Source organism: Cupressus sempervirens, chromosome 4 (assembly GCF_028749045.1).
Source record: "Cupressus sempervirens isolate cs-2001-9-10 chromosome 4, ASM2874904v1, whole genome shotgun sequence".
Lineage (NCBI taxonomy): Eukaryota > Viridiplantae > Streptophyta > Pinopsida > Cupressales > Cupressaceae > Cupressus > Cupressus sempervirens.
Window position 1 is genome coordinate 437334299 of NC_143121.1, and position 55709 is coordinate 437390007.

Sequence of the window (55709 nt, forward strand, 5' to 3'; positions counted from 1 at the left end):
ATTATTTATAACTTTGATATTTTAATTTTATCTTTATTTATGTTAGATCCAAAGTATGCCAATACATGGTCACCATAATCATCATATATCATAGTATTCTTTGAGTCTGATCTAAATTTGGGATGGTCCTTTTTCTGTGTCATGATTCTTGATTTTCTCTTATAGGATCCAACATAGTCATTTATATTAAAATTCACTGGAAAGGTTAATTTTATTTATATAATGGTTATCTCGACATGTACTCACTTACAACATTAGTTGACTCGAAACTATTGAGGTTTCCTATGATTTCCAATTTTCTTGAGCATAAATCCATGTACCAGATATATTGCCACCTTAGTTTTCGATTCTATCGTGCATAATAATTATTACTATATTAAAATAATTCTCTCCATAAATAAATAAAATATTTACATACAACAACATACTTTAATATTTCTAATATCTACTTTTTATCATATCATTAGTTTTTGTCTTTCCATCATGTCGTATTGTTCTATCATTTGAACATTCTAATCATTCTCCTTTTAAGTGCTCATTCTTTTTTTTTCACAGCACTTGCATATCAAGAAGCACCATCATATCATCATGTAATATTTCAACAATTCCTAAACATGAATAGACCATATCAAAACTTCATATCTAAACATCACTTCCTTCATAAATTGTCTATTATTGATAAACACTTTCTACTCCTTGAAATCATGTTTCTTTGAACATTATCTTAAAGAGGGAAAAGCTTCAATATTACAATAGTATTTCTTGTGCCACCATCCTAATTAATCTAGTGTAATTATTTTTCCTCATTACACGAATTATTTTTTATGCATCTCATCCATTATTAGCAAATAAATTTATTTTATTTTAATGTCTACCTTATATCCAGTTATTTTATTTTATTAATATAAAATTACTAAAATTAATTATATTTGATTCAATGTATCATCTTATCTAATTAGTTCAATCAAGTTCACTCTTAGTATGACTTAATATGATCCATTTTACTCATATGTGCAATAAAATTGCATGCAAATAATCAATTATCCCTACCTCGTTCATTTATTCAACCTCATCATACATCAAGTTATATTAAGAAGTGTCATATAGCAGCTTAGTACTTTCCTTTAGTTTTTATATAAACCAAATTTAAATTTAATAGATTTATTATAGTGTATAAAATATTTTAATTAATAAAATTATTGTATAATTATATTTTTCTATAATGGAATTAATTTAATTTCAATTTTTTTTCATAAGTATAATCAATTGATCTATATGTTCTATTACATATATCATATGATTGTTTTGATTAAGTAAAAGTAGGTTTTAAAGGACCAGAAACCTAAAACAAACTATCAAGAAATTATAATAGTAGTACTTGAGAAGTCTAAGACAAAACACAAAAAGTCTAACAACATAGTAGGCAAACTAAAGCCTCATAGAGATCAAATACAAACAAAAAATAGGAGGCGAACTATAAACAAAGCTAAAAAAATAGCAAAAAGATAGCAAGAAAGCCTGCAACCAGACAACTATGTAGTCTGCAGTAGGTCAGTAGCTTGATCTACCAGAATGTGCATGTTCTCCACAGTAGCCTTCATTTTTGCCATCCTATTCGCATCACCAACCTTCTTGGAATGAGCCCTTGTGCATGTACTTGGTCCCTAGTTCTCAGTCACAATAGGTGAATCATGCCCTTTACCCTGCTCAACCTTTTTCATAAGACTACTAACATTATCCTCCACTGTCTTTAAAATGTTATTGTTTTGATCAGTCGTCTTCTTAATCATTTTTTAATATTACCCGTTCTAGCCTCCAGACTTTCTAGTCTCTTTTGAAAATCAATATTAGCGTTCTCCAAGACCCTATTTGTATCTTCAATGATTGAGACCTTTCTTATTAAAATTTTCACCTCTTCAGCATTACCAATAACTTTCGAAAGCCGGTCAATATGTTGACCTGATGTGTGCTCCCTTCTAGCTGTCTTACTAATCTGGTGAAAATCCTTGGAAATAATCTACATTTGTTGTTTTAGATTAACAATTTCCTTCAGAATGGTCCCAGGATTACCCATAAGCCCTTTTTGTAACACCCATCTCCCCCTTATTTGTGTTATTAACAAGGGATTGATCCTTCTCACCATAATTCTCTTTTTCGAGAGCCATATTCTTGGAGGACATATCATATGATTGTTATTATAATATAAATAATTATAATATGAAAATAATAATAATTTTATAATAATAATTAATCTTAAATGATTATATAATATAAGTAATATTATTTTTAATTGAATGACAAAAAATATATTATTAAAATATAAAAATATATGTACTTACATTAAGAAAAAAATATTAGCTTAATGAATTACATTCAACTTAATAAAAAATAACTCTTAAAAAGTATCAAATTTATAATCTATCAAATCTTGCCACAATAATAGCTAAATGAATTCACCCACATAACTTAGAAAAATATTTTGTAAAAATTGCAATGTTAAAAATTTTGCATCTCAATTAATTTTAATAATAAATATTAAATGAAGCAATATTATTTTTAATTGAATGACTAAAAAATATATTATAAAAAAATACATTATTAAAATATAAAAATATATGCACTTACATTAAGAAAAAAATATTAACTTACTGAATCACATTTAACTTAATAAAAAATAACTCTTAAAAAGTATTAAAATTTGTGCATCTCTCCTATGCAACATATTAGTTTGATAAGAAAATTACTGATTTATTCTTACTCATAGAAACAATCCAAAAAGTATCTACAACAAGTACTAATAAGGTTTATAATCTTCATGAATTTAAGGTTTATAATCTTCATGAATTTATATTAATAAGCTTTAGCCAAAATATTTTAAATTTTTTTTCATGATTTCCACCTCACCTCATTATGTCCTCTAGTTAACGATCAAACCTGAGATTGTAGATGAAATCCTAGTTATTCATGTAGTTATTTTGGAACTCTAAAAATCAAAAATCAAAAATCAAAATTCATTGTTTCACAAGACTTCAATTTTGCATGTACATTCTTAGTTTGTTGTCCAAATAAAATTAATGTGTGTTTGAAAATTGAGTTCACACACTTCAACGTAAGTAAAAATAATTTAATTAATTAAACCATAGAGGTGAAGTCATTAGACCATGATCATTTAAAATATTGATTTTATATCTCATACTATTCAGTTAATACAAGTGAAGAAGGTAGTCTTTACAACAAAACACTCTATAACATATCTAATATAATATTATAGTATTGAACAACTAGGTTTATTTTCAATTTTCTATATATCTTTTGATCAAATATGGCCAATATTTACATTAGCTTTGAAAATATTGACATTCTTTAGACAATCTATGGTGACAATGAGATATTTTTATGAAGTTTTTTTATATCATTCACAAGTTCATTTTAATATTCTGGACCAGTTCATCTAGACAACTCTTTAGTGGAGAGTGGTATAAATTCCAACAAAATCTTTCAAAATATAATTCCAATAGTATCTCTTTTATGATACTATTAGATATTCAAATCTTGATAGATATTGTAATTATTGAAATACCATCATCTTCATCAATTATACTTCAGAAACTAAATTATATATTTTCTTTATATGTCAATCATGCTGAAAACCATTTACAGGTTTATTCCCTTATCTCTATCAGAATGTGACCTAATGATAAAATATTTAAACAAATTGAAGGCACATGTCAATCCATACAAACATCATAATCGCCTCCATGTGGCCAGTTTTGAGTTTTCAAGCTTATTTGCGTGAGAGAACATTTATTTTTAGTTTTTAACCATTAATGAAAAGAAAGATTCTTCCCGTTGAGTTTAGGAAAAAGGTCAGAGACGAATAAAAGAACTTTGGATGGCGGTGAGACTTCATAGAGAAATGGCGTCTATAAAACCCCTGACCCTTCCCCCAAGTTTTATAGCACAAGAGTTTAACTGAATCTCATGGATCGCGCTCAAGCGTCATCTGAATCTCTGAGGTTCTCTCTTGCTTTACCTTCTCAATAGCTTTAATCTTTTCAATCCCAATTAAAAGTTGGCTATTTCTATTCCTCTAAGTTTTCATATATATTGGCTTCAAAATCAATTGGGTCTTTTGTATTCATGCTAAGAATTAATGCTTGTCTTGTCTGAATCAATTGATCCTTGCCAAGTGATCTTTATATTCTTATCTAGCATATGTTGATTAATATGGAATTTTTTTTGTTTACAGGCTAATGCTTGCCCGAATCAATAGTTTTTTCTATGTTAACTATTAATGTGTACATGTTTTTTAGTTATATGCCTTGATAACATCATTTACACAGCTTGTTGTTTAGTTGAGCGTCACAGTGTGTTAAACTATTTGACCTAAACTTGGAAAGGATCTATCAGTCGTCTAAGCTAGTTTATTGGTTTCCCTTGTTTTTATTGGTACTTAAATGGCTTTTAAGAAGATGAACATATCAGATAGCATTCCTTCGCATGACTTAGTCTTATTGCAAAGTCAAATTTCTTGACAGAGAATTGAACGTGCCTTTGTTATTCTTTTATATTAACTAATTTTAAATTAGAATGGTCTTTTTTAATCAGAAAATAAATGAGTTCTGGTCTCTGACATATTTAAAGACTTATAATGCAGTGAGTTGTTTTTGTAAATTGCAGGCATAAATGTGCAGCATGTTTCAGACAATTTAACAAAGTGGAGCATTTAGTTGAGCACATGAAAACTTCATATCACTCTTCACATGAACCCGTTTGTGATATTTGCAAAAAGCATTGCAGGTTCTACGACTCTTTAAGGGAGCATTTGATTGGTAGTTTTTCTTAAACATTTCTCATCATGTTATTCTTAAGTTTAACCTTTTTTCTGTGAATGAAAACACAAGGGCAAAAGCTAGAATCTACAAATGTAGGGCTTATAAAGTACCACTAAGATTTAGGGTTTTGTAATCAGTATCAGATATTGAACATTCACTAATTTTAGGTATTTAATATATGGTGTTGAATTGATTCTGATCAGGTCCTTTACCCAAAGCTGAGTGTGCTAAACAGTTCAGTGAAAGGGGATGCAGTCTTTGTCTCAAAATTTTCCCCAGTTTACAACAACTCAATTATCACCGAGCAACTTGTCAATCCTTGCCTCCTGTAAGTTTTTAACAAATTTGCACCTCTTCTTTTGATCCAAATGTTATCAATTGTCTTCATTAAGAGATAATGGCTAAAAATGTATAATCCTTTATTTTTGACTTTATTTTACAATGAATAATGCTCTAATTTCTGCTGATCAGTCTTTTTCCCGAAAGGAATCACTTTGTCATAATTTCTTGGTCCATACAGAATGGTGGGGGGCGATTATCCTTGGTCAATAAGACAGTCCAAGCAGAAAATAAGAAGATACAAGGTGAAATTTCAAACAAAGGAAATATTTCTGCCATTGCAATGGATTGTGAGATGGTGGGTGGTGGTCAGGATGGGTCTCTAGACCTTTGTGCGCGAGTTTGCTTGGTGGATGAGGAAGAAAAAGTGGTCTTCCATTGTTATGTCAAGCCTCCAATTCCAATCACAGATTACAGGTAATAAATTGTTTCCAGCTTACTCTTTTTGTGGTAATAGTCTGCTACTACTATATGAATTTATTATTTAAAATGGTGGGTTAGTGTTTGTAGATATGATATAACTGGCATCAAACCAGAAGACCTCGTGGATGCCATGCCGCTTAAGCAAGTGCAAGAAAAAATTCAGCAAATTTTATTTAATGGAGAAGCAATTTGGCGAATTCGTTTAAAAGGAGGAAAAGCCAAAGTTCTTGTAGGGCATGGCTTAGATCATGACTTGCAGTGCTTATCAATGGAATACCCTACCCATCTTATAAGGTACAAATGTTAAATATATTAAATTTTGATTGCCTTATGAACTTATGAGTTTCAAATTAAGAATATAAGGTAACATTTTATGCATGCTCATTTCTCAGGGACACTGCTAAGTACATTCCACTACTAAAGAGTAGCAAAGCCAGTAATTCACTCAAGTATCTCACTCAATCATTCCTAGGGTAATTGCTTCTGCACCTTATATATTGGTTGTTATGTGGCAAATAATAAATTAAGCTATATTGGTGGGATATTCATCTTTAATGATGTTTTAGGAGTTGCACACTTAAATTTTATGCTTCAGAATCAATCGATTAAAAATGTCTACCAAATTGTGTCTGATAAAACCATATTGGTTACCTTGGTTATATTTTTTTTAATGTAATTTATATAGTTTAGTTATAGTTTTAGTGCTACGTGTAGTTTTCTGTAAATCATTTCTAAACGGTACAGACTTCATACAAGATTGTTCACAGGTATTATGGGTATAGTTATATTTTTAAAATAGTTAATTTTTTCTGAGTTATAAATGAAGGTATCACAGAATGAGTGATCAAAATTTATTTGTCTGTTTTTTATAGGTATAAGACCTAGAGCGCCACTCATGACTCATGATCAATATTTTTGACATAATATATCAATTATCTTAGTTTTCTTCATTTCATTTATGTCATTTACATGGCCTTCATTTTAAGGTATACTATTATAAAAGTAAATAGTTTGTGTAAATGAATTTTCAGTTTGGCCATAGCCTTTGTAAGACTAGTGGTCGTGGGTATTTTGGGCTTATGTTATTGTTGGAAAAACTAAATTTTCTTTAAAGTTCTAAAAAATTGAGGATTGAACTCATTCAGCCAATCAGGTATAGATCTGTTAGATGAGTGATTAATCTATTTTTATGTTCTGCCAGGTATAAGATTCAGAATGGCACTCATGACCCATATGAAGATTCTGTGTCAGCAATGCGTATTTACAAGAAATTGAGAAATCAAGATCATTCCCAAACCATTTCCTTCAACCCAGGTGAATTTCTTCCTGAGAATATGGCGTATGCAAGAATGAAACAGAAAGATCTGGAGAAAATGAGCCCCGAAACTCTACTTCATATTTCGCAATCCGATTTCTACTGTTGGTGCATGGATTCCACTTCATAAGGAACTTAATGTGAGAAATCACTTGAATCACTTTGACTAGGCTTTCATGATAGCAGATAAGATGCATTTGTTATGTAACCACATCACTTTTATGCCTCAAATAGATGATAGTGTTGGATAGGAAATAAATCATTCAGGGCATTTCAAAGTAGTTATAAGTTGAGTCATTTTGCATTGTCACGCTATCTCATAAATTATTTATGTATATATTTTTCATATATTCGTGTGTAACTGCTGATCTTACCAAAATTGAAAATTTAATATAAAGATTTTCAACCAAAGATAGCTGTTGCATAGTTTTGATGATCGAAAAAATTGCTTGTTTCAAAGTCAAATGTTCTAAAGTGTCCCCTATTTTCAACAATTACAAGTTCCTGTATTGATCACTTCGCTTTAGCAATTACCATCTATGTCTTCTCAAAATCATCAAGCTTATCAGTATGGTCAATGATTGGCTCATCATGTCTTGAAGATGAAGGCCCGCCCCATCTCAAAATTATCTTATCAGCCTCATCAATTGTTATTACTAAAGACTTGTGTTCATTGATCACGTCTCTTATTTCAACCTATGACATAGTATCTTCTTTTTATTTCTTTACCTTCTTTCTTTTTTCTTTTCTTTTCTTCCTCTTCCTCATCTTCAATAGTATCTTATGCCTCAAACATAATTTGGCTAATTTCTTCATTAGAAATAAAAAAATTAATCACAAAACTATTTTCCTCCTCCTCCTTAGATGGTTCTAAGATAATTGGTACACTAGAGATAAAGATGTCTAGATGTTCTAAAATACTAAAGAACTTATTTCCATCCTCTATACCATCTACACACTTTTCTATGAGTTCTACTAACTATTCTCTGAGTGTAATTCCTTTTGGTCTTGGTGTAGGTGCTGGTACACCTTATGGTTTGTATCCATCAAAACTATAGAGATTGATTCCTCTATTTCCTCACTAACTCATCATATATGCCTATCATTAGGTTTATAATTCTCGTCATTGATCTTATATTTTCTTTTTCTATGTTCAATTTATCAAGCATCCCATTTAATACGATCAGAGTATAAAGATCATTAAGTGTTTTCTATTTAATCATCTTATCCACCTCTAAAGCTTTTGTCTTCTAAAACCATCTCTCAAAAAGTTCATTAAGGATGATTTTGTAACTCTCAATATGGTTTATCTTAAAATTTAGTAAATAAGTAATAACAAAATATTCTAATAGCTTTTGATCCTTACCTCATACCTTTCATAATACTTATTTAGTTGGTTTCAATCATACCTTCTTTTTCTATCTATTATTTGATTTTCTTCATATATGGTTTCCACTTTCTCTTCATATCATCCTTTGTTACTTTTATCTATGATTTTACCTTAATTTCCCTCTTGGTGTCAAGTACCTTTGTCTTCTTAGGACTATGACTCTTATCCTTAACCTTGGGTCAGAGAGTTCTAGAAGTCCTTATTGATGTTTCTTATTCCTTGTCTATTTCTCCTTGAGCATATGTCCCTTATCCTTAGCCTTGGGCCAGAGAGTTCTAGAAGTCCTTATTGATGTTTCTTATTCCTTATTTATTTCTCCCTTAGCATGTGAATTTATTCTTATTGATTTCCTTGTATCTTTTTCAGTTACAAGAGTAACCTTAGACTTCGCGACCGCTTCCAATAGTGGATCTGTCACTTCAATTGTTTGCACATTAAAATAGTTTATATCATAAAACATACTATATCTTGATATCTTCAATTAATGATCCATGATACAATATCATTTACTTTTTAAAGCTTTATTTTATGGAAATTAGCTAGTTGTGGGAATGCAAATTACCAACAAACTATAAACTATAATATACTTATTACTTTAAAGCTAACATAAAACTATCCCAATTAATGTAATATTCCAACATTCCCCACTTATTGCATTGATCAAACAAGAATGGAAGTTGCAAGGTTCCTAATCCAACCCTTTCAACCATGTAGAGACTTTGGTGAAGAAATTTCAGCAATCCTCCTAGCTCGCTCTGATGACATCAGTGGATCTCCCGACCCCGAATTCTGAAGTTATCTTCATGAATGCTCCAACCTCCCCTACACAATGAGGCACATTTCCTCTGAAATTCCACATCTCCCTCATGTGTTTCTAATGCTTCCTTTAGTGCTACACATGAGACACCATTCCTCTAAAAATCTACATCTCCTCGAAGTATGTATATATAGTGCCTGCTCTAGTGTTGTGGAAATGTTCAATCATCACTGATATTTCTTCTCATGAGATGCCTTTCTTTGGAAATTTCACATCTCCTCTAAGTGTGTTTATTGTCTCCTCAAGTGCTTAAGAAAACATAAAATCATGCCTTCCCTTGCTCCTTAGAAGAAGAATTATGTCATGAAGCCGGCTCTTCTTTTCATAGACACAAATTTGTCAAGTCCCCTCTTCTTTTCAAGGATGAATCTTCATCCCTGAAATGAAATAAATAGTTGCTTCTCATGTAATCATCATCTTAGAGTGAGAAGATAACTTGAGATAATAAAAATCCTTGTATCTGTGTATGTGTGCTGCCTGCAGCCTCCTATAATGTCTTGTTAGTTTCTATATATGTGATGCTACTTTGCAATCTTTGATAGAAGAAACATTTACGCCTCTAAAATCATTGAAACCATTTTAGCAATTGACCATGACAAATGAAAGGCAATGTTTAACATAGTCATGTGCAATAAATCGATGAAAAGAAAGATTCACAAATTCTCCAACTACACTACATCTCCCATAAGAGTAAGAGACAAGTCGGCTCTGCACTACAACCCCCATAATGACAACTAACAAATTAGTTCGTAAAGTAAAGCGTCCTAACATGAGAGCTATGCCACCTGGATTTATCAGACAACCTCTACTAACACTAACATTAATAGGCCCATACCAATAAAAAAATTTGAGCGAATTTAAGCTTGCAACTTAAAAATGATATGTCAAGCCAAGGCTACACCATATATTGGAAATTTGTTTCTCTATTATCCTTTGTCTTCATCTCAGACACCAGCAAGAGTTATAATGATTTGAATCATTGATTGCAGATTAAACTCCTCTTCTACCTAGCAGCGGCTCCGTCAAACAAATTTATGAAAGTTCACCTCTCCGTGTATATTGATAGGGAATGCATGGCTTCAGCAGCGAGAAAAAAAATAGATTATCATACTCCACAGAAAATGTAGTCTGTTACGAAATAAATGGACAAAGATGGAAATGAAGAATCAAACCAGATCTTAGGCCCATGCCTCTAGTAATAATGTTCTTGAGCACAATTATGGCAGGTTGTAAATCATCTCACTATATATGCGACTACTAAGCATTGCCTTCTTGCAGAAAAATTTGTGCATTGTTACTTTGAAAACTACTTCTTCCATTCACTGTCCTCTTCTTCATAGGTGCGTATCTTCATAATCAAAATATTCATTGTCAAATAGTCATTTCATCAAACAAACTGAGTTTTGCAAACACCTGTTCTTTCTCGATTTTATTGCCATATTGGACAACGTAGAATACCATACAAGTGCTCTATCATTATACCTATCAATTTCTTCAGATTGGTCTCAAGCCATTGAATTCACATTACCAGAAGGACCTAATGCAATGCCCCCTCCAAGTTCTCGTGCACTTTGATCACATGCATATGAATTCTATGCTGAATAATATCATATTCTGCATTACTATTTTAGCTTGATATCTATTTCTCTTTGGATTGCACACAGAGTTAAATGAGCCAAGCCGCACACAAATAAATGAGCCAAGCCACATAAGCTTTGTTCGATGCACGAAAGTCAAAACTAGGAGAAGAATCACACATTATAAATCACTACCCATCATCCTTATCTGATAACAAATAGAATAGTTTATATCATAAAACATACTATATTTTGATAGTTTCAGTTTGATATATTTTTATGATATTGCAATACAATATCATCGGCTTTTTAAAGTCTTGTTTTCTCCTAATCAACCGCCTAAGAGGAAATGCAATTTTCCAACAAACTATTAACTATAATGTATTTATTACCTTATAACTAATCTAAAACTATCATGACAAATGTAATATTCCAACACATATCAATTCCATCTTCTTCCTCATGTCTGGCAGAAGTAGAGGCTTCAATCTTAGATTGCTTGGATTGTTTGATTACTTCACTCTTGTTCTCAGAGTTTTCATTTTTTTATTTGTTATACCCTCCTTCTTTGCTATCTTGTTAATAGTATTTTCTATTTTTCTATTCTTCAAGTTCTTCTAGTGATACATTCTATTACTTTATGCATCTCTTCATATGTTCCCTATCTATCTAGATTGGGGTCATTCTTAGATACAAGAATATCATCTACATATTGAACAATTATAAAAGCTTTACTTCATATCCATAGTGGGGGTCCGTTAAACTGTTGGTTCAACCACTTCCATGCAACTACTATTAGTTTCCACCATGAAGTATATATTGTCTACCTTATTCTTAATAATTTCTTTTGGAATTATAATTCTCTATTTCATTTCCTATGAAATCCCTTGAATAAACCACACAAATCTTTTTCATTTTGATTGCTATCTTGCATTTTATAGTGCTTTGTGATTATGAGAGCAGTGGGTATGTCATTTCTCCATGCATGAGGATGCATGTTTGGGAACTTATCTATGATATAGAAATATATATACATAAGATAAGTAACCTAAACTTGAACACATGTGACTTATCATGCTTGATTCTCTTCATTTTCCCAATAAATGTTGTCTACTAATCTCGTAGAAAACAAAGGGCTCATTCTCAAGAGCAATTTTATAAGTTGTAACAATGATACATGCTAAAACTAAATTGTGTCTTCTACTATCTTTCATGTTATAACCCATTATCTTATAGATTAACCTCACATGCTTATGTATGATGTTTGTGAAGGTTGTAGCTTACTTAACCCACTTTGATCAAGTATTTTTTTAGCTTCCTTCTTGACTAGATTCATCTCAATGGGTATTAACCCAACATCATCAAATTGAGTCACGAGGTGAATAAGTTATTTTGATATTTTGATAGGCATGTCTCCAAACAAAAATAATTGATCATGAATCCTACTAAGAACAATCTTCATCCACTCCACTCCTCAAATTTCCTAAAATTCATAATCTAAATAAATTTTTAGGGTTTCCAAACACTTGAATTATGTCTTAAAGGTCCTATTCTTATTAAGAACATCCTTAAGGTGACTTTGCATATCAAAATTTCTAATTATTTTATACTTGTAGTCTATATACTCTTTTATGTCTTCAATATACAATACATCATCAAGAGCTTGAGAAAGATGCTACATAGATAGTAGCTATGGAAATACAAAATTATGTCTTTGATCAACTGATCAAGGCCTACAATCAAAGATATCATGTCTCTCAATATTGATATATCTTAATCCATACTGGTATCTTCTAACTTTGCAAATTTTAAGGAATGATATTTTATGCACAACTTCTCCCCCTGGGGTGGTGTTTGACCATCTTAAGTTGATGTAGAAGGTTTAGTGTTTGACACTAAAAGAGTTACTCTTAAAGGCTATTCTTTCCTTGATGAATCTTTATTATGCTTCCCACTCCACACTTTATCATTTCCATTAATTTTTTCCATCACCAATGTATCATTGATGTTCTCATAGTTTCCTTAATGTGATCCATTATTCCTTCTTCCATTTTAATTGTTTCTTATGACATTATGTACTCTTCTATTTTTCACAAAACCATTAAATATGTAGTATTTAGTTGTATGCCCTAGATTATTACATTTATAGTGTGTAACAACTGAATTTCCATTCCTTGGTCCACACTTATTCACTTCCGAATCATAATCACTAGTGATATGTTAAAAAATATTCTACTTACAACATGTAACTCTAGAAGATATGACATTTTTATTTCCAATTGGTCTTCTACAATTAGCATCTAGGATTAGATATCTCATTTGCCTACTTATTTAATCTAGGCTTGGATTCATGTGTTATGTCCATAAAGCCACAATTGAAATAGTAATGAGTAAAAGGCTTAGAATTAGCATTACCTTCTAATATTTATTCACATGTCCATAATTTTTCCATGCATGGCATTGTCTTTTGATATTCTTGATCTTCTCTTTAGGTTTATAATTATGAATATGTATCTAAATAGGTCTTTAATTGTCTTTCCTCAATTATTTTAGAAATTATGGAATTGTAGTAATCGAGTCCATTCATATCACCCTTAGATTTATGTTGATGCAATCCCTCACCAAGTTTATCACTACATGAATAGAGTTTCACAAGATGTAAATTTTATTCAACAAGTTTTACATTAACAATGTTAGCATACCTTTCAATATTGTAATAATTAGATATTGAATCTTCAAGTTCCAATTTTACTTGTCCATGATTTGTATTTAAATCATGACATTCACCTATTTTCCTCTTTAAATCTACTTTATGGCTTTCCTTCTTGTCTTTCCCATCTTCAAATTCTTTGGTCATTCTAAGAGTAGTAATTTCAAATTCATGTTGAAGTTCTTCTTTCTCTTTTTGATTCCCAATCAGATATGATTCTATCTCATCTTTATTAGCCTCATTGATCTTCTCAACAAATTTATTTCTCTTTGATCTAGAGATATGAATCCATTCCATGATTTTTTTGTTGTAATTTTGTCCACCATTTAGCTTCAATTTAAATCTTTTTATGTATTCATTGGCTTTGTCCAAATCCTTAAGTATTGCATCAGCATACATTAAAGGAACTTATAACATCATGATTTGGTCTCAAGGAAAGCCTGGCCAAGAGAAAATTAATGTGGGGATCAATCCCAAAAGATGATGCACTAATCAAAAAGCATGGCTATTAGGAGATCTAAGCCTATTAAGATTTCTTGGATAAAATTTGTTATAATAGTTCCTATTAGGATACAAAACATTGTTAGAGGTTTGTAACCCCATTAGGACTTTAGAAAAAAAGAAAGGGGATTAATCCCAAATAGATGATGAAATAATCAAAAAAGTATCTCTATTAGGATATCTTAGCCTATTAAGAGTCATTGCACAACATTTAGTATAAATAGTTCCTATTAGGATACAAAATATTGTTAGAGGTCTATAAACCTATTAAGAGTTGAGATAAAAAAGAAAGAGCACTTTCTTGAGAATGATGGTGACATCCACCTTTGAACTTGCCATCCAAATATAGAAAAAATATTACATCGAAACTAAACTATACATGACATCAAATTTGTCTGTTTATTTCCACTTTAGCGCACATAATTTTTTATCAAACATCAACACATGCACATATAATATATAGGTTATATATCACATACATCATCCTCCATACAAAATAGAACTTTCCTTTATACCCTTATGATTAATTAAATTAGCTGGCTTACATAAGAATTCACAAAATATGTCCAATCAACTAAAAACATAGAATATTTGAGTTAAGATTTAATTCCTTGTATGTCATCCATATATTGATAAGAAATTGATTTGATGAGTAAATCCAATTTTCTATTCCAAATTACTCAATCTCATAATCAATCTTGAAACTTTGTCATATTGGAATTTTCCTTCTTCACATCACAAAAGTAGCTTACATTTACTATATAAAGCATGTTCCCAAAGTTATAGCCACATGTAATAATTCTCCTACCAAAACTATCTAACTATATCCTATATTTCCTTTTTGGACATGGACAATTTTCTCATACATATCAAAACAAAAATGATTTTCGCTTTAACTAATAATGAAAATGAGATAGGTTTCCCTTAATGCCAACACTTGACTACTCACTTTACACCCTCTTTCCCATAAATGCAATGATTTATAGTGTAACCAAGGAGCTATTTAATGCTTCTATATCCACTTTGTCCTGGTTAATGACCAACATGATGATGAGGACAATTTTTAAAGTACCAATAAAAAAAAAAATAATAGACCAAGTAAAATCACTAAAAAGAGGAAGTAGGATGAAAAGGATGACAAATATTTGAAGGATGTTAATAGAGGATTGGATGAAGGATCTAAATTGTCTCTCAATGTAATAGGAGAATATTTTTAATGTTAGCTTTTTCATTTTCTTTTTAATGGTATACTTTAATCTTTTCTATGGCCATAATGGTTAGAAATAATATCATTATTATTTTTTGTGGTTATATTGTTTGTAACTTTAGTTGGGAATAAGCCTTTTCTTCTTTTAGGTAGATGGAGCTTAGATAGGTAAAGTTAGATTGTATTATGGACAAAGTAGTTCTATTGATAGTTTAGATTTTCTTGGTAGATATATATATATATATATATACATTAATTAATTAATTAAATTTTTTTTTTCTTTGATGTTTTTGTAGCTTCTTGATGTAATCACTTGAAGTATGTCTCTCTATTTTATATAATTTAATGTGATTGTTGTTATCTGGGTTCAAGACCCTCTTTCAATCATGTATAAAAACAATCCCAACCATAGATGTATTCAAGGAAGTAATAGTTTAAATAATATCTAAAGAAGATTGTAAAATTGTAAAAGGGGCGTCAGTAAAATATCTTCTTCTAGCACTACAATTTTACAACCCAAATAACTACTCAAATATAAAAATTAGGGGACCTTTTTAGAAATTCAAGGCACCAAAATGTTGACAAATGTAATGCACAAACTATATAATATTTTTTCTTTATTTTAGGAATAATTTTAGGGAGTTGTCTTATAGTTGTATTTCTATTTTCACCAAAAATAACACCCAAGACCCCAAGTTATGGGTTTAGCTTTCTTGTATTAGAAAACTATTCAAAATCTTTATCATATTTTCATAAGTGTTGGAAATTTTTTGTAAAAGCACTTGAAATAAATATGGTTGTACCATTGCATGCATAATTGTTGTCTCAAATCTAAATAAAATTCAAATTCAAATCCCATTTTATGTTGCTAAATCTTTAATCGTTTTGTTCACTTATATTGATTTTCATGTGTATGCCAAGTTTCTACAATGATAATAGGGGTATGTGCATGCTTGCATCATCCTTCCAATTAAAGATTGGTATAGAGCATCGGTGGCAAGTAATGGTAAGAGAGACATGTAATCTTAGGCCCATAGAAATGTAGGGGACCAAGTCATAGCTCATAGGACCATGTGTAATGCTTGTATGTTTAGATAATTTTGCAAAATCATTTATTTTGTTTATTTTTCTTTTATGATTACATTACAATTCCATGTTAGCTAATAATTTCTAGTTCACATTTTTCATGGTTTTAGTTATCTAGTCTTACATGTTTGTTTGGTAATCATTGTTGAAATATTTCACATTTAACTTTATTTTCTTCTTATACTACCCCATTAAAGCTTATTTTTAATTTCATGCTTAAAAATTAAAAATCCCACTAAAGATAAAAACATTTCAAAGTATAATGAAATTAACTTCCTTAGAATCAATCTAGATCGATAAAATTATAATAGCCAAGGCCCCTCATAAAGTAAATTTGTCATTCCAAATAACCCATCCAAATAAATAAGAATTGGTATTTAGGAACCTTGGACTGGATTATATCACTTTTAAAGAGATTATATTTGTTACAAGTCCTCTATCATGTTGATAGTATGGCTGACAAACCCTAAAATAAATTTTAAAAAAAATTTCAAGAGCTGATTAATATTTTCTTTTTAGCATAAATAAAAATAAATGAATATGTTAATCTCTATTCTTATATGAATTGAGAGAGCCAAAGTTTTTTATTAGGGAAAAAATATACTATATCTTTTAGATGTTTTCTAATACACCATTTCATAGATATGTAACACAAAATATTTCCCATTTAGATCTACCTTGGTTAATCTATTCTTAGGATATTCTCTCTTTGGTGCTTGTACTCAAGATAGGATTAAAAATGTTGTGTCTCATGTTGGGAACACTTTTGGTTGTTCTTGGATCCATTTCACTTGGATATAAAGGAGTATATGATCTATCTCTTAACCGATTCCAAGGTAATTTAAATAATATTTTATCTATTCTATTGTGACACATTTTGTTGATACTAATATTCCTAGATTCTAGGTCCCCTTTCGGTATTGGTATGCTTAATTTTGGTATTCATTGGAGTTCATATTCTTTTTGTATCCTATCTTTACATGATTCCCATTATTTAGTCCATTTATAATCTTTTCATGTGTTTAACCCTATAAATCATATATTAAGGTTCACCAACACCATATATATTATAGATATTTCTAATAGTGCTAATAGTGGATCATATGTCCTTTTATTCAACTTTTTTTTTCTTTTGACCTTAAAATTGATGGATCTTCTCATATCATAGATGAACTTTCTATTATTCATAAGGTTCTTGATGTTTTTATTGATATCTAACTTTCACTTGCATGCAAGTGGCTCTTACCAAGAGATTCTTTGAATTTCATTCAAATTTTAAATTGGCTTACATGGGCCCTTGAATGGTAGATGCATAGTAATTTTTGGGTGTATTTCATCAAAAAAAAAAAAAATTGCCATTCTCTTTCCAAAATATAAATGTACATGAGCTTTACACAAAGTTTCTTAGTTCATGGTATTTCTAATTTACATATGAAAAGGGATTGACTAGCATTGATGTTACAAAATAGAAGGTTGATAGGATCTATATTTTAAAAAAATCCCCCAATGATTCTTTTAAACTACTAGTATTTTGATATCATATACTATATTACCAACTTTCTTGGTCAATTTTTGTTTGTTGATGATGTGGCACAACTAGTGAAACTCATATTTTTCTCTTGATTTTGTGTAAGTGTTGACATTAATATGATATTGTCAAAAGTTGTAACTTTTTTAATCCAAACTTGAATTTTGAGAATAATTCATCCATTATAAGTCCACATGTAGATTTTCCTTCATTTAACTAATGTTGGATATAATTCTCATGTGTGCTTATATGTTAAAGTCCAAAGAACTATACTCTTAAGAATGAGGAAGTAAAAAGATTTTATTAAAAAAAAGTTTTTGTTATGAGGGATAAACGAAAGCATTTGCATGCCATAGTTGTGACTTCCATAAGGGATGTGAAAGGGTGTCTTCTTAAGGAAAATTTTAATTTGGATTCTTAAACTTTGTATAGATTGGAGATTGTTCATGTTTGAGAAATGGAAGGGTGGCTCATTTAGGTCATTCTTTAAATCCAGGTATCAAAGTTATAAGATAAGATTTAGTTTGAAAGAGAAATAAAGGATTTTATTCTTATCCTTCTTTATATCCATGGTATTCTTTATTTAGAGTCATCTCTAATTCTATGGCTTGTTTCTTTTTTGATATTCATTTCATGTTATTTTATCATTTTTTTCTTATTTATATCTTTTCAAAAGATATGTAAAATTCATATGGGGGAGAATCCGATAAGTACAAAGGGTTCATAAATGTGTGATGTTAGTGGATCTAATATGGTCCCACATGTAATCAAGATAGAAGTCATTAAGTGCCCATGTGGTTTCAAAAATCCAACATTAAAATAAACACCAAATAAAATAATTTTGAAAGCATTAAATTAGGATAAGCCAAGTTTTTTTACTATGCAACAAATAAAAATCCAAGTCCCCTTCTATTTGGACAAGGAACTTGACATTCACACTTACATGATCTCCCATAATGTTCTCAGTACCAAAAGGCTACTTGGATTCCTAAAATAAAAAATAGAACTAATCTCTTACATGTCAACATTAAACCTACATGTGAGGATTTTCAACTAACTAAGAGTATATGGTACTATAAAAAGCTATAACATTATCATACATAAACCCAAGACATGTTGATAGTTTTCACCTCATTGCAACTACTCAAACTCATACTATCTATTTATGTTACCACCATAAACACTTACACAAGAAACTGTCCCATCATTCAAGATAAAATATATATCCATTTAGCCTTATGTACACAAGTTGTAGTCACCTCAACAACAAACCCCAAGTGTAATATGAAAGATAACTAATGTAAGGCCACCAATTATGATTAAAAACTAATAAAATACTATTCAAAAGAACTCATCATATGAAATAAAATTCAAAATTATAAGACTTCACAATGTAAATAAAAATAGACTTTAAACCATCTAAATTATCACATTCAATAGTCAATAAAGAAGTCACATAAAGTAGAGCACAATGTTGTAAAAATTGAAGTTGTTCATCTAGGTATTTAAGTGTTTATTTCATGTTATTTCCATGTTAAAAATTCATTTAATTTCATTTCCATGTATTTATCCATTCTATTATCTCCTTCATGCTCCTTTACTTTTCAGTTTTCTTTTTTTTTGACACATATCTCCATTATATTCTCTCCTTTATGTTCTTATCTATTTTAGTTTTCCATAAATCTATTGTTATTTCCATTACACTATCTTTCTTCATATAATTTTGACATTCCCATTTAATCAAGATTGTTGTTGAGGTGACCATATGTTCTTTTCTTAAGGATGAATGGTGATGCTTGAATAGGCTAGAATGATGGTAATATTTCTTGTATAAGTGTTTAGGGTAGTAATATATATGTAGGAAGTATATGTCTCACTAGTTTCAATGAGGTGCCAACTATCAATTGGTCATTTGAATATCTATGTTATAGTTTTTTTTAATGTACCATACAATTTGGTTGAGTTGGAGATCCTAATATGTGAGTTTATGTTGACATGTAAGTGTTCATACATGATTTGTGTTATAGATAGCCAACATGTTTCATTTTACCTTTTCCTTGTATCCACATTTGTAATATTTATACAATGTTGATCATGTTCATTTGAATTTTAGTTTTTTAGACATCCATGTTTATAATCTTTATAGCATTACCTGATCATTTTCATTTCTCTTGAGCCTTTGTATTCCCTTGGACTTTTGAATGCCCTAACTTATAACATTTCATATATGTTTAAATGGGTTATAGTTTTCTAAAAGAGAAATGTTATAAAGAAGGAGAAAAATGATTAAGAATATTTTTTAGGTATTTTTGTGTTAATTAGCATGAAGCTTCCTTCTTATATTATCATTATTATTGGAAAATCCTATCGACATACTATTTTCATACTACTCATTCAATTTACAGTAGTGATAGAAAATATTTTCGTAATAGTGAGAGAAACTAGAGCTGGGTTGTAATAAAAGTGCTAATTGAAGAAAATATTGATGCAAATTTCAATGATATTAAGGAGGTTCAGACAAGTTTTTAAAGGTAACATAAAATTTCTACACTATCTAAATAGTTTGGTGACCTCACAATCACATTTGACAAAGGTCCCATAACCATCTTCACCCCTAACGAAGAAGATAAGATCGTAGATGGTGTAAGAAGATGGTTCAAGTGGTTAATGGACTTGAATTTGAGGGTAACTGTGGATCAAACATGAGAGAGAAGAAACACCTCTTTCAAGGATAGAATTCCTTGTAAATTATGGTGTTTGTGTTCAAGGCTAGCCATCCATAGCTAGTATTACAAACAATAGAAGCCATTTGCAAAGATAGAGCTCAAAATTATCAGATAGTTTTGGAATAGAGGAAAATTAGAGAAAAACATGAAACCACAAGTACATAGGATTGTCTATTACTTCCTCATGAATCCTCTTGCATAATAAATCTAAGAGATATAAAATAAAGTAATAAAAGGGCACCATGATTTGAAACTAAACTCTAGGTGAGAATGTAAAACATTCATCTAACTCATTAAATATAAAAGCTAACTATCAAAAAATTCAAAGGTGTGTGGCTAACATGACATGAATCAACATGATTAACCAATAGAGAAATACCAAAAACAATAGAATCAACAATTACATTTAACACACCCTCTTAAGTTTGACTCTATCTAATGAAGGGTGCTCCCTTTAATACCATAAACTCATAACAAAAACAAAGAAACAACAACATTTGTGAAAACAAAATATGGACTTCTTATTTGCACTACAAATACAAAATTATAGAATTCACAAGTACAATTTGCTAACCCACATGGACACCTTCATTATAGTAATTTGCAAGACTAAGCTGTGAACTACCACCTAGAGCTATCCTAGACAATGTTTGGACCTTTCTTAAATAGGCAATTTTATGCAACTAGAGAAGGTTCTAGATGCTCAAACTTAATACCTAGGGCCTATAAACCCTAAAAATACATATAGATTTTGTTAAATACATTTTTGATAAATTATTTAATATATTTTGGTAGCCCAACTTTAGAAGACCATAACTCTTGAACCGTTGCTCTGATTGGCTATTATAACCACTTTTTAGAGATGCTAGCTTGATCTATAGGCCTGAAATGGTGCTAGCACCTTTCCATCAAGTTCTCGGACCTCATCAAGGCACTCTAAGGCCTCCATTGGTGAGCTTGAAGATTTTTTTGCAAATTTTTCCACCAATAATCTGCAATAACCTCTTTGATACCTAAGTTGGAGCAATGAGATTTTATGCTAGGCTTATAATTCCAAAATGAACCTTCATGTAGAAAATGAGAACATTCTAAGCTCGTATGATAACTTGTTACTAAAAATTGCAAGTTCCCATAAATAATTACCACCCAATCTACTAGTCCTTATTAAAATAGAAAAGATTGAAAATAAAATATTTTTGGGTGGTGCAATATTGCTCTTACACCTAGGATGCTCCTGCATCACTATCTAAATTACAAACTTGTTAATATTAACAATTCATAATTACTTCTTTTAAAATTCAAAATTTTCTCTTGCTAGAGCCTTACTAAATATGTTTTCCAATTGATCCTTTGATTTGCAATGTTATAGGTTGATTTCTCCATTACTAATTATATCCATAATGAAATGATATTAGGTGTCAATGTGTTTTCTTTCTTGATGAAAGATTGGATTTCTAGAAAGTGCAATTGCTGAGTTATTGTTACAAAAAATGGTGATTGGTTCCTTCTTTGATGCTGGTTCAAGATCACTTATCAATCATTTCATCTATACTGCTTGGCAAGCTACTAATGTGGCTGTTATGTTCTCTACCTCTTCTAATGAAATGGTGATAATTGGCTACTACCTGGATTCCCATGACACTATACCCATACCCAAACAAAATGAATAAGCTGACATGCTCCTTTTTTCATCTACACATCCAACAAAGTCATTATAAGTGAATCCAATTAGCTGGTTGCCTTCATCACCTATATACAAAATTCCATGTTGCATTGTTCTTGCAATATACCTTAGTATCCTTTTTCCTACCTTCTAATGTAATTTTTTTGGTGATTCCATGAACTGAGAGAGAAGGTTGACTAAAAACATGATGTTTAGCCTTATTGTTATCAAGTATATTAGGCTACTTACCAATTACTTGTATAAAGTGGAATTCACTATAACACCTTCATAATTTGTTTTCAATTTTATAGGTCTAGAACAATAAGTGTGCTAACTGGCTTGCAATTATTCATTTTGAATTTATTCAATGCATCTTGTGCATATTTCTTTTGACTAATGAAAATGCCTCATTCCAATTGTTCAATCTCTGAACCAAGAAAATATTTAATGTGACCAATATTGGTCATTTCAAATTCTCTTTCCATGTCAAGCCTGAATTCTTCATGGTGCAAATTACTGGTATATAGAAAATCATCAACATAGATACATATAATTAAAATTTCACCATGTAAGTTTTTATTTGTGTATCATGTTGGCTCATTATTGCTATGCTTGAACCCTGTATTGAGTTGATATGAATCTATTCTGATGTATAAAGCCAAATTGGTGCTTGTTTCAATCCATATAAAGCATCTTTCAGCTTATAAATCTTTTGTTCTTGTCCTTTGATGTCAAACCCAGGTGGTTGATCAACATATACTTCCTTATTTAGAATTCCATTTGGAAATTCTTATTTCAAATCTAACTGATGAACTGACCATTGGTGTTTTGGTGCTATTGGTAATACAGTTGTAATTGTGTCTAATATTTCCACCATTGTAAATGTTTCTTCATATTCTATACTAGGTTTCTGTACATAACCTTTGGCTACTAACCTTTCCTTGTGCTTCTCAACTTGGCCTTTCTCATTAAGTTTTGTCTTATAAACCCATTTAATTCCTATTCTTGTTTTGTCTTATGGTAAGTCCACTAACTGCCATGTGCCATTCTTCTCTATGGCTGAAATTTCATTTTTCCTTGTTGAGCATGATAAAAACATTGAATGAGTTCCATCTTCTACATTGGAAACATTATCTCTTCCTTTGTTCCAATCTTGCTTGTTTCTTCCTACACTCACTCTCAAAATGTCCATATTTTTTGCAATAATAACATTGTATGTTTTATTTATCAAATCTGCCTCTTCCTTTGTTGTTTCTTCCTCTTCCTCCTTGGTTTTGTGACTATGATAAAGGGTGCTCTAGTTGATTTTCAGCATTTTGTTTGCTATCAAATTGAAATGAACTTCTTCCTCTTCTTCATTTGCCTCTATTTCCTCAACCTCTTCCTCTACTAATTGTGGCTTGTGTTTGTAGAGAAATATCCAAATATTGATTTCTCTTTTGTAATCTAGACTCATGGTTCAACATTGAACCGATCAACTCTTCAATAGAATATGTAGAAAGATCTTTACATTCTTCAATTGTAGTTACCAAAGTATCATATGGTTGTGGAAGGTTTCTAAGAATTTCATCCAAAAAATTTCTATCTATGATATCCTCACCATAAGCTCTTAGTTGATTTACTACATCCTTGGCTTGAGACATGAACTGATCTACAATTTTAGTATCCTTCATTTGTAAGATTTCAAATAATTTTCTCAAAATCTATAGCTTAACATTCTTTACATTTTCTACTCCTTGATATGTCATTGCAAGTATCTCCCATGCTTGGTTTACATTTGTTGATACTAATATTTCAGAAGGATGGATTCTTCAACTACATTAACTATGTTCTGCAAAGCTCTTGAATATTTTCTTTTGTTCTCTACATTAGCATTGTTTTTCATATTTTTCATTTGAACTAGTTCTTGTGCATTGGGCTCTTCATACTTAGTTTCTATAGCCTCCTAGCAATCTAAATTCTTCAACTAGCTCTTCATTTTAAGGGCCTGTATATAATTTTTTTTTCATTCACTATTGGTCCTTGTGTGCTAGGATTACTTGTGGAAGCCATAACTCCTTTTATCTATTTTTCCCTTTTTCCTGAGCTAAATAACAAGATATCTTTCTCAAAAAATAGTTAGACACACTATTACTTTGATATTATCTTCTTCTAGAGAGATTGTATACCCTTGTAATTTTTTGTTGCAAATACTTCTATCTTTGCAAGTTAAACACGTTTGGTTTAATTTTTTCCTTTACAAAGTAAGAACATGACTGGTTCACCCAGAGCTTACAAACTTTACTACACCAAACTCTTGATCTTCTTCAATTTGCAACTGTTAGCTCTCAACCATTTCCTTTCACACACTAGCTCTGATACCATATCAAATATTTTTATAATAGAAGAAAAATAGAGAAAATCATGAAACGACTAGCAGAAAATATTGTCTATTACTTTCTCATGAATACTGTTACATAATACATCTAAAAGATATAAAATAAAGCAATAAAATGACACAATTATTTGAAACTCAAATCTATGTGGGAATGTAAAAGGTTCACCTAACTCATTAAACACAAAAGCTAATTATCATAAAATTTAAATGTGTGTAGTTAATGTGATGTGAATCAATGGGGTATGTATTATTAATAAATATGAAGTACTACACATTGTAAAATAAATTATATATCACTTAGGAGTGAAGCTCATATAACAAAAAAATGACTTATGCAAACCTCAATTCAGTTCTTTGGAATTCAAAGTAAAAACATTGGAGAGCATATAACTAAGAACCTAAGACTGTTAAATTGAAATAAAAATAGAAGTAATTGACATTCTCATTAAAACCATCATACAACTAAGTAAATAAAAGTTGGATGTAAAATTATAACTGATTACTATTAAAACTTGCAACCATATAACAAATAAAGTGAAATGATTCCTATATCATATACAATTGAACTTTAAATTAAAAAATAGTTAACTTATGAAAGACTTAACTAATTATATTAGAATTAAATTTGAAAGCATCATTGAATAGTTAAAGGTATTGGAAAAATAGAACAACATATTTAAAATTGAGAAAGAAGGAACTTCCAACTTACTTTATTCAATAATATATACAAATTTATAGAATAGCTTAACCCATCAAAACTTCTAACTTACTTTATTGAATAATATTTGGAAATTTATACAATAGCTTGACCCATCAATATTCCTAAATGATTGGTAATTAGATTGACAATAAATTACTTTATGATTGACAATGCACATAAATTTGATAGCTAACTAAAACTTATGACACCTAACTCAAACACATGTACAACTAGAAATTGATTCAAACTAATACTCTTTGACTCACACCTAAGTTGAACTTGTGTTACAAGCAACCCAAACAAAGTTTGCACCATGAGCAATGATCATATTTGTACTATTGTTGGAACATTATCTCCAACAAAAGGAAGAACCTAAAATTGATAAATTGGAAGGAATTTTGAAAGCATTGTCAGTCACATTGAAACCAAAGGCTAAACTCCTATATAAATTTGGTTGCACTCAAATTGAAATTATTTCTTATCATCTACAAAAAGTTTTCCAGACAAATGTGTAACCCCCTAATCCCCAACATTGGAAGTGAAATTGCATACTCTTAATAGTAAATTTTATATAGAAAAATTGATAGATTGAAATGAATAGTCTATTACCTACAATAATTTGGCTCTCACTAATAGAAAACTCTAGAATGGACAAGAGCTAAAGGAATGTTATGTGTTTGGATTTGCATGGAAGAATGTTTATTAAATAGATTTTTGATGAAAAATATAGTCCATAAAGGGAAATTAAGTTGACTTGATACATATTAAATGCAACTACATTTTACAAAGTAAGGGGACTTTTAGAAGTATTGAAGATTAGGGTAGTGGATACAAAAAGCACAAAACATCAATTAAAAACCAAAAATTGAAATAAAAAAAATAAATTATTTAAACATAAATGGAATTCAAATTTTGTATCCATACTAAAGTAAAAGACAAATTGAAATGAAATTTAAAAGCCTTAATAAAATAAATTATTAAACTATTGATCTTTAATATTTGTAAAGAAAAAAAATTGAAATCTTCTAACTATTTAATTGGAAAAAAAAAAAAAAGACTTGACAATTGTCAAAGCCTTCCTCCTTATAAGTATGGATACTAAAACCCTAAAAAGTAAAATTCAAACCCTTCTTCCTTATAGTTGTAAACCTTTCAAACTAGAATTGACAACCTAAAACAACTAATAAAATCAAATTATTTCGGAAACCATTAAGAATGAAATTAAAACCATTTACCAAATAACTAATAAAATGCTCAATCCACAACCTTATAAATGAATGAAAAAACATTTTAATAGTAAAAATCAAACCCTACAATAAAATAATAGAGACATTATATATCCCCTACTCATGAAATTGATTCCAAAAAAAATGACTTATTAATGCCTTAATCAGTAATAGTGGAAACATAAATGCAAATCTTTCAAAGTGGAACTTGAGCAGATAAAATTGAAAAAATGAAATGAAGTCAAAATGTAATAATAGTCACATTGAAAAAAGCCAAAAAGGGAATTGAATTTTAAGACCTCTCATAGAATATTTAAAGCCCTTAAAAAAATAAATTTGACATGGAAGGAGATAAAAAGATGGCCAAAATACATTACTGATTGCAAAATATAAAAATCTGGAAAACCTAATAAGCCAATAACTCTAGAAAACAACTAGACTTAAAATGATGAGTTTTCATGAAAAATGAATAACACATAACTAAGTCTAAAGTCATATCTAAATCTAGAAGAAATAGAAGATAGCTTATTGAACCCTAAACCCATTTACAAAATTGTAACATACTTACTAATCTCATTAAATCATGGAGAAGATATAATATTAAGCCCTTAAACCTCAACATATGTGAACCCCATTTACATTCACAACCAATGAAACTTATATAAAAGGAATAGAAAAACATAGATATTCCTAGGAGGAGGTGAAAAATAAATAGGGATGTTTGATAACCAAGAAATATCTATTTTTCTGAACTCTAAACATTCTGGTCACACTTGTATACAAGATTTTGATTTTCTGAACTATAAACATTCTGGTCAGACTAGAATTCAAGATTTTAATTTCCTAATGTTTATAGTGTTAGTAAACATAATATATCATTTCAGAAAACACAAAGACTAAATGCATGCAAAATAATAGATGGTGGAGGTGTGTATTAGTGAAATAAATAAAAAATGAAAAAAAAAAAACAAATTTCAATTTTCCTAATAGTGAGAGATGACCTTAGTGAGGAGAGTTATCCTCATTTTTGACCCAATATATGCTACCCTCATAGCTCCTTGTTTTTGTCTAGCTCTTTCACCTAAAAATATTGAGCAAATTATGAAGAAATATAGTGGTTTGTCCTACAACTAGAAAAGCAAGAACATACAAAGGAAATAAGCCATTTGTAGGGAGAGGAAACTAAAACAACATGTAACAACAAACTATACAAATGCAAGAAAATCGTGCATAAACTTACAAAATCAAATCATAAGGTGGTCCATGGTTGAGAACATAATAGTGGCATGTCGTGTTTGCATGGTTCTCTAATAAGCATGTTTTGACTTTAAACTAATTGAACACTCTAGAATAGGAAAGGATAAAATCAATGTTGGGTGTCTTGATATGTAGAGCAGAAGAAATATTGAACAGAATTGCCATAAGAATATAGTCTCGTTAAGAGAAATTAAGGTGACTTCATGCATAGTTAATGCAATTACATGTTGTAGCATAAGGTATATGCCCACAAGAAGTATTGGCAGTTAGGGTGTTGGTGTTGAAATATTTATTGCATATAGTCGTTTGCCCCTGGAGCCAAATGCCCACCTACCACCCATGACAAATTTTTGAACGTTCAAAAAAATTGAATATAGTAGGTGAGTTTCAAATTTGGAAATTACGGGGAGAATATTTGGTAGAAGATAAAAAGGAATGTCTCTCTCTCATTCAGTCAGTCAGTTGAGTAGATTAAGAAGTTGCAGAGAAGAGCAGAGAACAGAGAAGTTGATCAGCAGATCAAGTCAAGTGCAGAGATAGAAGGAAGTTCATTTAGTGCCTGCAGTTGCACATTCTTCTTTGTGTTATTCTATAAGTTCATGGTTTATTGGATTCGACCTGTGAAGCAGTGATTTCTCTAGGCGTTATTGTATGCAGCCATTAGAGCTGCAAGTTCAAAGTTTTTAAGTTGTTTATCAGTTTGAAGTTTTAGAGCTATTTTAGGGTTTTCTAGTTGAAGCTGAATGCTCCCAAAAATTTTAATAGTTTGAATCAAAGTTAAATAGTAATAAATTAGGCATATGTGAATCCATTTTTTTCTTCTATATAGTTCATTTAAGAAGATTATTGTTGAATGTTTCAAGCTTTGGCTCTCTGGTTTTAATGGTGGAAATATTCATGTTATTAGTTCTATCACTCAACATTGTCTTTGCTAGAAGTTCTGCCAAGCTCACTCAGCATCCATTGGTGTCAAGTTGCCCTTCGCATGTTGAGTTCACTCGGCTCCTTCATGTGTTGAGCTCACTCGACACCCTCCTACCACTCGGCTCCTTAAGGTGCCAAGAAAAACTAGCACTCGGTAATAGTTTGTGCCAAGTGAAAATTTTAATGTTGTAATATTTTTTTAATTTTTATTATCTACATGGTATCAAAAATTTGAGGCCCCACATCCATAGTGAGTTAGGGCATAATTTTCTGGGATATTTGACATGGCAGGAGATGCAAGAAAACTATGGCAGTAACCACTACCCTTCAAAGGACAAAATTATGATACATGGGCAAAGAAGATGAAGGACATAATGGTTGCAAATGATTAATGGGTTCAATGATGTGACAAACCCAACTCAGTATGCTACTCTCACAAAAGCACAAAAAACTCAATTGAAAGAGTCAAGGAGGAAGGATGCTAAGGCATTAAGTATGATTGGGGCAACAATGACAAAAACTATTTTTTCCAAGATTGCATCAGAAAATTATGCAAAGGAAGCTTGGGATATCCTTGAGACAAACTTCAAAGGGACTGATAAAGTCTGTACAATAAAGCTACAAAATATAAGGAGGGATTTTGAGAACCTTCAGATGAAGGAAAATGAATCAGTTACAGATTTTAGTTCAAGGACCTCCAATGTGATTAACCAACTAAAGTAAAATGGAGAAGACTATCAAGGATAGAGGATAGTGGAAAAGATATTCAGGATTTTACCTCATAAATATAACAATTTGGTCATGACCATAGAAGAGGCAAAAGACCTCACTGTTTTGATAATGGATGAGTTGATGGGTATTCTTCAAACCCATGAGCATAGGATCAACAGATCTGGATCTTTTTCTTCCTAAGAATGAGCATTAAAGACTCAGTCAAATCCAAGAGGAAGGGGGAGAGGAAGAAATGGCTCAGTTAGAAACTCCAGAGGTAGAGGCTAAGGTAATGGAGGACAAAGGAATGTTGCAACAGAAAGCTCAAGAGGAGTAGATGGAGCAAGTAGCTCACAAAATACTTCAAGAGGAGGTAAGAAAAAATAAAACTCAAATAGGAGTAATGTAGAATGATACTACTATCATAAATATGGACATTATGCAAGTGAATGCTAGAAGAAGCAAAATGATTAGTCAAGACAAGCAAATGTGGCTGATGTGAACATGGGAAGTGGAAACAATGTCACTGCCTTCGTCATGTGTAATGTTGGTGAAGAAGGAAGCCTTGAAGTTTGGTACTTTGATAATGGATATAGCAACCACATGAGTGGTAATGAAACCTTGTTTTCATTTATTGACAAGAGTTTCAAATCTAAGATTAAAATGGGTAACAATGGAACCCTACTAGTAGTGGGCAAAGAATCTATTATGGTCCACATCAAGCAAGGTTAGAAGAAGGAAATAAAAAATGTGTATTTTGCCCCTGGTATGAAGCACAATCTGATGATCATTGGTCAGCTCATTCAAAATGGATACAAAGTGTTGACGGAGAATGATAGGCGTGTAATTCATGAAAAGGATGGGAGCAAGAACTTACCTGCAATAGTTCAAATGAGAAAGAAAAAAATGTTTCCCTTGAGGATAGAGACATGTTTCTCATCTCAAGTTGGTGTTGCACCTCTCATGCAATCAACTCTAAGAAGTGTGATTGAAGACCCTTCACGGCTATGGCACCTTAGGTATGGTCATCTTGGCTATGCTAGTTTAAATTTGTTGTCAAATAAAAGAATAGTAGAAGGTTTTCCACGAATAGGAAATTCATGTGACAAGTGTGAGGCTTGTATTTTGGGTAAGCAACATAGGCTTCCCTTTAATTCTAGAAATTCTAGGAGGGCTAGATATCCATTAGAGTTAGTGCATACTGACCTAGTCGGTCCTATGTAAGTTACTTCCATTGGGGAGAGTACTTATTTCATGACATTTATTGATGATTTCAGTCATAAGACATGGGTTTATTTTTTGAAATCTAAATCTGAAGCATTTGATAAGTTTCTTGAGTTCAAAGCCCAAGCTAAAAGAGAATGTGGACACTATATCAAGGTCCTAAGATCAGATAGAGGAGGGGAGTACACCTCTAATTATTTTGTAAATTTTTGCAAGAAACATGGCATAATAAAAGAGCTCAAAACCAACTATAAACCACAGCAGAATGGAGTGGCTGAAAGAAAGACTAGGACCATTGTTGAAATAGCAAAGGAGCATGATGAAAGATAAAGGTCTCCTAATTGAATTTTGGGGAAAGGTTGTGGCAACATCGGTTTACCTAATTAATAGGTGTCCTACAAAGGCTGTTCGTGATAGAATTCCAATGGAAGCATGGTCACAAGGAAGATGGAGAGTTGAACACCTAAGGGTGTTTGGATGTGCTGCATATGCACATGTGCCTAAAGAAAAAAGGAAAAAATTGGATGACAAAGGTGTGAAGTGCATCTTCACAGGGTACAACTTAGAATCAAAGGCATACAGATTGTATGACCCATTGAACAACAAGATGATTCTCTCGAGAGATGTGGAATTTCATGAAAATTAGTCATGGTATGGACCGACTGATGAATTCCTGAGCACCTCAAATAAATTTTCAATTGAGTGAAGAGGATTCTAATGAAAAACAAGAAGAAGGAGTAGATAGAAGAAAAGGCAATCAGTCTCAATCATTTCTGAGCTCTTCTAGGCATGATCAAGTGTTAGTGCCAAGTAACAGTGAAGACCAAGCTAGTTGGCAAAGTAGCAGTAGTGAAGATTTTGATCCCACACTCTCTTCCCTATTGCCAAGAAAGACCAAGAGTCTTAGGGAGATATACCAAGATGAAAGGTATGAAGATTATGATGAGAGTGTTAATTTTGCATTATTTTCTCATAGTGATCCAATATATTTTGAAAAAGCTATTAAGGAGAAGAAATGGTGCAAGGCCATGGATGAGGAGATAGATGCTATAGAAAAGAATGAGACATGGGAGCTAACTAAATTGCCTCCAAAAAGGTAAGTGATTGGAGTGAAATGGGTCTACAACACCAAATGCAATGCTAAAGGCAAGATTGATATGCATAAGGCAAGGCTGGTAGTCAAGGGCTACAAACAATAGTATTGCAGAGATTATAATGAGACATATGCTCCAGTTGCAAGAATGGAAACCATGCATGTTTTCATAGCAATTGTAGCACAACACAAATCGAAGGTATTTCAAATAGATCTGAAGTTTGCCTTCCTAAATGGGGTATTGAAGGAAGAAGTCAATGTGGAGCAGCCACCTAGTTATGAAGTTGCAGGTGAAGAACGTAAAGTATATAGATTGAAGAGAGCTCTTTATGGGCTCAAGCAAGATCCAAGGGCATGGTATAGTAGGATTGACTCATATTTGATGAGCAATAGCTTTAGCAAAAGCAATCGTGAGCCTACTCTCTAAATCGAGGCAACAAATGGAAATGTGTTGATTGTTGTCTTCTATGTAGATGATTTGATTTTTACTAGTAATGATAAGGCTCTAATTGTAGAGTTCAAAGGGGCCATGGAAAATGAATTTGAGATGACAGATTTTGGTCTCTTGAAGTAATTTTTAGGCATAGAAGTAAAACAAATGCATGATGGCATCTTCATCTCTCAAGAAAAATATGCAAGGCAGATCTTGGAGAGATTAAAAATGTAGAACAGTAAGCTAGCCCCCACACCAACATCTATTGGCTTGAAGTTGAGCAAGGAAGACTCTAGCAAGAGAGTGGATCCAACACTATACAAGAGTATGGTTGAAAGTTTAATGTATTTGACTGCAACTCGGCCAAACTTGATGCATGCAGTAAGTTTGATTTCTAGATTTATGGAAACACCAAAAGATTCCCATTGGCAAGCAAGAAAGAGGATCCTAAGGTATGGGAAAGGCACCAAGGGATTTGGAATTTTGTATACTACAAAAAATGAATTTAATTTGGTAGGTTATATGATTGGGCTGGAAGTATAGATGATAGGAAGAGCACTTTTGTATATGTATTTCACATGGGATTGGGTACAATTTCATGGGCATCTACCTCAATCTACAGCAGAGGCTGAATACATAGCAAAAAAATGTAGCAACATGCCAATCTATTTGGTTAAGGAGGATCTTGATAGATTTGAATGAAGGGAAAGAGGATGGAACCATAATTTATTGTGACAACATCTGATCAATTGCATTGTTTAAGAATCCAGTCTTCCATGGTAGAAGCAAGCATATACAGATTAGATATCACTTCATCAGAGAGCTGGTGGAGAATGGGGATATCAAAATGGAATTTTGCAAGTCTAAGCAATAGCTAGCAGACATATTTACAAAGCTATTAGGCATTAGAACATTTGTACACCTAAGAGAGTGTCTTGGTGTAGTTGATTTGGATCAGTAGTGATCCTTATTTGTTTGGCTGGGGACAAAGGGGGAGTGTTGAAATATTTATTACATATAGTTGTTTGCCCCTAGAGCCAAATGCCCACCTACCACCCATGACAGATTGTTGAACATTCAAAAAAAATTGAATGCAGTAGGTGAGTTTCAAATTTGGAAATGAGGGGGAAAATATTTAGAAGAAGATAAAAAGGAATGTCTCTCTATCATTCAGTCAGTTAGTTGAGCAGATTAAGAAGTTGTAGAGAAGAGCAGAGAAGAGAGAAGTTGATTAGTAAATCAAGTCGAGTGCAGAGACAAAAGGAAGTTCATTTAGTGCCTACAGTTGCACATGCTTCTTTGTGTTATTCTATAAGTTTGTGGTTTATTGGATTCGACTTGTGAAGTAGTGATTGCTCTAGGCATTATTGTATGTAGCCATTAGAGCTGCAAGTTCAAAGTTTTTAAGTTGTTTATCAGTTTGAAGTTTTAGGGCTATTTTAGGGTTTTCTGGTTGAAGCTTAATGCTCCCAAATTTTGTAATAGTTTGAATCAAAGTTAAATAGTAAGCAAGTAGGCATACATGAATCCATTTTTCTTCTTCTATATATTTCATTTAAGAATATTATTTTTGAATGTTTCAAGCTTTGGCTCTCTAGTTTTAATGGTGGAAACATTCACGTTATAAGTTCTATCACTCGACATTGTCTTTGGTAGAAGTTCTACCAAGCTCACTCAGCATCCATTAGTGTTGAGTTACCCTTCACATGCCAAGTTCACTTGGCTCCTTCATGTGCCAAGCTCACTCAACACCCTCCTACCACTCAGCTCCTTAAGGTGCCAAGTAAAACTAGCACTCAGCAATAGTTTGTGTCGAGCAAAAATTTTAATGTTGTAATTTTTATTTTATTTTTATTATCTATAGCTGGATAGGATGACACAATGGCAACAAACCACCCTTCCACTATAATCTATACCTAGGGTTATACTCATACGACCACCTCATTTGATCATGCACATCTTCATTGACCATTCAACATGACAATGTTTGCCTAGATTATGTGAATCATGTTCCACAACATAACTAGGCATTTCAAAATAGACTCAACTTTTTATTTTTGCTTGTTAGTTATGGCCAAATAAAATGACAAATTGATAAAGGTATATAAGATCAATATAGTAACCCATATAGACTGATTCATGTTAAAGTGTACATATTTTGGGTCCTCTTCTCTATCGGACACAACTACCCTTCCTACCGACTGTATACTTACTAATTTTCAAAAAATCGAAAACATCATGAATTTTTTGGACAATTTCAACATTTGATCTTTGTGATTTGCATAGTTTGTAGTCGAAAACAACAAAAAAGTTGAAAAAAAATCACTAAGTTTTGTAAATCTGAAAAAAATAAATTTGACTTTATTTTGTATCTAGTACATAAACTAAATGGTCCCCTAACTCCCATGAGAAATAAACTTTGGAAAAAACATTTAACCAGCTATTATAAAGTACTCTGTGAAAACAAATTTGAAGTCTAAAGTATCGCATGTGAGCATATGGTGATGAGAATTCTTTGAAAAGTAGTATCTAATGACCTACTACAGAATACTCCAGTTGAGTGTCATCACCTTTTGAAGAGAATATTTGGTGGAAAATGAAAGCTCTTGTGACATGTTGGTCCATGTGCACATCATACATAGCTTTCACTAGTTGACTACTCTTCACTTTCTTAACATTTCAGACTGTGAGAACATTTACTTACTTTTCATTATCATGAGATTGGGAAGCTCCACAGCTGATTTAGCTGATCTTTGTATGCTAGGATTCAATTTTTGTTTTCTTAAGCTTGGCATTTGAGAATATAAGTGGGACAATGGACCATTTGACACTTCGTATCAAAATTGCATGGTCACAAAACATTTCAGTAAAAATCTTTATTATAAACTATTTGACTTTCTTAATGGTCTAAAAAAAGCAGGATTCTTGTTGTTGAATTCAGAAAAGAGATGGGAAGGGAATAGCAATAATTTTGATGGCAGTGAGCCTTATTCAAGAAATTGGCTATATAAAACCTCCTTCACTCCAAGTTCTATATCAAAAGAGCACCAATATATTCTACACCAAAATCTCATGGACCGAGTTCAGGAGTCAACTGAATCTCTGAGGTGATTTTCCTTTGCATTTGATTTAATATTTGATATTTGAGTTTTTTCTAATATTTATAGATTGATTGGATTATTGATTATTTAATAGATGTGATATCTTAATGTTATACTAAGGTAGATCTAGTATTTGAATATGTTCTATATTCATAGATTGATTGGATTATTGATTATTTAATAGTTGTGATATCTTAATGTTATACTAAGATAGATCTAGTATTTGAATATGTTCTATAAATATACTTGCATCTATTGATTTAATGTTTTTTATTTATAGTGCTAGTAGTTGCATAATTAATGTTGTTAATCTTGATCAGAATACTCATAATCAATTAAAATATATTTTCTTATCTAAGAAGTAATAAATTATGTGATGTTTGATTGGAGTCCAAAATTTGAATTTATAGACAATAACTATAATTTAATATACAAATAATTATCTACTCTTTAATTGGGTCATTTTTAGCACCTTAGAAAAAAAACATGCTGATGTTACATTGCATTTGATGATAGACATAATCAAATAATTGTCATCGTGAAAATCTATTCACTTATTCATCAATCAAAAAAATTTTCAAAGTTTAAAATGATTTATACTCTTCAAATAATTTTTTTAAATAGATAACATTATTAAGACGCTCAACTAATTTGTAATAAATACTAATAATTGATTTCTGTTGCTTTAAAAATGTATATTAAACATGTCTTGATTTATGCGTTGTACTCAAAACAACATAATCCTAGGGGTGAGATTGTAGCCTAATACAAGCTAATGTACCTTTGCTTCTTCGATGTTATCTCCTACAAAAGAAACTTTATGGGGAAACTGCTTATGCAACAATACAATTGGATGGATTTTTAAAAGGTACAGAGTATTCCATCAATGATTTTGACTTTATTAGATTTTTTAAAAGACAAAAGCTACTCTTTATGTTGTATAAAGGAAAGTTCCATTCTCATTATTTTCTTAGTTCTACCCTAATAATGTCCATATCGACAATTTTTTTGTTTTATGATACTAAAACAAGTTAAAAGAAAGTAGTTGTAATATTAATTTTGTTGACTAGTGCTTTCCCATATGGCTTAAGAAAGTCTTTCCTTGATATTATAACATAGTTTTCCCACAGTACAAGGGAGTCTTTGCAGGAAAAATTTGAATTTATTGCATGCAACTATCTATCTGAGAAATATATACAACCTTTCATGAATGAACTAATTGCAAACCTATTTCTAGTTCTGAGAATTGTTCAAAGTATTAGCCTTTAGAACATTATTGTGAAGATGTGTCTTAAAAGAGAGAACATCAAGCACTTATGCAGTTAGTTTTTCCTTTGCTTTGCAGGCATAAATGTGTAGCATGCTTTAGACAATTTAATAAATTGGAGCATCTTGTTGAGCACATGAAAATTTCTTATCATTCTCCACATGAACCAATTTGTACTATTTACAAAAAGCATTGCAGGTTCTATGACTTGCTAAGGGAACATTTGATTGGTAGTTTTTTCTTTTATCTTTGTTGTTATCATGTTATCCTTATTTTGTTATTTTTCGCTGTCAAAACTCAAGGATAACCACATGAGTAAAAACTATAATTTGGTGTAAACTCTTTGGACATTCTTAAATCTAGGGCTTGCAAACTACCATTGCATAATTTAAATGATTTAGGCCTTCTTAATTTACTATGGCAAATTGATTATTCACTATGTTGAGATAATGGGTGTTGCACACATTGCATAATATTGTTATTTTATTATGTAATGTTGTGCCTAGATGGACGTGCAACATGTAAAGATTCCCATGGAATATTCTTGATGAGTTGTATTATAACATTGTGAAAATATTTCATGTAATTATTTAATATTGGAGAAAAGAATTAAATGCGTAATATTAAATGTGGGGTCAGTGGGTTAGGTAGCACATGGTTTATGTAATACCACTTAGTGGTTTTGTGGGACTTGCTACTATATAAGCAGCCACAAGGGAAGTTGTTGTAGAGTAAGAGTGACAAGGAGAAGACAAAAGGCAAGAGTCAAGCAGGACAAAGCTTGACAGGTTAGCTAAGGGAGCATTTGTCAAGGTTGAAATCATGGCATGGGATGTGTGGATTCATGCTTGTTCACATAGTTTGCTCGGTTGTGGCTATGGCCATTAAGGCTTCCATGGTTGTATGGAAATGGTATTTTTGCTGAATAATACATGGTGATGGATGCATTTGGAGGCTGGGTTTTTCCCTCAATGAGGGTTTCCCAGGGTATATCTTGTGTCACAATTTTGTGGGTATGTTGTCTATTATCTTGCATGTGGATTTTAATTCTGTGTTTATTTCATATCTATTATGGGTTATGTGGAAACGGTTATATTCTTTGTTGCCAAGTTTCCTTACACACTATCTTTTAATACAGTGGTTTTGAATTGATCTTGATTAGGTCCATTACCAAAAGCTGAGTGTGCGAAGCAAGTTAGTGAAAGGGGATGTAGCTTCTATCTCAAAATTTTGCCAACTATAATACAACTAAATTCTCACTGAGTTGCTTGTCAATCCCTCCCACCATTGCCCCCTGTATGTTCAATGAAAAGTTCCCTTATATCCTCTGACTAGTTATTTTTCACAATTTAGAATCATTGTCTTAAGAAGTTTACATGCATACAGATATATGTGTGAGGAATATAAATCAACTTCAAAAACTCACAACCCTAAACCTAAATTTTTTCTTGGCACATGAAGGTGTCAAGCGACAATTTTCTCGACACTTGAAGGTGCTAAGTGATAGGCAATAGGTGCCAAGTGAGGTCAGAACACAAAATAAAATGCAGTAGGTGCCATGTTAGCTTGGCACTCAAAAGAAATGCTCAACAAAAATGGAAATGCTCAGCACCAATGGATACCAAGTGAGCTAGGCTCCAACTAAAATTTATAAATTAGAAAATATTAACAATAGAAGAGGATGCCATGTGTTTTGTTTCAAACTGAAAAAATTATAACTTAGGAAATTCCAATGTGAATGCTTTCACCATTAAAACTAGAGAGCCAAAACTATAAGCTTCCAAACAAAACTTGTGAAATGCAATGAACAAAGGAAGAGAAATGGATTCAAGTATGCATATTTGCTTTACTATTCAACTGAGATTTAAAATATTACAAAATATGGGAGCATTCGGCTTCAACTAGAAAACTTTAAAATAACCCTAAACTGATAAAACTTCAAACTTCAATAATTTTTAAACTTGCAACACTAATAGCTGAAATTAATGGTGCCTAAAGAAATCACTACTTCAATAGGTCAAATCCAACAATGACAAACTTATAGAGTGAAGAGGGGAAATACGTGCAACTGCAGGCACAAACTTCTTTCCTTCTTCCTTCTTTGCTCTACTCTACAACTTCTCTCTAATCTACTTGATCACACACACTCTGAATAATCAATCTCAAAACATTCCTTTTTTTCATATTTTCCCCCTTGGCATCCAAATTCAAAATCTCACCTACCAAAAATAAATGCCAGCCGTTCATGGAATGCACAGATAGGGTAGATGGGTGTGGAGCTTGAGGACAACCTGCTGGCTCTTCAACGTTTAATTTTTCCAACACTCCCCCTTTGTCCTGAGACCCACAAAAAATGATCATTGCTGATCCAAATCAACTACACCAAGACACTCTCTTAGGTGTACAAAAGTTTCAATGCCTAATGGCTTTGTGAAAATGTCTACTAGCTGTTGCTCAGACTTGCAAAATTCCATCTCGATATCCCCATTCTCCACCAACTCTCTAATGAAGTGATATCTAATCTCTATATTCTTGCTTCTCCCATGGAAGACTAGATTCTTAGACGATGCAATTGATGAGATGTTGTCACAATAAATTGTGGTTCCATCCTCTTGCCTTTCATTCAAATCATTCAAAATCCTTCTTAACCAAATAGCTTGACATGCTGCTATGTATTCAACCTCTACTATAGATTGAGAAACAATAGGTTTCTTCTTGGATGTCCATGAAATTGCACCTGATCCCATATGAAACATGTATCCAGAAGTGTTCTTCCTATCATCTAAACTTCTAGCCCAATCACTATCAGTATAACCTACCAAGTTGAATTCATTTGATGTAGTATACAAAATTCCAAATCCTTTAGTACCTTTCACATAGCTTAAGATCCTCTTTCCCACTTGCCAATGGGAATCCTTTAGTGTTTTCATATATCTAGAAATTAGACTTACTGCATGCATTAGGTCTGGCCGAGTTGCAGTCAAATACATTAAACTTCAAACCATACTCTTGTATAATGTTGGATCCACTCTCTTGCTAGAGTCTTCCTTGCTCAACTTTAGACATATTGCTATTGTTGTGGGGGTTGGATTACTATTCTGCATTTTAAATCTGTCCAAGATCTACCCTACATATTTTTCTTAAGAGATTTCAAGGCCTAGGTTTTTTATGTCAAATTCAGTTTTCATGGCCTCTTTAAACTCACCAATTAGAGCCTTATCATTTTCAATAAAAATTAAGTCATTTACATACAAGAAAACAGTCAATACATTACCATTTGCTACCTTGATGTAAAGAGTGGGCTCACCATTGTTTTTTCTAAAGCCATTGCTCATCAAATATGACTCAATCCTACTGTACCATGCCCTTGGAGCTTGCTTGAGCCCATAAAGAGCTCTCTTCAATCTATATACTTTGTTCTCTTCACCTACAAATTCATAACTAGGTGGTTGCTCCACATATACTTCTTCCTTCAATACACAATTTAGGAAGGTAGATTTCGCATCCATTTGGAATACCTTCCATTTTTATTGAGCTACAATTGCTATGACAGCATGCACGGTTTCCATTCTTGCAACTGGGGCATATGTCTCAACATAATCTCTTCCATACTGTTGTTTGTAGCCCTTGACTACTAGCCTTGTCTTATGCCTATCAATTTTTCCTTCAACATTGCATTTGGTCTTATAGACCCATTTCACTCCAATCACTTGCTTCTTGGGAGGCAATTCAGTTAACTCCCATGTCTCATTCCTTTCTATAGAATCTATCTCCTCATCCATGGCTTTACACCATTTCTTCTCTTTGATTGCTTCTTCAAAATATATTGGATCACTATGAGAAAATAATGCAAAATTAACACTCTCATCATAATCTTCATACCTTTCATCTTGGTATAACTTCCTAAGACTTTTAGTCTTTCTTGGTAATAGGGAGGAGAGTGTGGGATCAGAATCTTCACTGCTGCTGCATTGCCGACTAGCTCGGTCTTCATTGGTACTTGGCATTGACACTCAGTCATGCCTAGAGGACCTCAGCAATGACTAAACTTGCTTGCCTTTTCTTCTATTTGCTCCTTCTTCTTGTTTTTCATCAGCATTTCTTCACTCATAATTTGCACTTTACTTGAAGTGCACGATGACTCATCAGTTGGGCCATACCAAGACTGATTTTCAAGAAATTCGACATCTCTTGAGAGAATTATCTTGTTGTTCAATGAATCATATAATATGCATACCTTAGATTCTGGGTTGTACCCTGTGAAAATACATTTCACACTTTGTCATCCAATTTCTACCTTTTCTCTTTAGGCACGTGTGCATATGCAATACATCCAAACACCCTTAGATGTCCAACTGTCCATCTTCTTTGTGACCATGCTTCCATTGGAATTCTATCATGGGCTACCTTTGTAGGAAACCTATTGATTAGGTAAACTATTGTTGCCATAGCCTCTCCCCAAAATTTAGTAGGGAGACCTTTCTCTTTCATCATGCTCCTAGCCATTTCAACAATGTTCCTATTCTTTCTTTCAATGGTGTATAGCTGGTTGTGAGCTCTTTCTTTATGCCATGTTTCCTACAAAAATTTACAAAAGAATTGGAGGTATACTCCCCTTCTCTATTTGATCTTAGGAAATTGATATAATGTCCACATTCTCTTTCAGCCTAGGCTTTAAATTTTACAAATTTATCAAATGCTTCAGATTTGTTCTTTAAGAAATAAACCCATGTCCTATGACTAAAATCACCTATAAATTTTATAAAATAAGTACTCCCCCCAATGGAAGTAACTTGCATAGGACCGACTAGGTCAGTGTGTACTAATTCTAATGGATATCTAGTCCTCCTAGAATTTCAAAAATTAAATGGAAGCCTATGTTTCTTACCTAGAATACAAGCCTCACACTTGTCACATGAATTTCCTATACATAGAAAACCATCTACCATTCTTTTATTGGATAAAAAATTTAAACTAGCATAGCCAAGATGACCATACCTAAGGTGCCATAGCCATGAGGAGTCTTCAATCACACTCCTTATAGTTGATTGTGTGGGAGGTGCAACACCAACTTGAGATGAGAAACATGTTTCTATCGTCAAGGGAAACATTATGTTCTTTTTCATTTGAACTGCTGCAAGTAAGTTCTTACTCCCATCTTTTTCTTGAATTACACACCTGTCATTCTCCATCGACACTTTGTATCCATTTTGAATGAGATAACTAATGCTCATCAAATTGTGCTTCATACCAAGGGAAAAATACACATTTTGTATTTCCTTCTTCTCACCTTTCTTGGTGCAGACCATAATAGATCCTTTGCCAACAACTAGTAGGGTTCCATTGTTACCCATCTTAATTTTTGATTTGAAACTCTTGTCAATAAATGAAAACAAGGTTTCATTACCACTCATGTAGTTGCTACATCTACTATCGAGGTACCAAACCTCATGGCTTCCTTCTTCACCAACATTACACATCATGAAAGTAGTGTCATTATTTCCACTTCCCATGTTCACATCAGCCACATTTGCTTTTCCTCATTGATCATTTTGCTTCTTCCAGCATTCATTTTCATAATGCCCATATTTATGACAGTAGTAGCATTCTACATTCCTTCTATTTGAGTTGTAGTTTTTCTTACCTCCTCTTGAGGTATTTTGTGAGCTACTTGCTCCATCTGCTCTTCCTGAGCTTTTTGCTATAGCATTCCTTTGTCCTCCATTACCTCGACCTCTACCTCTGGAGTTTTTGCTTGAGCCATTTCTTCCTCTCCCCCTTCCTCTTAGATTTGACTAAGCCTTGAATGCTTGCTCTTGGGAAGAAGAAGATACAGATCTATTGATCCTATGCTCATGGGTTTGAAGTGTACTTATTAACTCATCCATTATCAAAATAGTGAGGTCTTTTGCCTCTTCTATGGTCATGACCAAATTGTCATATTTATGAGATAAACTCCTCAATATCTTTTCCACTATCCTCTACTCTTGATAGTCTTCTCCATTTGACTTCAATTGGTTAATCACATTGGAGGTCCTTGAACTAAAGTCTACAACTGATTCATTTTCCTTCATCTGAAGGTTCTCAAACTCCCTCCTTATGTTCTATAGCTTTATAGTACAAACTTTATCAGTCCCCTTAAAGTTTTTCTCAAGGATATCCCATGCTTCTTTTGCATAATTTTCTATTGCAATCTTGGAGAATATTGTCTCTATCATTACTACTTCAATCAAACTTAATGCCTTAGCATCCTTCCTCCTTGAATCCTTCAACTGAGTCTTTTGATTATTGGTGAGTGTAGCATGCTGTGTTGGGTCTATCACATCATTGAACCCATTAATCAGAAACTCCCATAAATAATTTGCAACCATAATAGTTTTCATCTTCTTTGCCCATGTATCATAATTTTGTCCGTTGAAGGGTGGTGGCTACTGCCATATTTTTCCTGTATCTATTGCCATGTCAAATATCTCAAGAAAACAAATGCCCTAACTCACTATGGAAATGGGGACTCAAAGCTCTGATACCATGTGAGGAATATAAATCAACTTCAAAAACTCACAACCCTAAACCTAAAATTTTGCTCGGCACAAACTATTGCCAAGTGCTAGTTTTTCTCAGTGCATGAAGGTTTCGAGTGGCAATTTTCTCGGTACTTGAAGGTGCTGAGTGATAGGCAATAGGTGTTGAGTGAGCTAGGCACACAAAATAAAATTTTTTAATTGTCAAGTTAGCTCGACACTCAAAAGAAATTCTCAGCAATAATGGAAATGCTCAGCACCAATTCATGTTGAGTGAGCTCGGCTCCAACTAAAATTTATAACTTAGAAAATATTAAGAATAAAAGAGGATGTTGAGTGTTCTATTTCAAACTGAAAAAATTATAACTTAGGAAATTCCATGCTTTCACCATTAAAACTAGAGAGCCAAAACTTTAAGCTTCCAAACAAAACTTGTCAAATGCAATGAACAAACGAAGAGCAATGGATTCAAGTATGCCTATTTTCTTTACTATTCAACTAAGATTTAAACTATTACAAAATTTGGGAGCATTCAGCTTCAACCAAAAAACCCTAAAATAACCCTAAACTGATAAAACTTTAAACTTGCAATACTAATGACTGGATACAATGGTGCCTGAAGCAATCATTGCTTCAATAGGTCAAATCCAATAATGAAAAACTTACAAAGTGAATAGGGTAAACACATGCAACTATAGGCACAAACTTCTTTCCTTCTTCCTTCTCTACTCTGCTCTACAACTTCTCTCTGATTTGCATGATCACACACACTCTGAATAATCAATCTCAAAATTTTCCTTTTTGTCATAGTTTCCCCCTCAATGTCCAAATTCAAAATCTCACCTACCAAAAATAAATGCCAACCATTCATGGAATGCACAGATAGGGTAGATGGGTGTGGTGCTCGAGGAAAGCTTGCTAGCTCTTCAACATTTAATTTTTCCAACAGTCTCAACTACAAATTTCCTCAACAAATAAGAGAATCCAAAAGAAAAACTGACAAATTCAAGGTGAAAGTTCAAATAAGATAAATATTTTTGCCATTGCAACAAGTTGTGAGATGGTGGGTGGTGGTCAGAATGGGTCTGTAGATCTTTGTCCATGAGTCTGCTTGGTGGATGAGGAAGAAAATGTGGTCTTCCATTGTTATGTCAAGCCTCCTACTGCAATCACAGACTACAGGTTATAAAATGTTCCCAACTTCATTATTTTTGTGTGTGAGTCTGTCATTACTCTATAAACTTGTTCTCAAATAAGGTGTATGTTTTTAAATATATATGATGTCACTGGAATCAAACAAGAACATCTCATGGATGCCATGCCACTAAAGAAAGTGCAAGAAAAAATTCAACAGATTTTATGTAATGGAGAAGAAATTTGGAAAATTCGCAAAGGTGGAAATGCCAAGCTTCTTGTTGGGCATGGCTTAGATCATGACTTGCAATTCTTGGGAATGGAATATCCTACCCATCTTATTGTGAGAAATAAATCACAACATTAAAATTTGTCGAGTGCCAATTTTTCTTGGCACATTAAGGTGCCAAGTGGCAATGTGCTCGACATGTGAAGGTGTCGAGTGACAGTTTGCTTGGAAAAAACTATTACTAAAATAGGCAATAGGTGCCAAGTTAGCTTGGCACAAGAAGAAGTCGAGTAAGCTCAGCACACAAAGGGAAATGCTTGACAACAATGGATATCGAGTGAGCTCGGTTCAAACTGGAAAAATTATAACTTAGAGAAATTTCAATGTGAATGTTTCCACCATTAAAACTAGAGAGCCAAAGCTTGAAGCTTCTAAAAAAATTTCTTAAATGTAATGATTAGGAGAAGAACAATGGATTCAAGTATGCCTACTTTCTTTCTATTCAACTTTGACTAAAAACATTACAAAATATGGGAGCATTCGGCTTCAACTAGAAAACCCTAAAATAACCCTAAACTAGTAAAACTTCAAACTTCAATGAACTTTAAACTTGCAGCTCTAATGGTTGCATACAATGGTGCATGGAGAAATCACTACTTCAATAGGACAAATCCAACAATAACACACTTCCTTCTATCTCTGCAACGACTGATCTGCTAATCAACTTCTTTCTTCTTTCTCCGCTCTGCAACTCTCTACTAAACTTTTGATTTTCTGAATCACTTTAATGAAACTATAACATTCCTTTTTTTTCATATTCTTCCCCCTCTTTCCTAATTTCAAAAACTCACCCACAGTAGTTATTGTTTCTATCTAATCTAGAGTCTATTAGGTGGTAGGTGGGCATTTGGCTCCAAGGAAAAATGGTCATTGCATTTAATATTCCAACACTTATCAGGTAATATGATTTTTTTATTACATTGATTTGTTGAGGGTCAAATTAAGAGTATATTGTGATCATTTAAAAATGTTGGTTTCTCAGGGACATTGCTAAGTACATTCCACTATTAAAGAGTAACAGAACTAGTAGCTCACTCAAGTATCTCACTCAATCATTTTTAGGGTGATTGATTATGCATCTTATTCATTTACATTGGCTATTATATGAATGAGAAATCTAGCAAGATAAATTGGTCTATGAAGGTATTATGTCAAAAACAAAAAAAAAGTCCCAATATCACTGAATGGTGTATTCTAACTTTTCAATCTATATGAGATTGATTACTAGGATTTTGGGATTTCTTATTTTTATTAGATTAGAAAATTTTGTATTAAGTTTGATTTAGAAATTGAGTTTAAAATATAACGCCAATGCAGATTGATATCAATGAAAAGATACATATTTGTATGTTTTCACAGGTATAGGATTAAGAATGGCATTGATGACCCATATGAAGATTATGTGGTAGCAATGCGTATTTACAAGAAAATGAGAAACAAGGACCATTCTTAGTCTACTTCTCTCAATGCACTTGAATTTGTTCCTCAGAATGTGGCATTTTCAAGAATCAAATAGAAAGACTTGGAAAAACTGAGCCCAGAAGCTCTACTTCATATTTCACAATCCGATTTCTACTGTTGGTGCATAGATTCACAAGCAACTTGATTGAATCTATCATGGGAGAGAGTTTGAAAATACAACAATCTAAAATGTATCTTAATTATTCAAGGGAACGCTATTGTACAACTAAATCCTAGAATGGATAATCCTTGTCCTTAGGCTATTTCCTTCTACATATTAATGTGTAAATACAATATTTCATCTTGTTCAACAAATAAAAAATTTAATATTTGATTCTGGTAAAGAAAGAAGTGTGTTTTGGTTGTAGATTAATGAAGAAATTATTAAATAGGTTTTCTATTTAGATATAGTTAGATTGGTCTATAAGGAAGCAAAGGTGCATAGAATCGCTTCCTACGCTAATCTTTGAGAGGATGATTATGCAAATTCAACTAACTATTGCAGAGATCTCAAGAAATGCATGATAACATAATCAAAATAACAAAGAACACATAACATAGTGATTACCATGGGGAAACCCTTCGAGGACAAAACCCCCACCCTCCAAACTCGCACAATGTATTATCAAACCAAGATGATTACAATACACTTGCAATGCAAATTCTTGGAGGGGTGCATCACCACAACTTGAACTCAGAGAGACTTCTTCTAGCACCAGTCTTGCAAACCGAACTCAATTACACAAAAATCTCCCCAAGCCCTCCTTTTATAGTGATTTTACAACATAAAAACCACTTGTGGTTTTACAAAACCATGAGCAAAACTACCATGCCAGATGTTATCCATTTTTGACATTTACATTTCTAATATGGAAAAACAACCAGGGTAAAATAGTAATCCCATTCACAATTTTTTCTCTTAGTCTAGACCCCCATAAGAGTCACAAAATTAGTCATCAAGGCTCTAAAAATGACATATCTATATTCTACTATGGACAAGACTCATTTTTGACAACTCATTAACCAATTTCCAATGTATAAACAAGTGGAAAACTTCCACAAACAAATTTTGGAATTTTCCAAAAGAAGATTGCAAGGTTGAGACACATGTTCTAAACATTCTCCCACTTGTTGAACACCTTGCAAGAGTTAGGGGATCCAAAAATATCATGGACTTAATTGCTAGGGGCCGAGAGGCACATAGACTCTGAACACCATCTGAATTTCTCTGTGCTCACAGGCTTAATTAATGCATCAGCAACATTCACTAAAGTATCTACCTTTTCCAACTTCACCTTGCCATCCTCAACCATATCTCTCACAAAATGATATTGTACATCAATGTGCTTGGTCCTCACATGAAATTTTAGGTTCTTTGCTAGGCCGATTGCACTCCAATTGTCACTATAAATTTTCACTGCACCCTATTTGAACTCTATATCTGAACACAATCTCTTTAGCCAGATGGCTTCTTTGTAGGCATGAGTAGTTGCCATATACTTTGCCTCAATAGTAGAAAAAGCAACCACAACCTGTCACTTACTCATCCAATTGATTGCACCACCAAATAATGTAAACACATATGCACTAGTGGATCTTCTTCTATCAACATCATCGGCCTAGTCTGAATCCACATAGCCTCAAATATCCAACAAATACTAGTTTCCTATTCCATCAAAATATATTGACTACTTTGAGGTACCTCACAATTATCTGAAAACTTTTTTTACTACATCTCAATGTGCTCTTCTTCGATTAGACATATAATGAGAAAGTACTCCCACTACTTGCGCAATGTTTGGTCTTGTACAAACCATAACATACATCAAACTTCCAACAACACTCTAATTACGTACTCCACTCATCTCTTCCATCTCCAATGGTGATGTAGGACACTGTGAGCTAGAAAGCTTTATTCCCATAGAAACAGGAGCACTCAATGGTCTTGAATCCTACATATTAAACCTTTTCAAAATAGTACCAACATACTTACTCTGGCCTAGCCAAAGCTTTTTGTTCTTTCTATCTCTTATGATCTCCATTCCCAAAATGTGCCTAGCTACACCAAGATCTTTCATTTCAAACTTTATCTAGAGTTGAGATTTTAACTCTACAATCAAACCTTTTCCTTTTCCAATAAACATGTCATTGACATACAAGGCAATAACCAAGAAACCATCACCATCAGATTTGAAATATATATAGTGATCAGATTTAGATCACACAAATCCCAAACTCAACACAAATGTATCAAACTTTAGGTACCACATCCTAGGACTTTGTTTTAAACCATACAAGGATTTCTTCAATTTATAGACCAAATGACTTTTACCTTTCACCACATAGTGATCTAGCTGTGATATGTAAATTTCTTCCTCCAAATCTCCATAAAGGAAAGCAGTTTTCACATCCATTTGCTTGATCTCTAGATCATAAGCTGCTGCAATAGAAAGAAAAAATCTAATGGATTTCATTTTGGCTACTAGAGCAAAAATCTCACCATAATCTACTCCCTCAACTTGAGAGTAACCTTTTGCAACCAAAAATGCTTTATACTTCTCAATGCTTCCATATGAACCCATCTTCCTTTTGAACACCCATTTACAACCAATAGGCTTCTATCCTTCGGGCAATGGTACAATGTCCCATGTTTGATTCCTCTTAAGAGCTGCCATTTCTTCATCCATGGTTATTTTCTAGGACTTTGAATCATTCATACCAAGAGCCTATTGTACAGATCTTAGTTCATTAATGCTAGCATTCAATGCAAATATGCATCTCCAATCATCAGGAGAAAACTCATACCTTTCAGGTGGTTTCCTTTGTCTAGTAGATCTTCAAACAAGATCTAGTTCTGGTTCATGATTAGGTTCTCCCTCTTCCTCTAATGATTCACAACTCATAGAGCTCTCTTCAACATCTCGTCTTTCTAAGGGCCTCAATTCAACTTTCTTAGGTGTAGTAGGAAGTTGAATCGCATCTTTCTTTTCTTCAATCTATTCTAGCTACATTATAAAAGAAGGCTTAGTTTCTCTAAAAATAACACTTCTGGAATAAAATATCTTTTGTGCAATAGGATCCCAAAGCTTGTATCCTTTCACACCATAACTATATCTGATGAAGATACATTTGATAGCTTTGTTGTCCAATTTTGTCTACTTCTCCTTTGACACATGAGCATATTCCTCACAACCAAATACTCTTAGATGTCTAAGTGAAGGATTGTGGCTCGACCATGCTTCCATTGGTGTCTTATCAACAAGAGCTGATGTAGGAGACCTATTTATCAAGTAGCAGGCAGTGGCTACAACTTCAACCCAAAAATTTTGTTCTAGTCTAGCACCACTTAGCATACTCCTAGCCTTCTCCATTAGGGTCCTATTCATTCTTTCTACAACTCCATTCTACTATGGAGAATATGGAGTTGTCTTCTCTCTTTTAATACCAAAATCTTTACAAAATGTGTCAAAATCATTAGAGAAAAATTCCCCACCATTATCAGTTCTCAAACATTTTATTTTCTTTCCAGTCTGCAATTCAATTATTGCTTTAAATTCTTTGAAACGACTAAAAACTTCAGATTTTCTCCTAAGGAAATAAACCCATGTTCTTCTACTAAAATCATCAATGAAAGAAACATAATAAACTAATCTACCAATAGAAGGAACATCAACTGGACCAAATACATCCGAATGGATTAGATTTAAAATACATGAAGACTTATGAGAACTCAAGTAAAATTGAATGTGGTTTTTTTAACCATAGATACAATGCTCACAAAAATCAAATTCAAGATTGCAATCATTTAACCCATCAAAAAGGTTCTTATTTTTCAAGGTTTGTAGGCTCTTATTACCTATGTGGCCGAGTCTCTAGTGCCATAACATGGTCTTCTCTAGAGACAACTTTGATTCTGTAGATAGAGCACCCTTGGGTAGCCAAAAACCATGACCATCTATTGAAAGAGAAATCTTCTCTTTCTCCAACCGAGTAGTCCTCTTACAATCTTATCAGAAGTACTATTGGACTCAACTATGTGTGCATCAAGCTGGTACAATGTACCCAATCTACTTCCTCTTGCTATTACCATAGCACCTCTCACCATTTTTACACTTTCTTTAGAAAACTGTACATGTACACCCGCATCTATTAACTTACTAATAGATAACAAATTCCTTGCTAGTCCAAGGATATGCAAGACACCATCAAATCCTCTAATTCTACAATTAGAAAATTTTACACAAATACTTCCATGACCAACAATATCAAGTACTAAATTATCACACAAATACACCTTACCACCATCAAAATTTTCATACTTACTAAACCAATTTCTATTAGGAGTCATGTGGAAACATGCACCTAAGTCTATTAACCATGCATTTCACTTGCATGAGTGGCCAAGGCTATGATGAAAGCATCTCCATCTTCCTTCTTAGACTCAAAATTAGAATCTTGCTTCTTCTTCTTCTTCTTCTTCTTCTTCTTCTCCTCTTTGCAATCCTTTTGAAAGTGTCCAGGTTTGCCGCAATTCCAACAGATTGCCTTGGACTTACTAGGAGATTTTGATCTCTCTTTATTTTTGGACTTAGAATGGCCATGTTGCTTTTCATTCTTGCCTCTTTCTTTTGGTCTTCCACAAACAATCAAAGCCTCTTTGGCATTCAGAGAGACCTTCCTTCTCATCTCTTCAAAAAGTAGAGAACCAACAATGTCCTCCATCTTCAAGACAACTGAAGTGCTCACTATAGCCATCACAAGACTATCCCATGAGTCTAGCAATGAACATAGCAATATTTGACACCTTTCTACTTCATCCATTGGCACCCCTATTGAGGTCAACTGAGTCACCAACATATTAAACCTTTCTAGATGCTCAAAAATTTGTCCACCTTCTTCCATTCTCAAGGAATACAACTTCTTCCTCAAGAAAATCTTATTCACAAGTTATTTTGCTTGATAGATCTCACTTAGCTTTTTCTAAAGCTTCTTTGTGGTAGGTTCTTCATGGACATTAATCAGAATTGAGTCTACAAGACACAATCTAATGAGACATTTGGCTTTTTTTTAGTCACATCATATAGTGTGGCTAATGTTAGATCTATGGGCCTCAACTTGTTCTCATCAATCACATCCCATAGATCCCAATCAATCAATAGATCTTCCATCTTTAGCTTCCACATCTCAAAGTTTGTGCTAGAAAAATTTTCAACATCAATTATCCCCCATATGCTTGCTATCATTTCAATCCTACAACATAGAAATGAAATACTCTACACAAGCTCTTAGTCAAACATTGATTAGCTCAAAAAACCTTGTACCCAACAAATAAAACCAAAACTAGCCAGGCTCTGATACCACTTGTAAGGAAGCAAAGATGCATGGAATCACTTCCTATGCTAATCTTTGAGAGGACAATTATGCAAATTCAACTAGCTATTGCAGAGATCTCAAGAAATGCATAATAACATAATCAAAATAACAAAGAACACATAACATAGTGATTACCATGGGGAAATCCTTTTAGGAGAAAAACCCCACCCTCCAAAACTCTCACAATGTATTATCAAACTAAGATGATTACAATACACTTGCAATGCAAGTTCTTATAGGAGAGCATCACCACAACTTGAACTTAAAGAGACTCCTTCTAGCACCAGTCTTGCAAACTAAACTCAATTACACAAACACCTCCCCTAGCCCTCCTTTTGTAGGGATTTTACAACCTAGAAACCACTTGTGGTTTTACAAAACCATGGGAAAAACTATCATGCCATATGTTACCCATTTTTGACATTTACATTTCTAATATAGAAAAATAACCAGGTTAAAATAGTAATCCCGTTCACAATTTTGTCTCTTAGTCTAGACCTACATAAAAGTCACAAAATGAGTCATGAAGGCTCTAAAAATGACCTCTCTATATTCTACTATGGACAAGACTCATTTTTGACAACTCATCAACCAATTTCCAATATATAAACAAGTGGAAAACTTCCACAAACAAATTCTGAAATTTTCCAAAAGAAAATTGCAAGGTTGAGACACATTTTCTCAACATGGTGAACCATAGTAAGTTGTTTGTGTGTGTGTGTGTGTGTAGATTTTTTTAATATTACTCTATTCTATTATGTTTATCTTAATAATGTTATCTAAAATTCAATATTAATATAGAAGGAACTATTCATCAAAAAAATTCAATATATGAATTTTTTTTATTTTCTCCTTTTTTAGATCATCCTTTTCTTTTTTCTATATTGTGATTTTTTTCAACTTAATCTTTTTTATTTTATTTCCCATCTTAGAACTTCATCCAATACTTTCCTATTTTAGGTGTTCATTCTGATGATGAATCTCAAGTGCTGATGTAAATAAGCACATCAATCTAAAAGTATAGTATATTAATAGACTATAGAAATCTAATAGATGTGAATGATTCTTCTTATTATCTCTATGTTATAAGGTCTTTGATAGTTACTACTTTTGTTTGTAATAAAATTTAGACATGATTTTAATTATTCACATAATTTATATTTAATTTTTAAATGTGTTTAATTCATAACTTTACCACATATGACAATGGTAATAATGTTATGCAACAATAATGTTGTTTGTTCATGTTTCAAATAACTATGATTTTATTTTATAAAAAAACCACAATCTATTTTATGTTTAAAAAATTATCCTCATGATATGATAAAGATTATTTGGCATAATATTCATTTTACTTGATTTATTTACATATGTTTCATTTAAGAATAATTAATAAATACATATTATATATTATTGATTGATAGGAAAAAAAATGTATAAATGAAATAAAAATAAGACAAAAACATATATGACATAAATGATGAGTTTACACATAATTGAAAAGAAGGAAAAAGTTAAACTAGATTCTATTGTTTGTCTATGATAAGTTGATTATGTTAAGATTTGATTGATAATTATTGTGGCAATGTACCCTAAGCATGGATGCATTTAAGGAAGTAATATTTGTGAAAGACATATCCTAAGGAGATTGTAAGATAATATTGGTTGATCATGATAAAATATCTATGTGATTATTGGTAAAATTTAGATGCTCTCAGTGATTTAAAATTTTCTATTTTTTGGATTTTTTAGATTATATGAATATGATATTATATACAAAGATTTTTGTTAGGCCTTAAACCATTTTCCACAGTTTCATTAAACCCAAAAGATTATAAAAAGTAAGCAAAGATACTAAAAACATGGATAAGGTAAGTCCTTTCTAAAGTGTACCAGATGTACAATAAATGAAATATTTTTCCATTAAAATATTTTCATTATGGTGTTCACTTGTAGATTACAATTTTTTTATTCTTTTATTATAACATACAAAACTACCTATGAAATCATTTGACATTAATTTTATTCAATAATAAGATAAGAACCTATCCAATTAAAATCGAACTTATATTTTTCTTCCACTATCTTCTTTGATATTTCTCTAGTTTTATTTAATTTAATGAATAATCTTCCAACACCAAGTAGTATATAGATGCAATTTTTTTTGTTATCACTTATCTATAAATTTCTTAATGTCTAAATGAGCAAGTGTGTTGAACCATTTTTGTCAACGAATTTCAACTCAAAAAGGATAGAAACTCATTACCAATAAAATTATGCAAGGAGATATACAAAGAGGTTTTTTTAATTTCAGTGAGTAAGATAGCTACAACTCAGAAGACAAGGGAATATGTTATGGCTTGCAAGAGTATGAATACAAGTGAAATAAATCTAAATGGTATTGAAAGATAGACAATCTTCAAAATATTTAATCATAATCTTTTCAATATTTTCATAAAATAGTTTCTAGAAGACTTAGCTTGACAATTATTTCAAGGATACAATATTTTTATAATATAGTTTCTCGAAGATTTAGCTTGACAATTATTTCAAGGAGAATATGGTGTGTATCATTTATGTCTTAAGTAGAAATAATTTTGTTTTGGCCATGTAATATAGAATGAGTCATATTTCCAATGAGTTCAAGGCATCAACTAGAGAAAGACCATAAAACTACTATTAATTATAATGCATGAAATGATACATAAATAAGAAATATATTCTAAGTAATTTATTAGGAAAGATTATAGTACTAGTAGGTAAAAACATGTTCAAATTATAACCATAATAGCAACAAAAAGAGGAAGAAATATTAATTAAGAGTAATAGTTGAAAGAAAATTGATCCAACTTCTATTCAATGAATCCAATAATGTACAGTAATTATTTTGGTTTGCAATGAAAAAATATGTAATTATAGGTGGAGCTTGGAATATTTTGATTTTCTAGTGAACTCGACATATAGAATGATATTATTCTTCCATAGCTTCTAGATAGCTTTGGGCTTACTCTAGTTTGTAGAAATTTATAACCATATACGAAATTCCTTAATTTTATACTCTATTATTCACGATGTTATTCCCTAATACTTCTCCTTCAAATTGAACGTAATAATATGAATCTAATGTGAAGGAGAGATAAACATGATAAGACTACCCCCACTTGATCTTCAATCTATGATACTATGAAGTTCTCTTAGTTTCAAAACTTTAGCCTTATTCATACTCTTTGTAAATATATCAAGTGATGGTTCTTTACTATGAAAAAATTATAGATTCACTTATGGCTCTTTGAATCTAACACTTCCCTCTTTCCATTAACAATATGTTTCCAAACAATAAATTCAAATTATTTTATATATTCAACATGAGGTTTCATACCACTTTCTTCATCGAAATTGATACTTGTGAGAGATTTGATAGATATTTTATTCACACTATGTGAAACATAAGAAACAACAAATATCTATAATTTATTATGCCTTTTTTCAGAATACAACATGCAATAAACCCTTTCTAAAAGAGTTCTATTATTTTTTTGATTGTATTCATTTTTTTTACTGGCATGAGGAATCATTCTTTAGATCTTAATACCATTACTTTCATAAAAGGATTTAAATGCATAATTTTAATTATCACCTTTAACTAATGAAAAATTCAACTACTTCTTTTTTCAAATTTTATGACTAATTTTTGCTGGCTTCAGGCCTTCTCCTATGAGCATAGTCAAAGAACCACACAAATAAAAAATAGAAAATAAGGTGGAATAACTTTTTGGTTTTATTTTTGATCTAGCTTATATTCAACCAATCCAAAAATACAAAATTATTGTGTTCTGTTTTATATTAAAAAGAAGTCAAAATTTGAGCAACTAGTCCAAGAAACACAAACTTATTGATAGAGTCATTATCAATAGAATCCTAGCTCATAGACCCAAAAGTCCACATTCTATATACCCATTATTAATATCAAAAACTTAATAGTGAACAAGCAACCTACTATCAAACCAGATCCTAGAAATAGAAAAAAAGAAAACCAGCCACACTATACTAACAACTAGATTAATCATAGTGTTAGGGAAGTTCATAATAACAACCATTAGAGCCATATTGTAATTGTTCGAAATCCAAAATTAAAAGCATAGAATGAGGAAAAATCCTAAATCTAGTTTGCCCCTTTGGTTGGGTTTAGACAACAACTCATCCATCCAATCATTTGGAAAGAAATTATATAGCTTCCCTGCATCATCCTCATTTTTTTGCTCCCCTTTCTGCTTCTCTTGATGAAAAATTTGGAGGGTAGTTGTAGCAGCATGCATGATCTTGACCCCAAAATTGTCCAAGGTTGTTAACTAGACTCCAGCTTGATCAATATATCCTTTTTCCTGTCTAGCTTGATCCAAATTTTTTATAGGTTTTCTTCTACCTACAAGAAAGCAGTTTTCCTAGGCTATAGGGGGGAATAGGGATCTTGGATAAGGGGTTGGGTTGAGGAGACATTCAG

The 55709-nt window shown here is 32.1% G+C and overlaps 2 protein-coding genes across 3 annotated transcripts; both read left to right on the plus strand.

Moving 5' to 3' along the window:
* Positions 1-3981: 3981 nt before the first annotated feature.
* Positions 3982-7042, plus strand: LOC149561887 (RNA exonuclease 4-like). 2 transcript variants are annotated; one of them, XM_089823845.1, is made up of 7 exons: positions 3982-4016; positions 4681-4832; positions 5039-5163; positions 5410-5591; positions 5685-5891; positions 5990-6070; positions 6799-7042. In XM_089823845.1, exons 1-7 carry the CDS (start codon positions 3982-3984, stop codon positions 7040-7042), a joined length of 1026 nt encoding a protein of 341 aa, XP_089679971.1. The 2 variants fall into 2 exon arrangements, with proteins under 2 accessions (XP_089679971.1, XP_089679972.1); XM_089823846.1 differs by having other exon boundaries at positions 5039-5146; positions 5420-5591.
* A 28092-nt stretch (positions 7043-35134) lies between these two features.
* On the plus strand, positions 35135-37693 carry LOC149561888 (uncharacterized). The gene is made up of 3 exons (XM_089827921.1): positions 35135-35169; positions 36509-36660; positions 37593-37693. The coding sequence occupies exons 1-3, from the start codon at positions 35135-35137 to the stop codon at positions 37691-37693; spliced, it is 288 nt and encodes a 95-aa protein (XP_089684047.1).
* Positions 37694-55709: the final 18016 nt, after the last annotated feature.

Excerpts from the sequence above, each read along its gene's own strand:
- LOC149561887 (XM_089823845.1), top strand. The coding sequence starts at position 3,982 with ATGGATCGCGCTCAAGCGTCATCTGAATCTCTGAG. Across the intron at positions 5,164-5,409 it reads CTTGTCAATCCTTGCCTCCT|AAGATACAAGGTGAAATTTC; the intron begins GTAAGTTTTTAA and ends GCAGAAAATAAG. Across the intron at positions 5,892-5,989 it reads TACCCTACCCATCTTATAAG|GGACACTGCTAAGTACATTC; the intron begins GTACAAATGTTA and ends CTCATTTCTCAG.
- LOC149561888 (XM_089827921.1), top strand. The coding sequence starts at position 35,135 with ATGGACCGAGTTCAGGAGTCAACTGAATCTCTGAG. Across the intron at positions 35,170-36,508 it reads GAGTCAACTGAATCTCTGAG|GCATAAATGTGTAGCATGCT; the intron begins GTGATTTTCCTT and ends TTTGCTTTGCAG. Across the intron at positions 36,661-37,592 it reads GCTAAGGGAACATTTGATTG|GTCCATTACCAAAAGCTGAG; the intron begins GTAGTTTTTTCT and ends GATCTTGATTAG.